The 72,089-nt window shown below is 33.3% G+C and overlaps 2 protein-coding genes and 1 non-coding gene across 5 annotated transcripts; 2 read left to right on the top strand and 1 right to left on the bottom strand.

Annotated features, from left to right (window-relative positions):
• The first annotated feature begins 22,417 nt into the window (after positions 1-22,417).
• LOC127083551 (uncharacterized) lies at positions 22,418-30,903 on the top strand. 2 transcript variants are annotated; one of them, XM_051023863.1, is made up of 10 exons: positions 22,418-22,526; positions 26,950-27,075; positions 27,184-27,320; positions 27,974-28,040; positions 28,453-28,505; positions 29,595-29,649; positions 29,734-29,808; positions 29,900-30,017; positions 30,346-30,392; positions 30,501-30,903. In XM_051023863.1, exons 2-10 carry the CDS (start codon positions 26,980-26,982, stop codon positions 30,603-30,605), a joined length of 753 nt encoding a protein of 250 aa, XP_050879820.1. In that variant the 5' UTR covers positions 22,418-22,526; positions 26,950-26,979; the 3' UTR covers positions 30,606-30,903. The 2 variants fall into 2 exon arrangements, with proteins under 2 accessions (XP_050879820.1, XP_050879819.1); XM_051023862.1 differs by lacking the exon at positions 22,418-22,526 and adding an exon at positions 26,562-26,723.
• Positions 30,904-37,209: 6,306 nt separating this feature from the next.
• TRNAL-CAA (transfer RNA leucine (anticodon CAA)) lies at positions 37,210-37,293 on the top strand. Its single transcript has one exon. It is a non-coding gene; the product is annotated as a tRNA-Leu (tRNA).
• An 11,624-nt stretch (positions 37,294-48,917) lies between these two features.
• LOC127083549 (protein ROLLING AND ERECT LEAF 2) lies at positions 48,918-53,707 on the bottom strand. Of its 2 annotated transcripts, none has more exons than XM_051023859.1 (6): positions 53,543-53,707; positions 51,405-52,574; positions 51,134-51,205; positions 50,566-50,780; positions 50,081-50,304; positions 48,918-49,916 (listed from the first exon to the last, which is right to left on the bottom strand). In XM_051023859.1, exons 2-6 carry the CDS (start codon positions 52,513-52,515, stop codon positions 49,163-49,165), a joined length of 2,376 nt encoding a protein of 791 aa, XP_050879816.1. In that variant the 5' UTR covers positions 52,516-52,574; positions 53,543-53,707; the 3' UTR covers positions 48,918-49,162. The 2 variants fall into 2 exon arrangements, with proteins under 2 accessions (XP_050879816.1, XP_050879818.1); XM_051023861.1 differs by having other exon boundaries at positions 53,382-53,549.
• Positions 53,708-72,089: the final 18,382 nt, after the last annotated feature.

Here is a 72,089-nt window from a genome sequence, read left to right as displayed (position 1 = left end):
GTCTTTTCAGCATGTCGTTCAACGCGCTCTTAAACTCATATCCTTCTATTTGGTGAGAGTCAGTTACCTCAGCTAAAGGATTTTCATCAGCATCCAATGTCATATCAAAATATTTGTTCCAAACATTAGACTTAAACGATACCTTTCTTGTGCCGATCCTGGAGTGAAACTTTTGCCCACGAAATTTATCATGAAGGTAGGCGTAGAACACACGGACCAGGTCTTCGCTATATTTGGCATTGCATTCCAGGAATTTGACAATGTCGTGATACTGTAGTAGAGACATGATTTCTACGAGATGCATGCGTTCTGCGGTGAGTTTGTAGAATGCATGCTGCCTCACAACTCCTCTTTTACCAATATCTTTGTTGAAGGAATCGACGAGAGCCGGTGGGACTAGCGATACAACGGTAATGGGTAGAGAGGCAGAGGATGATTCCCGTGATCTCTTACCGGTAGGTCTGCGGGATGAGGAAGCCATTGGAAATGATTTTTGAAGCTTTGTGTGTGGGTAGAGAGTGAAGATTGGTGAAGGTTTTTGAGAATGATTTTGCAAGAAGGAGGTTTCCCCTTTTTGTAGATGAGGATTTAGGGTTTTGGGAAGAGGAGAGGCCAAGAGACAATAGACACTAGGTAGATGCAACTCACAATGTAGTGGGAAGTTTGAAATGTAAATGCACACTTAATGAGAGTTTGAATGTAAATGCATGGGAAGTTTGAAGGTTTTCAGCAGAGATAAACTGAAATTTCGAGCGATGCGTCGACCATACCTCTGCATGCGTCGACGCATACTGTTTAATTTTTGAAAAACAAGAAAATTTGTAAGATGTGTGTCGACCATTGCCCTGTTATGGTCGACTCATACAGGAAAATTTTGCAATTTTCACTGTTATGCTCATATGCTCACATGTTTGATACATAATTAGAATGCCACACAACATTTAAACATCCAAACAGTTAAGGCATAAGAAACGATACATATATGTACAATATTATCATGTAGTACAACTATTTAACTATGAAGTTTGGGAGAGAGAGGAGGAACAATATCACCTATATTCCGGAATGACTTGATGAACAATATGATTGTGCTTGCAACAACATTAACTTGTTAGAAGTACAAGATTATGGTATTAAATGAAATAAGGTAAAGCAGGCAATTTATAACGCTCATTCAGAAATGTCGAGAATACCAAGTTCTCGGCGAATATGAAAGAAAGGCTCAGTAGCTAGCGGCTTTGTGAAAATGTCTGCTAGTTGATTTTCAGTATTAACATGTTCAAATACAACATCACCTTTCTCTACATGATCCCGAAGAAAGTGGTGTCGAATTTCGATATGTTTGGTGCGAGAATGCAACACAGGATTTTTGGTAAGATTAATGGCACTTGTATTGTCACGGAAAATGGGAATACGTTCGAGTTTGAGGTTAAAATCCAATAGTTGTTGCTTAATCCATAGGATTTGAGCACAACAACTACCGGCGGCAACGCATTCCGCTTCGGCGGTTGACAAAGCAACTGAAACTTGTTTCTTGCTATGCCAACTGACCAAGGAATTTGAAAATAAGTGACAAGTGCCACTGGTGCTTTTCCTATCCGATTTGCAACCGGCAAAATTGGAATCGGAGAAACCTACCAATGAGCAATCATTACCTTTGGAATACCATAGTCCATACTTCGGAGTACCGGATAGGTATCGAAGTATTCGTTTGACAGCTTTTAGATGGGATTCCTTGGGACATGATTGATATCTTACGCACATACACACGCTAAACATAATGTCGGGACGAGAAGTAGTAAGATAGAGAAGTGATCCAATCATACCTCTATACCTTTTTACCTCTACATCCTTACCGCTTTCATCTTTGTTCAAGTTTGTACATGTTGGCATGGGGGTGTCAATGGCCTTGGCTTTTGCCATGTCAAATCTCTTGATAAGGTCCAAACAATACTTTGTTTGACTCACGAATGTTCCTTCTTTGAGTTGTTTAATTTGCAAACCGAGAAAGTACGTGAGCTCCCCCATCATACTCATCTCGAATTCACCCTGCATAAGATCCGAAAATTCTCTCACGAGATTCATGTTAGTAGACCCAAATATAATATCGTCAACATAAATTTGTACTAATATCAAGTGCTTTCCTTGACGTTTAATAAAGAGGGTTGTATCAACCTTTCCTCTTGAGTAACCTTGATCAAGTAGAAATTTACTTAGTCGCTCATACCAAGCTCTAGGAGCTTGTTTGAGACCATATAAAGCCCTTTTTAGTTTATAAACATGATCAGGATACTTATGAGATTCAAAACCCGGAGGTTGTGTGACGTAGACCTCTTCATTTATGTAACCGTTAAGGAACGCACTCTTAACATCCATTTGGAATAGTTTAAAGTCTTTCGCACAAGCGAAGGCAAGGAGAAGGCGTATAGCCTCGAGTCGGGAAACCGGCGCATAAGTTTCCTCATAGTCGATGCCTTCCTCTTGGTTATACCCTTGCGCGACTAAACGCGCCTTGTTACGGGTTATTACCCCGTTTCGTCCAACTTGTTCCTAAACACCCATCGGGTGCCAATTACTCGATGACCTCGCGGAGGAGGGACAAGGTCCCAAACCTCATTTCTAGTGAACTGATTTAGTTCCTCCTGCATTGACAAAAACCAGTGTTCATCGAGTAGGGCTTCTTTAGGGTTTTTAGGTTCCATTTGCGAAACGAAAGTGAAGTGATAACAGAAATTACTTAGCTTCGATCGAGTTGTAACACCCTTTGAGATATCTCCGAGAATGTTATCGATTGGATGGTATTTGGGAGACTTCCAAGCTTGAGGGAGATCATCGTTTGAAGGCGGATGAGCTACCTCAGTTTCCTCATGGTGTACATCTTTATCCTCCTCAACTTTGACTTTGTCGGGTTGATCAATCCCCGGCTCGCCACCTTTGAGTATGTCTTCTGTAGATGTACCTGCACCATGAACAACACTACCCTTTCCGACGTTTCTCGGATAAGATTCATCAAAAGTGACATGTACAGACTCTTCCACATCAAGTAATCGTTTATTATATATTCTATATGCTTTACTCGATTGAGAGTATCCGAGGAAGATACCTTCGTCGGCCTTGAAAACGAATTTGCCCAAGTTTTCCTTTCCATTATTTAATACAAAACATTTGCAACCGAAAACATGTAAGTGAGAAACATTTGGCTTTCGCCCTTTTAAAAGATCATACAGTGTTTTATTTAGAATGGGGCGAATGAGCACCCTATTCAAAACATAACACGCTGTACTAATGGCGTCGGCCCAAAAATATTTCGGTAAACCACTTTCGTTAATCATTGTTCTTCCCAATTCTTCCAAAAGTCGATTTTTACGCTCCACAACCCCATTTTGTTGAGGAGTGCATGGAGCGGAGAAGTTATGATTGATACCATGGTTACCGCAATATTCTTCAAATAAATGGTTTTCGAACTCACCCTCATGGTCGCTTCTAATTGAAACAATGTTTGTATTTAATTTATTTTGGAAAAGCTTAGCAAACCTTTCAAAGGCGGCGAACGTATCACTCTTGCTTACTAAAAAGATAGTCCAACAAAATCTAGAAAAGTCGTCCACTATTACGAACCCGTAATAATTTCCTCCTAGACTTTTAATCCTAGATGGCCCAAATAAGTCCATATGAAGAAGTTCGAGAGGTCTCGTTGTTGAAACGATATTTTTGGATTTAAATGAGATCCTCGTTTGCTTCCCTTTTTGACAAGCATCACAAAGGTGATCCTTGGTGAACTTTATTTTGGGGAGACCTAAGACTAGATCTTTTGAGGCTATTTTGTTTAGTAAGTCAAAGTTAACATGTGTTAAACGCCTATGCCATAACCATGAATCTTCACTCATTGTTACAAGGCATTTGTCACTTGTTAACGATACTTCGTTCAAGTCTAACATATAGACATTATTCACTCGCAGGCCATCAAACATACTCTTCTTATCATCATTATGTACAATTTTGCAACAATCTTTTGAAAACGATACATTGTATCCTTTGTCACATAATTGACTGATGCTAAGTAGATTGTGTTTAAGACCTTCGACAAGCAATACATCAGAAATAGTAGTGGAAGAAGGGTTACCTACACTACCTTTACCTAGTATTGCTCCACGGTTGTTGTCACCATAGCTTACATATCCTTTCTTTTTAGCCACGAAGTCAATGAAGAGTGATATGTCTCCTGACATGTGCCTTGAGCATCCACTGTCGAGAACCCATCTTCTTTCGGTGATCTCGAGGCATTGTACCTATGGAAATGCAATTAACACGAGAAGGTACCCAATGGCTTATTGGGTCCTGAATGGTGAGTAACGAAATGGTTGCATTTAGGCAACCATTGATAAATGCCTTTAGGAACTAAGAATCTCCTAAATCTGCATTTAGCAATGGAGTGGCCTTTCTTGCAACAATAAAGACAAGAGAAATTAACATTTTGATTACCTTTGCTGTCTTCATCCTTTATAACATATTTATATTTTTGATACGGGTTAACCATACTTTTTCGAAAGTTTGATTTATCGATTGCACAGGTAATCTTGGGCTCAAGAGCCTTGTCAAGTTTGGCCTTTAGGTTTCTTACTTCACCTTGCCAAATATAACAAATATCACACCCAAAGTTAATCATCCTACTTCTAAGGTCCTCACAACCTGTTTTTGTGCTTTCTACTATAGAAGCTTTGAGTGCCTCAAGTTTCCTTTCGGATTCTCGAATTTTTTGTTCCAAATGGGTAAAGATTTGATTATTTGAGGCAAGCCTTTTAAAGGCCTCTTTAGCTTCACAGTGTAAAGTATCAAAAGCAGCTTGTAATTCATGATGAGACATACTAGAGGATTTTTCATATTTAGCATGTCGTACCTGTTTCTTTTTGTTCTTTTGATGAGCAGATAGGCATAGGTTTGCGGCTTCATCTTCATCACTAGAACTTTCATCATCGGAGGAGTCGCTATCGCTTTCCCAAGCTATGTATGCTCTCCTTGGCTTTGATGATCTCTTGTGTGATTTGAATGATTCCTTTTCCTTTGTCTTTTTGTTCATCGGACAGTCCGGTTTGTAATGATCGGGCTTCCCACAAGTGTAGCACGACCCTCTAGTCATTCTACCTTTTGAGTCATCATTTTTAGAGTACCTTGATTGTTTCCGGAAGTTTACCAAGTTCTTCTCGAAATGTTGGATGCCGTTCTTTCTCACGTAACGATTGTAACGTTTAACGAACAACCCCACATCTTGGCTCTTGTCCTCTTCTTCTTCGTCGCTCGAGGAATAATCACTTTGCTCTTTTGCTTGAGACTTCGAGGAGGAAGTCTTAAGAGCTATGGATTTCTTTTCACTCACATTTACTTTGTCCTTCTTTTCTTTCTTTTCATGTTGTTCTAGGCTCAAGAGTACTTGTTCGTGCTCTTGTAGTTTGCCAAATAATGTTGTCAAGTCTAATATGGTAAGATCATTCGCTTCTTTGATGGCGGTCACTTTCGGCTGCCATTCCCTGTTAAGACATCTCAAGATCTTATTAGTAGCAACATCATTGGAAACCGGCCTACCTAGTGAATGTAATCGATTGATAAGATGAGTAAATCTCTTTTGCACGTCAGCAATGGTTTCCCCTTGCTCCACGAAAAAGAGATCAAACTCTTGTGTTAGTGTGTTGATTCTTGCCAACTTAACATCGTTCGTCCCCTCATGGGTGATTTGTAGTGAATCCCACATGGCCTTAGCAGTAGGACAATGGGATACACGATAGTATTCATCTACACCTAATGAGGAGATTAGGATATTTTTGGCTTTCCAATCATAATTGTATTTCTTTTCATCATCATCGGTCCATTGTGCTTCGGGCTTAGGCACTAATTCATTATTCTCATTGGTCATGGTTATTTCAATTGGACCATTGAGAATAACGTTCCATATTTTTCTATCTATGAAATTTATGTGCACCCGCATACAGTCTTTCCAATAACTATAATTTTCACCATTGAAATGGGAGCTCTATTATAAGCCCCTTTAGGTTCGTTAGCCATTTTCTATCAAAGTTATATTTTGAAGCACGGAGTGAACCGGAGCTCCTGATACCACTTGTTAGACTATGGCACGGATCTAGAAGGGGGGGGGGGGGGGTTGAATAGATCCCAATTAAAAATTGAGTCGGCGCTACCAATTTAAAAATTGGTTTTGAAAATTGGTTTTAGGTGCGGAAGCGGCCGAGGAAAATATAGTCTAAAACGAACTGTTATTGGAAAACCGGATATGCGTCAAGCCTATGGATTAGTGATAATGTAGAATACGAATCACTACACTAGTCACACAATCAATGATTTGTTTCACTTACTAGGATTCCTAGTTCCAATGATTCAAAGAGCAAACCAAACTAGATACACAACTAAGATAATTTTGGTTTAGGCAAATTATCAAACACTTGGTGTGTAAAAACACTCTAAGTGATATTTATGTTGAGTAAGTGATTCCAATTAATCTAGTACAATATCTTATTGTACTTTGGATTCAAAAACAGAGTTTTAACCTCTTACTCAATTAATATCAAAGTTTGATAAAAGTGCTTATACAAAAATCACTTAATTTTTAAGCTGAAGGCAAATATGCAGAAAATTAGAGAAGACAAAGATTTGATGAGGCAGTTCCCCCGCCGTTCTCGCTTCGGGGTACGTCTGCCCTCAATTCTAAAACTAGAATTGAGATGATTTAATAGATATCACCTGTTGAATTTAACCGTTTATACAAGGATTGCAAAGCAAATATACAACAGAACTTTCAAGACGTTGAATGTTGCTTCCACTCCTTATTCCTTGATTCAAGGTGAATCAATTCCTTCGATTGTTGTTGATAGACCTCCGATTCCAGCCCCTTTGTTGAATAACCCTCAGTTCTTTAAACCCTCGGCCCGACTGATCTCAACCACAACAAATCGAACCCGAATTCTTCCCTTCAATATCACTGAATCCGCTACTAGATTGATGAAGACTTCCTCTTCTCAATCACCTTCGCTCAACTGAAAATTGATAAAGAAATTCGTCCAAAAACCCCTAAAATCAAACCTATCTTGGAGGACAAAACCCTAACGGTTTTATTCAAGAAAAAACCTGTCACAAGCTTCAACCCGAACCGGATTCCCCAATCTCGGCTTCGAACCTTATCACCTTTAACCAATCACAAAGCACTTCAAAAATGGTTGTGTGTAGTTGATGTGTTGTGAGATGTTGAAGATGATGAATCTTGGACACCTATTTCACTTTTTCTTGTTTCTTTGAACACTTGAATCAAATTGACAAAATGTTCGTTGATACAAGTAACTAAACTTCTATATATAGTAACCAACTTACCAACCAAACTTAACAACTTTTCAAACAGAGTGGGAAATACACAAAAACTGAATTTGCGCACGAGCGGTCGACCATAGCAGGTCTATGCGTCGATGCATGGCCTGCAATATCAGTATGCGTCGACCATAGGTCGGCGTGCGCTGACCCGTGGGAAAATGAAGGCTTCATGCGCCGACCCTGTGGTCGACTCAAGTCTCCATGCGCTGACCCGTGACCAACTGCACTATGTTGTGCGCCGACCTGTGGTTGACTCAAGCCTCCATGTGCTGACCAGTGACCAACTGCACTATGCTATGCGCTGACCCTTGCGGTCGACTCAAACCCTGCAAATCTGCAAAAATTCATATTTTTGTGGTTTTCATGCATTTTGTCATGATCACATTTTATCCACATATGTTGTATGAAATATAGAGGTTTTAGATGAGCATAGAAAAGGATATGATAGGTGATATGTTGCATTTGTTTTGTAGAAGTGGAATCGACAATGCCGATTCATCCATGGTGGTCATTTGTAATCATCGAAACCTATGATCGTATGTTGTATGACAATTTGCCCTTACATACTCCCCCTTTTTGATGATGACAACCTGTGTAAAGCCAAAGAGAAAAACAACATGCAATATTTACACACATTATGCACACTCCCCCTTTCTTTTGTAATCTAAGGCTATCTGCAAAACCGACTTTTAATTGTTGTGAATATTTTGGCTGCTTGTACCTCTTCTCCCCCTTTGACAACATCAAAAAGAGAAAAGGAACGATTATTCAACGTAACATAAAATACAACAGGAGATAGGGAATCCGATAACAATATCACACCAAATATTATTACTGAACAAATAAAAGAAGATAACATTAAATTGGATTTGCACAAACGAGCACAACAGAAAATTAATTCAGTCAAACAACAAAAAATTACAGATGCATATGCAGTCTTATGTCCTAATGGTCTCGTCCTCGATGGTAACAGATATCCGGGTTTCTGTAGGGGTCTGCTAGAGACGATATTTGGTCAGCAACACCACCTAGATACTTGATACCCACGTCGACCGACCGCTCCTGGCGTTCAAATGTTTCGGTAAATGCTGCATACCGTTCATTCATGCTTGTAAAAAGGTTATCGAGCCTCTCATTTTGTGCTTGAAGTTGGCTGCTAATGTGAGCATAGCGCTCATCCTGAGTTTGCATGAAGTTGTTGAGCCAGTTGCATATTTCGCGTCATATCCAAAAGTTCAGAAGAGTTTGCGTAATGCGGAGGAGACGGAGGAGATTCTTCATCACCATATTGATACGACTGATAGAATTGGCGTTGCGTTGACCAACCCGTATGTTGCCATTCACCCCAGCCACCCTAGTTGGGGGAATCGTCTTCAGTTGAATGTGAATTCTGAACCCAAGCGGAGTTTGTGTGGTTGTGTGTGTCTGCTTGTAGAGGACTGTCCTGCTGCACAAACGCTTGTCCTTCTTCTTCTTCTTCGTTTTCCTCTTGATCTTCTTCTTCACTTTCATCACTTTCATCATCTTCTTCAACAGTCATAGGAATATACCCTCTGCGAACAAATTTGTATATTTTCCGCTCATCACACCAAAAATATCCCATCATAGACAAAGTTTTTGGGCTGAATTCTTTGTCTGAGGAAATGGAAGTATACGGAAAGGACGGATAATCCACGTCGGCTGCAGTAAGAACCTCTTGAATAAAAGATCCGTAGGCAAGAGCCGTTCCTCGTCCGGAGTCACGTAAACTGAACATCCTACTAGCAATGTAGTAGGGCCAGTTGATTTTGCGCTGATTTTTCAGAATGTATATGAGATGAACCTCAGCCTGTTCAACTCGAGAAAGACCACCCTTCTTAGGTCGCAGGATGCGTGACACAATCCACTGGAGAATGCGCTCTCCTGTTTTCAGCTTGCCGGCAGTGACCGTTCGTGGGAACGCATCACTGTTCACAATGTGATCTGGGTAGGGTCTTTTCAGCATGTCGTTCAACGCGCTCTTAAACTCATATCCTTCTATTTGGTGAGAGTCAGTTACCTCAGCTAGAGGATTTTCATCAGCATCCAATGTCATATCAAAATATTTGTTCCAAACATTAGACTTAAACGATACCTTTCTTGTGCCGATCCTGGAGTGAAACTTTTGCCCACGAAATTTATCATGAAGGTAGGCGTAGAACACACGGACCAGGTCTTCGCTAGTAGAGACATGATTTCTACGAGATGCATGCGTTCTGCGGTGAGTTTGTAGAATGCATGCTGCCTCACAACTCCTCTTTTACCAATATCTTTGTTTAATTAAAAATAATTATAAATATATAAAAAATAGTTTGAGAATTTGTATGATATTTTTGCAGTAATATTGTAGCTGTTTGGTCCGGAAATGTAAGTTTACGACTTAGGTTTTGCTATAGTTTAGTTTGGAATTAGTTAGGAAATATTAAATATTAGTTGGAATTTTGCTAGGAATGTTTGGTCTATATAATTAGAGGTGTGCTATGCTTACACCAAAATAGTTACACCCTATGGTTACACTTCAGCTTCAATTTAACTGCAGCATTAATTTTAATTTTCATAAAAATAATAAATAAAATAAAATAGTAGATTGTATAGTATAAAAATACGGTGTAATGTCAATTGTGGGTGTCACTAGATCATTTCTCATATAATTAGCCACCTTATACGGTAGCTAGTCCACAACTATTCTCCGACATCCCCTAAAATTTTCCACCTAATTATATAATACATATTATTCTCTCTCTATTCCACCTAATAACACTACCTACACACCTCTCCCAAAATTTTATCAAACTAATTATAATAATTAATTAAATAATAATACACGTTTATTCTCTCTTTATTCCATTTAATAATACTATCTACAACTTCTCCCACACAATCTGCATATTTATTCTCTTTCTATTCCACCACCTACTACTACTAATAAGAATTTATTAAATAATCCCACTAATCCCGTTAAGTATTTTTTTTTCTTTTTTCCCTACAAATTAATTAAATAATAGTCTACCCAATAAACCATACATCATGGTGCTTCTTTATTAAACTTACTCGTTAACTAAATAATAATAATAATAAATAACTCCCCAACTAACCCACTACTTCATTGCCTAAAGTAAATCAACAAAGCCACTATTTGATAAGCATATATATATATATATATATATATATATATATATATATATATATATATATATATATATATAGATCACTATTATTACAAATTACAACTACAATTTTAGTTTTATTATTGTTTAGAAAGAATTCCAGCATAAACTCTTGTCATTTATTTCTCCAAATATTTTCCTCTCTCTCTCCGCCTCTCCTCTCCTTTTATCTATTTATTAGGTTTGTTTTGAGTATCAAATGCAATAGATATATTTTATTTGTTTTGAAATTTATTTGCTATAATTCAATAGTTGTGTTAATTCAATTTGAATTGAATCATTAAATAGTTTTGCTCATAATTTCTATTTCTGTGTGAAATTCTAAATAATAGTATCTTTGATAAACAAATATCTCATGTATTTTTTATTTATTTACTTAACCTTCTTTTTAAAGTTTTTTATTAAGACATGGTCATTAATAAAGTCAAAAATATTTTATGTAACATATATTTATCAGTATCTGATTCACTAAACCAATTAATCTAATTAAGAGGTCAATTCTAAATTACAGTTGTTATTTTAATTCATGTAAGTTTTAGATCAATTAATATCTTTATTTATTTATTTTTCATTCCATTTTAATTTCATCATCCTTTTCTCTTTATTTTGTAGACATATTTGAAAGGCATCGGGATGATCTACCAGGATTTCATATGACAATAATTTCAACTACAATAGTCTCTCTAAAACCAATAAGTCAGCCATGGTGGTTTTGTAATTGTAAGGTAAATTCAATACTTCTATTTATATGCAATATTTTCTTTTCACGGATATGATTAGGTAGGAAAATTAGCTAATGATTAAGAAATGGCTGCTCTGGAAAAATAATATCGGAATTCATATTAATCTCACTTGTTTATTTAGATTTTAATTTAATATCTAATGATTTTCTATGGTATGTAACAATTAATTTGCGTCAAAGTAGGCACTGTTATATTATCTTAAAGATTAATAATATGTCCGATATTTTTAATGCTAATTTTAACTATTCAACATTTACTTGTTAGTTATTTTATTGGATATCATTTTTGAAGTATAGTTACATACTCCTCTCCCCCAAAAAAAAATATAGGATTGAATTTTAACTATTTTTTCAGCCAATTTTTTAGTGGATCAATTAAATTAATTTTTAGTGGATCAATTAAATTAATTTTTTGGTTATTGACTTACGGATGGAGAGCCAATTTTTTAACCATTCTAATGAATTTTTAATTTTGGGAATTGATTATTACTAAGCAGTGGTGTAATTTTGAAAATGTTCTTTAAAATTTGCAAATATATTTTTCAACTTATCTTTTTTATTTTATTATTTCTTTTAAAATTTAGTCCAAAGCTTCATTTTTGGATTCATCATATACTCATTTACATTTAATTCATATATAAATGAATCACACCATCATTTTGTCAAACAAAAAAGTCCGAAAATAAACTTTCAAAATAAATATAGAAATATACTTTAAAAAATATTTAAAGTCAAATGATGAATGAGAGTGGTGAAAAATATGTGATCTTGTTTGACATTTTAAAGTTGATGACATCATAAATGAGAGTGATGAAAATCAGAATGAGATTGAACTTTTTTTTCTTTTGACAAACATGAGGATGAAAGTGATAATGAAAAAAATGAAAATTCTGTTTCAGGTCAAAATTATATCCATGAAAATATAAAAATAAATAATTTAGTGAGATAATAGAATCGTAGTTCTACATCATATATACTACGATTCTACTATTTTACTAAAAAAATATTTTTTTTATATTTTCATGGTTGAAACTTTGACCTGAATAAGGATTTTCATTCCTCTCATTATCTTTTTCATTATCACTTTCATCCTCATGTTTGTCAAAAGAAAATAACTCAATCTCATTCTGATTCTCATCGCTCTCGTTCATGATGTCATCAACTTTAAAATGTCAAACAACATCACACATCTTTCACCATTTTCATATATCATTTGACTTTAAATGTTTCTGAAAGTATATTTTAAGACTTTTGTTTTTGACAAAGCGAGGATGCGGCACATTTATGCATGGATTAAATGTAAAAAGATGAATGCAAAAATGTATCTCCTAACTAAATTTTGGAAAAAATGGGGTGAGTGTTAACATGTATTTTGGTGTGAAAATAATGTATCAGAAATTCATTTTCAAATTTTAAAGAGCATTTTTAGAAATTCTTTGAGTGTTTTTCCAATATCCAATACTCAATACATATAGGACATTCTGGTATGGGTAAAGTAAAATAAGCACCCGTTATACCAATGAGCCGGTTTAGATAAACCCACTATTTTTTGGGTTGGATTGGGAAGTGGGTTGCCTAAATAATTTTTTTCATTAATATTAAATGACAAAATAACGAGTTATCATATTTTTTTCATAAAAATTATTAAATATTTTATTTTCTTAAAAAAAAATTAGATAACATATTTTTTCTATCTTTTAGCATCATAAAATCCTAACAACAAATTAAAGTTGAATGACATAAAATTGTATTAGTAAGTTAATTAAAGTCGTGATTTTAAGAGACTAAAATTACAACAACTAAGATAATATTCATCAAAATCATTAAAATTGTAATAATAAATGTTTGATTAGTGAGTCAATGAATTTTTTGTGTTTGAGTCCGATTTTATCTGAAATCTGATTTTTTAATGAATTTTTATTTTTAAAACTTATATACTCAATCCACTTTTTAAAGATTTTTTAATTGAGTTTAACCGGATTCTATGGATTGACCCAACCCATATACATCATTAGAAATAATCCATTTCTTTTAGATTTTGGAAACTTTAACATTTTTAATTAAATTAATTTATTATATTGATAAAAAAAATCAATTTATTGTTGAGATGAAATTTTTGTGTGGATTACTATTTAAAATTTTGGAGATTTTTAAAAAAAAACTGTTGTATGACTAGAATTAAATTTTATGGGAAGTTTTTGAAAGTGTACAAATATTAATTGATTACAGTATTATTAAGCAAATTAAAATTTTAATTATGTTTTTATATAGGTCAAACTCAAAAATGATATAGGAATTAAAAATGTATCAAACATTTCTTTTTTAATTAATTAGAAAAAAGTATACTTAAGAAAAGAGAAGTAAGAAGTTTAATCTCAGACTAAGTTAGAAGGTTTGATCCTAAATTTAAAGTTAAAAAAATTTCAAAAACTTTTTTTAGTGCGACCTAAAAAACCTTAAATTTTGGGTGAGTCTGCAAGGATTATTAGTAGTTCTTAATCCACATAATATTAAAAAAAATCAAAAATAATCCAATCAATCAGAATTTATTTTCCAACCCTTTAAATCTTTTAGAAACCTTCGGAGGTGGCACGAGGATACGAGCAGTTTCACTCTTGTAATTTGGTATATGATAATGACACTTGAAGACATGTCATGTCTTCAACATCTTATCATTCATAGACGTCTCATTCACAGACAATTATTATTAAAGAGAAATGAGGGGTGTTGTTTGTCGAGCTATTTGGATCATACTCGAATAAGATCTTTTATGAAGTTGAAAAGACCATGGAACTCATGCACAATTGTATTTCCTTATAAAAGAATTTGTCAAACACAAGTTAGTTCTGAGTGCCACATAAGAGAATGAGTGACAAAATGGGGCTCACGGGCACAATATTTTTTATTAAGATAGCGGGATCAATCATTTTGACTAATAAAAGTTCTCACTACACAAATCTTGTATATCTCAATTTTTTTAGAGATTGAGAGATGAATAATGACTACGCCTAAGAGATAACAACATTGACTTCCTTGTATAAAGAGATGAACATTACAACAAAAAGTAAGACAAGGCAACTAGCATGATATATGATGACACTACTCAATGTTACATTTGCATGTGATTATTCAATTAATTATTCTAAATTACTTAATATACAATATTTTTTACTAACTAGTATATGTTAATGCAAGTATGCGTATTTCTCCACTCTCCAGATACTGTTGGACAAGAAATAAACCAAGAGGAGATGAATATTATGCTTAGTATGGAATTTTTCATTCCAATGAAGGGTGGTAGAACTACATAAGTATATATAGAAGGGTGGTTTTTGGACAAATGAACAAAAAAGTTGTCTACTAGTATAATTTATAAAATATGTCTTCACGAGATTGTTATAATTCCTATAGACACTAGTGGTTTTACATGCTTTACAACAAATATAAATAGTAATAAGGGGAATATGCCTAACATATGAATAAAGTAGAGAACAGTGAGTGAATTAAAAGATTTTAAAATCTAAGGAGAAATGCCATTAGGCCCCTTTCGAATCCTTTGTTTATTCTTGTATGGTAATTCCATTTAATTGCTTTTTATAATGATTATAATTTTTTAAAAATATAGTTACACCAAATTTCTTAGTATGCAATTCTCTTCATCAATTGTAATCCCCTAATATATCATGTCAAGTCTCTATTTGTGAAGCTTTGAGCAATCGTTAAAAACATTATATCACAACAAATAATACACTATGTCTAGTGATACCAAAGATTAAAAAAATAAAGTTGGTTCAAATGCATCAAATAAGTTTAGCACATCCGTTAACAACACAAAAAATTATGCATAAACTTTATTGAATTATTAAAAGGTTCAAACGTACAATAGTAAAAACTCAACAAATTACACGTGCCACACAATTCTAATTTTTTTTTATCGAATAGGGTCTAATCTAATGGAATTAGTTACTCGCGTTAAAAGAAAAATGTTAAATGATATTAGTGTTACCAAAGTGACTTAAAAAACAAATGTGTGTGTAGGGGGGAGTGGTGAATTATGATTTAAAAAGTTGTTAGAAAATTGAAAAAATAAATTAGTTTTTAGATTTATTTTAAAGATAGGTGTAGAAGAAAAATAGATTGATAGGTGAATAATAATAGAAAAATAAAGAATTGAAAGATTATAGAAGAACACATCTTATTTGATATGCATTATCATAAAGCATTTAACACATAATCAAATCACAACCTTCCTATATCCCACTTTTATTTTAGGTTCAATTTGCAACATTTATATTTTATCAGAGTTCAAAAGAACATTCCTCCCTTGTTTACAATTGCAAATTAGCAACAATCTACACAAAACAACTGTACTTAAATGTATGTGGAAAGACTAATAGCAAGGGAATGATTAGAGGAGAGGTAATATTCAAATTTCTTATGTATTTTCAAATAATCACAAGTTCTCTTTTAATAGTAACACATTTAGCCAAGAAAGGAAATGTTTTCAAGGTCCATTCAGTTTCATTATCAAATAGGCTACGACCATAATCGATTAAGACCTACAAAATAGGAAAGTTTTTGTTACATCAAAGACATATTCAATTATAAGGCTTCTTTAATTGATTATTGACAACTTTACCCCATAATCGATTATAAAAGTTCCATAATTGACTAGAAGGGAACTTTCATTGTATAATCGATCAAGTAAGCATCATAATTAATTATATTTCGGTTTTAAATAATATTTTCGAACCAATATGATTTTAAAAGAAGCTTTAAAATCATATGAAGTTTAGAAAAAAGTTTGAGAGAGTGTGTCTGATGTGATCTTAATACTTTAAGAGACACACAATTAATATTACATTTTTGATCATATACAAATAGATAAGAAATATAGCACATGATCATAGATCCTCTTTTAGCAATTAACAATGTTTCTTGATAATATTCTTTGACTATTTGACTCGTTTGCACCAATCACCAAAAACTTCTTATTTTTTTATTTTTTTCAAACTTTTTCTTTCATCTGATGATGTATGCAATATTTTTATTGTTCTTCTTTGCCATCATCACAATCTTGATATACTTTTTCAACACATAAAACCACAATTACAAGCAAATGAATTGACTCCGATCATGATGGATTATAAACCTTCAGCCCATAGCATTCTAATGCAGTCTTTCTTTAGTGAAAATTCAGACCCCAAGAACTAACCATGTTTTCCTATTAATAGAAAAATCCCGAGATTGCGTAATTGTACTGCACCATGCATTATGTGCAATATGTTCCCTAGTTTTTATTAATGTGTCTATCATATAAATATGATAATGTGCCACATTGGCGTGCTTGTTTTAATGCGATATGTCCAGTAGCACACAAGGATATCAACTTCATGAAATTTAAGGAAGTTCTGTTGATTTCTTTGAAGTTATTATTTTCTTCCAATTTTGTGTCTAAGTGTTACTACACTTCTTATCACTCTAACTTCCCCCATGAAAATACCAAAGAATTTGTCCGGTTAAACTAATTTTGAATCATACTAAGCTTTTCAACAATGCTTTCAATTTTGATTAAAGTGCCACATAACACAAACTATTTGTAGAAAAAGAATTTAAAATAATGTAAAACTTACTAAAAATTATGTAATGACTCAATATCATTTGTCTACTACCACATGATCTGGTGTTAGAAAACTACACCCTTAAAAAGTCACACTCCCGATGAATGACATATGATTATTTTTCAATCAGATCATATGTGGATCCTCCAAGGTATGTTACTTCCATGAGTGAATATCGTGCTAGTTCGGGTACAAGGAGGATATTCCTAGACCTCTTGTCGACTTTGCTTTATATATTATCAATTTATCCCAGATTGATCAGAGGTATGTTGGAAACTTATACAAGACTACATGAAATTGTATTTAAAGTAATCATATTCATAGTTAATTCCTACACCAAAAGAACAACAACCTTGAAGATGAGAATGACAATGCATGTAGTTTGACCCATGCATGCTCGCACATCTTAGTCATGGCTATTATGACACTCTCTTGTGGAAATATATCGAAAAAATAAGATATTGACACAGCTATCCAAGAAATTTTGAGGGAAGCCAACATTGCATTATGGATAAATAGGATGAAGATGAGGGTCATCAGTTCTCGTGTGACCTACCATATGCATTTTGTTGGATTTGGTATGTTACTTCCATGAGTGAATATCATGCTAGTTCGGGTACAAGCAGGATATTCCTAGACCTCTTGTCGATTTTGCTTTATATATTATCAATTTATCCCAGATTGATCAGAAGTATGTTGGAAACTTATACAAGACTACATGAAATGGTATTTAAAGTAATCATATTCATACTTAATTCCTACACCAAAAGAACAACAACCTTGAAGATGAGAATGACAATGACAATGCATGTAGTTTGACCCATGCATGCTCACACATCTGAGTCATGGCTATTATGACACTCTCTTGTGGAAATATACCTAAAGAATAAGATATTGACACAGCTATCCAAGAAATTTTGAAGGAAGCCAACATTGCATTATGGATAAATAGGATGGAGATGAGGGTCATCTGTTCTCGTGTGACCCACCATATGCATTTTGTTGGATTTGGTTGTATATATATATATATATATATATATATATATATATATATATATATATATATATATATATATATATATATATATATATATAATATATATATATATATATATATATATATATATATATATATATATATATATATACATATATATATATATTATGTTTAGTTATTATTGATGACGATATATTTTATGTGTTTTTATCAAATAAATGAACTTTGATAATGTAACACAAAATTTCAGATTCTATAACTCAGACTCAATCATAAAGGTGTTTGGGATAGTTTGACTTTTATAATTTGGACCCATGTCGAGGTTTGGTTGACATGCGTCTAGATTCTACAATTTGAACCCTTGAAATTGTGTGGATTCTATAATCCTTAACGTTTCATTTGAATTTATTGCATGGACTAGATTGCGCTGACACTTTATATCGGCTATAATGCATAATAAATGTATAAAATTACATGTTTAGTTTATTTGTAGCTTACATTAGAAAAACAATTAACTCTTCTTACTCATATTGGACTCTAACTTAGCTGGAGGATACTATAAATAGATGACTCATCCCCGTCTATTTAGAACCAATGTCGATGTTACACTTTCTTATGTGAAACACCAACTAGATGAAATGAATTAATGTCTCAACCACCGCGACACAAGAAGGATGATCAGGGTTGAGTATTGTCGTTCGTCATTTGATAATGACAAACATGTTTGCATCACCTATATGCAACTACAAAATGAAGAAGATATGAGAATCATTTTTTACTATCTTGTCAACACTATTCCTTGGGACCTTTCCAATTATACGTTACTCTAATCAGATATGTTGATGTTGAAGAAGAATTGCGGTCCAAAACGTAGCGGAAATTAAAATTTCTCCTTTAGAGATCCTTACGAATGGTCATGATCAGTGATAGAATATTTACCTCTTGTGATGATCGAAACCTTTGGTGCAGATCTCTTGTGACGATCAAAACCTTTGATGCAAATCCACGAAGCGATCACGAACGTTGAACGATGACAACGTCTCTACTCAATCCACACGAACGGGTTCCTTCAATCTCAGTGCTAGCTGGTACGAATGAAGGCTTTGAGTGAGAGAGAGAGAGAGAGTGAGAGAAAACGAAAATAATGCAACCGCAATAATGCTTCTGCACAAGGGTTCTATTTATAGAACCACTTGTGTGGGCTTCAAGCTAAAAAGCCCACTTAAGTGTATTTTGGCCCATATCTTATAATATGCCCAAAATCACTTAAGCCCATGGTACCTTACCATATTTCGTATTCTACTCAAGTACACCGTACCTTACGATGTTCTATAATTCACTTAAGGGCACCGTACCTTACGGTATTCCTTAGTTACTCTATCTCTCATCAATCCGTCCTTTGTGTGTGACCCTGTAGGTTTTCGTGACGTTGGCAATTATATTAAATCACGCGTTTAACATAATAAACAGTGAGCGGTATCTAGCAACACATCACTGCTACCCAAGACACGAAAATGTCATGTGATCTGACAATTCCTTCTGTGATAATAATTATGTGTATAATTACCCTTTTGCCCTTATGTCTATATTGAACACAAGGCATAGACCGTGTCATCCTTGTTCAGTTCAATATTGGGCCCATAGACATTTATCCTGTTACGCAGGATGGGCAAATTCCATCTAGGACACTCATGTCCCTCAGCATGCTTTGTGGAGTACCCATCAACTATCTTTATGGTTATCCAGTTACGGACAACGTTGGATCAGCAATAAAGCACTCGACTCTACATCTAGGATCCATAGTGGTTTCAGGTCGAAGAGTGGTATACACCATTATCACCATGAGAACAACTTATGACACTTTGCATAACTTTCTATATAGTATTCTCATAGCGGGTCAGTCCGGTATAAATATTACTCTTAATATTCATACCTATGTTTAAGACTTGATAACTCTTTATCCATGATCCATGAGATGTGATCATCAGTCTACAAACATAATAGTCTTAATGCTTTAATGTTATCCCACTTCACACTAAAGCTCGACTACGGATACTTTAGGAATAGTGTCCCTATGTTTAATGTGTTCTCATGATTAAGTCACACTTAATACATTAAACGGACTATCTATTCCAGGGACTTTATTAATCAACCATAATAAAGAGAATGCCTTTTATTATTCGATACAAGTACCAAAATGTATTGGCCTCTAGGGCTTACACCAACAGATGTTATTTGTTCAAATCTGATTCGTCCAAGGACGTTTGATAAAATCAAGACATACATATTTGAGTTTGAGGAAGAAGTAACTAATTTGTCAGATCTATAATATTGTTTGTATTTAATTGATCTTTTTAATTATTCACAACTTTTATTGGTGTATGACATGAAACAAGTTAATTTCATGTAATTTAATGGAAAGTTCCTATTCATCGTGTTTATTCATGAATTTAATTATTTTAGATTCTAAAATCTGGAAGTCTCAAAATCACAATCCAAATTCTAAAATCTTAAGATTTTTTTTTTATCAATTCTAAAAGTTTACCAAAACTTTAACATCTCAGTGACAACTTCGAAAATGCATTTCCAAAATTTAATTCGGAGATGCATCTTCGGACTCACCCTATCAATTTATTTCAAATTTAACATTTTAGTGACAATTCAGAAAGTGCACTTCCAAGATTGTGAAGCGGGAATTTAAAAATCTTCCACCTTTGCATATCATTCAATTCCGAATGTACATTTTCAGAACTGTCGAACGTGATTTTTAATAAAATAGAATCATGTATGCTCTAATTCATCATGATCAAACACCATTACCATTTTGTCACAAAACACTTACAAAAAATCCTTCCATTCTCATTTGACATCGGTTCGAGAAAATGTGTGTGTCTTTTTAAGCTGTGTGGTTATCTTTTGACAAATAACAAATAGAGATTTAATGTGATTTGTGGTTTACATAACCATGACATGTGTGACAAGTTAGCCGACCATCCCATCACATGCCGTCTTATGTTGGAAGAGAAGAAAATCGTTTTGGATATGACATCTTATATGGTGCAGCCCCAAAACACACTTGCAACTTTGAAACATAAAAGACCCAAAAATATCTCAAACATCAAGCAAGTGTATAATATTTGTGTCATTAACAACAAGTAGTTAAGGGGGGATAAAACTAAAATGCAACAATTGTTAAAACTTCTGGATGATAACAATTATGTATCTAGGTATCGAGTGTGCGAAGATGGAATAATTGTTCAAGATATATTTTTGAGTCATCTAATTCCATAAAGTTGTTTAACACGTTTTCTACTATGCTTATCATTGATTCAACATATAAGACCAACAAATACATGCTTCCACTATTGGAAATTATCGGTGTTACCTCTACCGAGAAGATTATTCTGCATAATTTGTATTTCTGGAGAGCGAAAAAAAAAGGAAAATGTTACGTGGGTCTTAGAAGTGTGTCGGACAATTTTGAAGGACAAAGAAGACACGTTGAAAGTAATTGTCAGTGACCGCAATTGGTTGCAGAAATGCATTTCCGTAAACTCAGGATTGGGTGGTTCCGGAAATATCTTTTTGGAATTTCCCCTGGTACAAGATAATTTTTTTAAGGTTCATATTGGTTTAGAACTTGTATAAAAATGAGTCTCACATCTCATATTTTTGTATCAAATCACATTACACCATAATGAACATCAATTGACATGTTGCATATGTTTACTTCAACGACATGAAACCCTCAATTGAATATAAGTTCAATAAGTACACCCCTCTTGTAGATCTGAAATTCATACTAAAGTATCTCCTACAATACTTCGACAATCAAAAAGTTATGAAGGTCGAGTACCGTTCACCCTCGATTGACAATGAAGAGGATATTTAGTTAAGCAACTTTGAGCTGAAGACATATGTAAATTTAAGGGTTATATGTAATATATTTTTCCATTACGAAATCCGATCGAGCAAGATGCAACGATTGCGAGATCGATCAAAGATATTATGAAGATGTTGAAACATCCATTTGTATATTGAAATGTAATGTTCGAAGTATGTTGACTATTAACTATATAACGTTTCATTTTTTATGTTATCAATGTTAATTTATATTCGTTTTTGCATCTTTTCATTCTGCGTTTGTTTCTAGTTCAATATATTCGAAAAATAGACCTTCGTAAAATTTATAAAGATGCATTTTCGAATTAAATTCAGTCAAATATTTGTTACGTGACTCAAAAATAAATGGATGATGGTGTGTGTTTGAGGTGCGTCCGATCGATCCAGAGATGCATTTCCAAAATTTAAGAATAATTTTGATTTTTCACAATGGTGAAAAAACAATCCTTAAGATCAGTTAAACAATTCCTATAACATAATCACTTCTTTAAATTAAAAAAATTCAATATTTTTTTGTCAATTCCAATAGGGCCAATCCCAACCCAACTCTTTAAGGCCCACTATAAACCACCCAAATCTAAACCAAACCCACCCAGCCCAGCCGCAGCAAGAAGTCTCAGAGTGATTTTTTTCTCCAATGAACCCTGTCACCGATCACTCCATGTCCCTCCCCCAGCCGCCTCCTTCCCCTGCGCGAGTCTATTCCGGTAAACATCTTTCTCTATTCAAACACATAGTTGTTTTACTTTTCCAAGAACTAACCATGTTTTCCTATTAATAGAAAAATCCCGAGATTGCGTAATTTTACTACACCATGCATTAGGTGCAATATGTTCCCTAATTTTTATTAATGTGTCTCTCATATAAATACGATAATGTGCCACATTGGTGTGCTTGTTTCAACGCGATATGTCCAGTAGCACACAAGGATATCGACTTCATGAAACTTAAGGAAGTTCTGTTGATTTCTTTGAAGTTATTATTTTCTTCCAATTTTGTGTCTAAGTGTTACTACACTTCTTATCACTCTAACTTCCCCCATGAAAATACCAACGAATTTGTCCGATTAAACTGATTTTGAATCAAACTAAGCTTTTCAACAATGCTTCCAATTTTGATTAAAATGCGACATAACACAAACTATTTGTAGAAAAGGAAGTAAAAATAATGTAAAACTTACTAAAAGTTATGTAATGACTCAATATCATTTGTCTACTACCAAATGATATGGTGTTAGAAAACTACACCCTTAAAAAGTCACACTCCCGATGAATGACATATGCTTATTTTTCAATCAGATCACATATGGATCCTCCAAGGTCTGTTACCTGCATGAGTGAATATCATGCTAGTTCAGGTACAAGCAGAATATTCCTAGACCTCTTGTCGACTTTGCTTTATATATTATCAATTTATCCCAGATTGATCAGAGGTATGTTGAAAACTTATACAAGACTACATGAAGTGGTATTTAAAGTAATCATATTCATACTTAATTCCTACACCAAAAGAACAATAACCTTGAAGATGAGAATGACAATGCATGTAGTTTGACCCATGCATGCTCGCACATCTGAGTCATGGCTATTATGACACTCTCTTGTGGAAATATACTGAAAGAATAAGATATTGACACAATTGTCCAAGGAATTTTGAGGGAAGCCAACATTGAATTATGGATAAATAGGATGAAGATGAGGGTCATCAGTTCTCGTGTGACCCACCATATGCATTTTGTAATATTATTATGTTTCATTTGGATTTGGTTGTATTTTAAGTACACAATTATCATGTATCCAACTTAACATGTTACATTATATATATATATATATATATATATATATATATATATATATATATATATATATATATATATATTATGTTTAGTTATTATTTATGATGATATATTTTATAAGTGTTTTTATCAAATAAATGAACTTTGATAATGTAACACAAAATTTTAGATTCTATAACTCAGACTCAATCATAAAGGTGTTTGGCATAGTTTGATTTTTATAATTTGGACCCATGTCGAGGTTTTGTTGACATGCGTCTGGATTCTACAATTTGAACCCTTGAAATTGTGTGGATTCTATAATTTTTAACGTTTCATTTGATTTTATTGCATGGGCTAGATTGCGCTGACACTTTATGTGGGCTATAATGCATAATAAATGTATAAAATTATGTGTTTAGTTCATTTGTAGCTTGCATTAGAATTTTTTTTAACTCTTCTTACTCATATTGGACTCTAACTTAGCTGGAGTATACTATAAATAGATGACTCATCCCCGTCTATTTAGAATCAATGTCGATGTTACACTTTCTTATGTGAAGCACCAACTAGATGAAATGAATTAATGTCTCAACCACCGGGACACAAGAAGGGTGATCAGGATTGAGTATTGTCGTTCTTCATTTGATAATGACAAACATGTTTGCATCACCTATATGCAACTACAAAATGAAGAAGATATGAGAACCATTTTTTTACTATCTTGTCAACACTATTCCTTGGGACCTTTCTAATTATACGTTACTCTAATCAGACATGTTGATGCTATTTGTTCAAATATGATCCGTCCAAGGACGTTTGATAAAATCACGACATGCATATTTGAGTTCGAGGAAGAAGTAACTAATTTGTCAGATCTATGATATTGTTTGTATTTAATTGATCTTTTTAATTATTCACAACTTTTATTGGTGTATGACATGAAACAAGTTAATTTCATGTAATTTAATGGAAAGTTCCTATTCGTTGTGTTTATTCATGAATTTAATTATTTCAGATTCTAAAATCTGGAAGTCTCAAAATCACAATCCAAATTCTAAAATCTTAAGAATTTTTTTATCAATTCTAAAAGTTTACCAAAACTTTAACATCCCAGTGACAACTTCGAAAGTGCATTTTCAAAATTTAATTCGGAGATGCATCTCCGGACTCACCCTATCAATTTATTTCGAATCTAACATCTTAGTGACAATTCTGAAAGTGCACTTCTAGGATTGTGAAGCGGGAATTTAAAAATCTTCCACATTTGCATATCATTCAATTCCGAATGTACAATTCCGGAACTGTCAAACGTGATTTTTAATAAAACAGAATCATGCATGCTCTAATTCATCATGATCAAACACCATTACCATTTTGTCACAAAACACTTACAAAAAACCCTTCTATTCTCAATTGACATCGGTTCGAGAAAATATGTGTGTCTCTTTAAGTTGTGTGGTTATCTTTTGAAAAATAACAAATAGAGATTTAATGTGATTTGTGGTTTATATAACCATGACATGTGTGACAAGTTAGCCGACCATCCCATTACATGTCGTCTTATGTTGGAAGAGAAGGAAATCATTTTGGATATGACATCTTATATGGTGCAGCCCCTTAACACACTTGCAACTTTGAAACATAAAAGACCCAAAAATATCTCAAACATCAAGCAATTGTATAATATTCGTGTCATTAACAATAAGTCGTTAATGGGGGATAAAACTGAAATGCAACAATTGTTAAAACTTCTGGATGATAACAATTATGTATCTAGGTACCGAGCGTGCGAAGATGGAGTAATTGTTCGAGATATACTTTTGACTCATCTGATTCCATAAAGTTGTTTAACACATTTTCTACCGTGCTTATCATTGATTCAACATATAAGACCAACAAGTACATGCTTTCACTATTGGAAATTGTTGGTGTTACCTCTACCGAGAAGATTATTCTGCCGAATTTGTAATTCTGGAGAGCGAAAAAAAAGGAAAACGTTACTTGGGTAGAAGTGTGTCGAATAATTTTGAAGGATAAAAAAGACACGCTGAAAGTAATTGTTAGTGACCGCAATTGGTTGCGGAAATGCATTTCCGTAAACTCAAGATTGGGTGGTTCCGGAAATATCTTTTTGGAATTTCCCCTGGTACAAGATAAATTTTTTAAGGTTCATATTAGTTTAGAACTTGTATAAAAATGAGTCTCACATCTTATATTTTTGTATCAAATCACATTACACCATAATGAACATCAATTGACATGTTGCATATGTCTACTTCAACGACGTGAAACCCTCAATTGAATATAAGTTCAATGAGTACACCCCTCTTGTAGATCTGAAATTCATACTAAAGTATCTCCTACAATACTTCGACAATCAAAAAGTTATGAAGGCCGAGTACCGTTCACCCTCGATTGACAATAAAGAGAATATTCAGTTAAGCAACTTTGAGTTGAAGACATATGTAAATTTAAGGGTTATGTGTAATATATTTTTCTGTTACGAAATCCGATCGAGTAAGATGCAACGATTGCGAGATCGATCAAAGATATTATGAAGATGTTGAAACATCCATTTATATATTGAAATGTAATGTTCGAATTAGGTTAACTATTAACTATATAATGTTTCATTTTTTATGTTATCAATGTTAATTTATATTCGTTTTTGCATCTTTTCATTTCTGCGTTTGTTTCTAGTTCAACATATTCTGAAAATACACCTTCGCAAAATTTATAGAGATGCATTTTCGAATTAAATTTAATCAAATATTTATTACGTGGCTCAAAAACAAATAAGTGGTGTGTGTTTGAGGTGTGCCCGATCGAGAGATACATTTTCAAATTTTAAGAATAATTTTGATTTTTCACAATGGTGAAAAAGCAATCCTTTGATAATCACTTCATTAAAATTGAGAAAAATCAAATTTTTTTGTCAATTCTAATAGGGCCAATCCCAACCTAACTCTTTAAGGCCCACTATAAACCACCCAAATCCAAACCAAACCCACCCAGCCCAGCCGCAGCAAGAAGTCTCAGAGTGATTTTTCTTCTCCATTGAACCCTGTCACGGATCGCTCCCTGTCCCTCCCCCAGCCGCCTCCTTCCCCTGCGCGAGTCTATTCCGGTAAGTATCTTTCTCTATTCAAACGCATAGTTGTTTTACTTTTCCAAACCCTGTGTTGTATTTCATTCCATCTTTCTCTATTTGCGTAAGAGTAACGTTATTGTATTTAACAAAAAGGGTTAATTTCATTCAACTATGGTTGTTTATGATATACACTATGTTTCATAGATGAAAGACGCTTTTTCTCTGCCACTGTATCTGAATTCTAAACGCATTGTTTTCTTAGGTTCAAAATCAATTTGATTTATTTCTCAGAATGAAGAAGCATGGAAGTAGAATCCCTAATTCCACTGAAACTTACGAGGAGAGTGAGACTGATGAGTCACTATCTTCTTCTAGTTCATCAGAAGATGTGGGTAACTTCAAATCATAAGTTATTTATTTTATTTTACTTTTTATAAAAACAAGTAAACCTAGGTCATAGTAAATTTGTGCTGTTATTGATTTTTGGTAATTTTAGGATGAAGAGGAAGAGATAGAGAAGGTGCTTGCTGATGTAACTTTTGAGGAGTTGCAGAAAGCTCGATCGAACGGGGCACATGCGGTTTTTAAGAAACGCGGAGAAGACAAGAAGTTAAAAAGGGCTAACAAGAATAGGTGTTGTATTTGTAACTTAGAAGTTAATTCATAGGTTTCATTATAAGTGTCGTATTTGAATTGTGCTTGGTTCTTAGGCTATGTATAGATTGGTGGAATCCAATGGAATGAAGTGGTATATAATCAGATTCCATTGTTTGGATTTGTAAATAATGGACGTAGCGGAATGGAACATGATGGAATCCATTCCATCCTATTTCATCCAATCTTTCAATTTTCATTCACCCAATTTCGGGGTATGCAATGGGATGAACCAATTTGTTTTGTTCCATTCTATCAAATTACAAAAAATGCACAAACAATAGAATGAAATCTCTGTTCCATCATGTTCCATTCCGCTCCGCTACGTTCTAGTCCATCAATCCAAACATAGCCTTAGGAAAATGTTTAGTTGTATTGATTTCAATGATAAAACGAGTTTCATTTGCAAAATAAAGTAGAGTAGTTAAGTGGGTTGAAATGCAAAATAAGGGTATAGTAGTAAAAAAAAATTAATGTTTTATTGATGTGCTAAACTGACCATTAATTTGAAACATAAAAATTGGAAAGAAGACAGTTATAATGAGACAGAAGGAGTATTTATGTGACAGAGTTGTTTTTCTTCTATTCTAATCCTTGTTGTGCAAATAAAATAATTTCTAATGTTTGACTAGGCCAATGGAAGCTAGTAGCAAAAAGCCAGTTCCTGCTTTTAGAGATGTCATCCAAGCCCCTAAGAAGGTAGGAATGTTTGTTACTTGTGTAGAGTCTATTGATCTCTGCTGCTATCTTGTGTTGTTCATTAACATGTTAAATTTAATAGTTTCAAATTTCAAAATCATTATTTATGAATGCTATAAGCATGCATAGTTTTTTTATTTGGAAAACAATTTGCAGGCTCATAGAGTGGAGGAAACCCAACTGCTTATTGTTTCCTTGCTCTACACATGCACCCACTTTTTCAGTTGCAGTTAAGACTTTAGGTCCAATATTAATTTATGAATACTTTGAAATATTCAAACTTTAAGGATTGCTGTATATGATGTGGAATTTGTGTTGAATTTGAAAATGAGCATGTATATGTATATGATCTTTCTGTTTGATATATCTGGATGATTTTTCCTGAAATATGCATGCCTTCATAAATTTTCAGGTTGTACGTGACCCACGATTTGAATCTCTTTGTGGTACACTTGATCCTGATGGGTATGTTCACATCTGTGTGTGTGCTTTTTGTTCTACCTTTTTCTTGTTGTGTTCATTTGAGTGAGAAATGTTATTATTTCAATTGCAACCATGATGAAGAGCTTATGCATTTTTCATACCACTGTAAAGTCATGCTGATTGTTTCTGTGTTTTTCCATTCAGAGCATGTCTAACTAAGTGATTTTATTCCACTGTTTTTGTTTTAATTAAGAGCTAGTTATCACTGACCTGGAGTAGTCAACTTAGTGAGAATGTTGAAGTTGTAGACAGAAGAACACAAATAGATCCGTAAAGTGGGTTAATACTTTTCTGTTAAAAAACTTCAAATGCTAACTCAATATATTAGTTTTTACTTTGCGCTAGAATCTGTTAGATAGTATTGAAGGATCATCAAGTTATTGATAAATTTGCTCACACTTGCAATCGTCATTTCCTGACTATTTTTATTTAAGAGCTTTTTTGTCCATGTCATGAAGTAATCAACTTTTTGAATATGGTTAAAGACATTATATCCATGAGTCAAATTCTTTATTTTGACTCAATATGTATTATGGTTAAAGTCATTAGATCGTTATGCTGACCGATATTTCTAGTGGTGCTAAAGAAGCGTCAAATGATTTATTCATCTCCAATTCATTTATATACTATGTAGACAATGTATGATTGATTCAACACCCAAATTAAAGCACGACCTTGGAGATTATACAATTGATAGTTCTAACCTATGAAGCAAGAACACTTTGAATACGACTCCGACACTAATACAGTGACACTGATAATAATTTGAAAAAATGAATAAATTAAACGTAATCACAAGTGTTGGTACATGTGTCCGACAAGGACACAGACACACCTTTTTGTAGAGGTGTCGGTGCTACATAGGTTCTAATCCAGCTCATAGGTTCATTGGCTGTTTAGTTGGTTTTGTTTAATTATTTATGGATTGTACTGCCGAACAATTTAATGCAAGTGTTTATGTTGCTATTTTATTTTGAGCAACTGGGTTTGACTAAATCTGGAAGCTTCTCTTGTTTTTCGTAATGTGAACTGCGTAGCACTAACAAATATTATGTATGCTTCGACTTGCAGGTTTAGAAAGAGATATAATTTCTTATATGAAAAGGATCTTCCCGCCGAAAGACAGGTAGAGTTGCAGATCTTAACTGCAAAATGTTGTCTATAACTTATTTTATGACTTCCCTCCCACAACATCTTTATGGTGTAACAGGCTCTTAAAAGGGAAATGAATAAACTCAAAGATCCTGAGCGGAAAAGTGAAATAGAAGAACGCATATCATGGGTTGTAAGTATACATGTCTGTTGGAAGTTTTGCTTCACCGTCCAAAAGTGTGGCATTCATTAATTTACTTGATCACATTTGAATGTCTTTTCAGGATAAACAGTTGAAATCTGATTCAACAAAAAATGTTGAGACAAGTATTTTGGCTAGACACAAGAAGAAAGAAAGAGAAGCCGCAAAGCAGGGAAAACGTCCTTTCTATCTCAAGAAATGTAATTTTTCTTTTCTTTCCACGCCATTCTATCTCTTTTTTCTCCACTTTCCATGCTTGTGTTAATTTTATTATCTTTATCTGAACTCTATAGAGAAGTTCTTTGCTGAACACAATATGCGACAGATTCAATATATGTGGAGTCAATATTGCAAGAACAGAATCACTTTTATAACCATTGATTAACTTCAATTGAACTATTTGATTTCCCTTTTCACTTGTAGCACACTGGTGGTATTAGCGGCAATTTGAAAACATATTAAACAAATGAGTTTAAATAAAATGAAATATCAACTATATATATAATGACATATTGTTTTGTTTTTCAGCTGAAATCCGAAAACAAAGGCTTATTGAAAAATATGAGGATCTCAAGGTATGCATCTTAGAACATCTCTCTGTCCCCGTTCACCTTGTTTTCATTGTATAATGTCATTCATTGCTTGTATTTTCCATTAATTCTATCTTATTCACCATTTTTCAGACATCTGGAAAACTTGAATCATATATTGAGAAAAAGAGGAAGAGGAATGCTGCAAAGGACCATAGACTCATGCCATATCGTAGATCCAGTGACAACATAGAGTAAGGTTGTTAACATTGTACTGGAATGTCACAGCCAAAAAATAGTTATATACATTTTGTATACTATCTTTGGATTTTGATGATGATCCCTGGTTGAACACCCCCAAATTCTGGTTTTTAGGATAATTATGTAGTGTTGTATATTCTGCAAGATTTACTAACAACCACATTTTTGGGGCTAAGGTAAGAGTCTTTTTTGTTTGAAAATGGGGCAGAGATTTTGCAATTATATAGGTCCCTTGTTTTTGTAATTCTTTCAGGATGAATATGCTTTAATTTAATAGAGTATTTTTTTATAATTATGACCATTTTAGTTGATAAATAACTTCTCATGTTTGTCTGAATATAAAATAGGATTTCAAGGGTTTTATGATCATGGAGATTATATTTATGTTATTGATTACATGTTCTTAGTCTTCATGAGTAGGGTAATGCTCCTTTTTAGGCTCTAAAAGTAGTGTCCTATGTTTTTCAAAATGGTGCAAACACATAATCCTCCCCTAAACCATCAACATAATATGACACATGTACACCTTAACATAGTGACAACTGACACTGGAGATATGTTTAAGATTTTTGCTTTGAATTAAAAAAATAGACTAAACATGTTTTTATTCCTTTATATATCAATTTTATTTATTAATTTATCTATAATTTTTAATTAAAGATTAAATTATAAATCAAATGTTAAATAGTTAATATATTACGTTAATAATATTTTAAAGTCTTAAGCCTGATGTCATTTTAACAAAATCACTTGGAACAAATGATGTGAACTTTTGTAAAAAATCAAAGACTAAAATTGGTATAAAGGATGAGATTAAAGTACGGAGGAAATTTTTAGCAATTAGAATATAAAAGTTGATATAATTAGAGGGATTTAAAATATATTTATACCTAAAATATTATATAAAGTTTGTTAAAAAAACATCATACTTTAAGGTTAGTAATTTGTGAGTTTTTCAAATGTAGTAATTTGTGAGTTTTTCAAATGTAGTAATTTGTGAGTTTTCAAATGTAAATTAGAATATACACTTTGAGAGTAATGTAATAGCAATAGTTAGAGGACATTTTTGAAGAAAAATATTTACTTAAAAAAATAAAAAATGAGAATGGTATTATTGTAAGACAATTTTTCTTTCTTTCTAAAATGACACCTATTTCAAATAAAATGAATACTTATTACATCAATATTTTCACCCTTCCATAACTCAAAAAGTGTTACTCATTCGGTCCCAAAATAATTATCATAAATATAATAAATAAAAGAGAGAAAATAATGTTTTAACCAAATTATCTTATATTTATTTACTATTAAAAATATGAAAACTGTAGTGATTTAGGCTAGGGGTAGGAATAAAAGATAAAATAACTGTTACCATTACAAAGTCAGATATAGAGACATGAAAAAAAAGTTGGCAATTATAAGGAATTTAAAAGTTCTAACACAAAGTAATACTTAAAAAATATGAGTTTCTATATAAAATTAAATCAAGAGCGTCTAGAGATTGTTCACGATAGAAAGTTGAGGTAAAATATGGAGAATTTAAACATATATGATTATAAAAATGTTATAGATTAGACAAAGTGTCATGTTCCACGGGTCACAAATACATATTTCTTTCATTGCAAAAGCAAAATACAAATAATGTCGCTATGACCACCTAAATTAAATATATAAGTAAAAGAGTATGCATAAAAAAGTCTCTGAGAGATTCTAGAACAAATATACATCATTTGTTTAAGTTGATATATGATGACGATTATGTTTGTTGGAGAATAATAAGAGATGACTTAAACGTTATGAGAGATATTTTTTAAGTTCATTCAGATTCAATCAAGTTGTTGAACATGCTTTGGATTGTGTTGATTATGAACAATACTTACAAAACAAACAAATATAGACTGCCAATGTTTAAAATTGTAAATATGAAGTCAACTAAGTTGACATTTTAATGCATTTGTTTATATGGATTTTGTTGGGTGCTTTGTATGAGCAAGTATACACAGTCAAAGTAGTAGCAAGTGTTAAAAATAAAAGTATTGATCCCACATATATTGTATTAACTTAAGATGATTTAAAGCCAAAAGAGTATACACATTCAAAGTGGTAGCAAATGTTAAAAAAAGTGGTGCTTGGACTTGAGATCGTGCAACAAATCTCTGAGAAAATCAAGATGATCCAAGAGAAGATGAAGGCTTCGTAGAGTCGGTAGAAGAGTTATCATGATAAGAGGAGGAAAACACTTGAGTTCCAAGAGGGAGATCATGTCTTTTTGTGAGATACTCCGGTAACTGGTGTTGTTCGTGCTTTGAAGTCTCGAAAACTCATGCCCCATTTCATTGGTCTGTATCAGATTATGAAGCGAGTAGGAGAAGTGACATACAAAGTGCTTTATCGCCATTTCTTTCGAATTTTAACGATGTTTTTCATGTGTCTCAGTTGAGGAAGTATATTCCTGATCCGTCTCATCTAATTCAAGTGGATGATGTGCAAGTTAGAGAGAATTTTACCGTCGAGGCATCTCTCTTTAGGGTAAAGGACCGCGAAGTGAAACACTTGAGAGACAAGGAGATTATGCCGGTGAAGGTGGTATGGGGAGGACCTGTTGGTGGAAACATAACGTGGGAGCTGAAGAGTCAGATGAGGGAAAATTCTCTAAGTGAGGAAGAATTGTAACACCCCAAAATTTGATTAATTTATTTAATTAATTAGTATGATGTGTGCTTTCAATTACAAATATATTGTGAGTTGTATGTGTATGTAGAGTAAGGATAGTGAGAGCATTGATGGATAGAATAATTCAATTAATTGGAAGTAATTAGAATTGATAATTATTTTTAATTAATTAATATAAATAAGAAAAGTGATGTTTTGGTGGAAAAGAGAAAATAAGGAGAAATAAGGGAAGTGGTGAGAAAAATAAAAAGAGTTGGACCTGAGTTTAATTAACCAAAGATTAAACTAGGGTTAGAGATAAATAGAAAATTAGTGGAGCCTTTGAGAAAAAATACATAAAAAGTTACAATTTTTGGGAGAAAGATGGATGATAGGGCTTAAGAGAGAATAACAAACCATCAACCTAATTCAGAATTTTGCAAGGAATCTGAGGTAAGAGGGAGAAATGACTTCTCTATGGGTGTTTGACATGAAAGAGTAGAGAAGAGAGACCCTTACTGTCATTAGGGATTATGTAAATTCTTTTTTGATTTGTTGTTGTTCTGAGATAATCTGAAAAGTTGATGATTGATTGTGTTGTTATGTGATTTATGTGACTGAATTTGTGTGTATTATTCTGATTATGAGTATGTGATTCTCTGCCATCCTTGAAAAATTGAAGCTTTGAACATGAACATGAATTTAATAAAAGTGATGAATGAATTGTGTGTCAAATTTCTATGATCCATGACTTGATATGTACGTTGTAACATGTTTGATTGTGATGATATTGTTAAATATTGTTCAAATCATATTATGGTGTAAGTAAATATTATAATGATAGTTGGGATGATGTAAGAGGGATATGCAATGAGAAATGAAGTTCGTGTGAGAAAAATGGGAATTTTTGGATTTTGGGTTGATTTAAATTAATTGACATCCTGTGTCAATCGATTGCATGCATGTACTTTTGGATTTTTTTTGGAAAATTGAACTATGTCAATCGATTGATTCCCTGAATCAATCGATTGCACGTAACAAAAATATGAAAAATTTGTTAGGCGGAATGAAAAAAGGATTGATGTTAATTGATTGACATCCCATGTCAATCGATTGATGCTAGTGTAATTTTGAAAAATTGTTGAGCTAGAGCGTGTTATTTTATCCAATTGTTTTTTGCCATAACTTTAGTTTTGTAAATTCAAATGAGGTGCGGTTTGAAGCGTTGAAAAAGTAACACATATGACTATCCCGTAGTGATGTATTAAGAGGCTAAATGGGTCTAAAATTTATGAAAATTGATAGTTTTACTTGTTACAAACTATTTAACGATGACGAACAAACAATTAATTGATGCGAATGAATGAATTAATGATGAATTGATGTTAAGATGATTTAACATGACTGAGTGTTGTGTGGATATGTATTTGATATGGTGTTGCTGTTTGGTGATGCTATATGGTGTGAGTATGAATCATATTGTTATGAAATGTATAATCATATGGTGATTAATTATGTATTATTGTTGTGCACTGTTGTTATTATTGGTGAACAGTAATTTAGAAGGGAGAATTACTATTGTGTTAATGGATGTTGTTTATGGTCAGAAGGGGACCCGTAAGCATTATTATTGTTGTTGCATTGATTTATATGGACATGCATCATTGTGTCGCGTTGTTGAAAGAGGCATGTTGCTAGTTCAGAAAGGGGATTACAGGCTTGTCCCAAGCTCAAAAGAGAGGCTTAGAGTTTAGAAGGGGGGCTCATGGGTTCAGAAGGGGGATTCGGTTCTTGAGAGAACCAAATGTTGAGTTGGTACCACATGCATAGTGTCACATCATGTCATGAGTCGCAATACATATATTTGCATATTGTTATGAATGGATGTGAGATTATGGTGATGTTGGTTGTGTATTAAATGTATGACATGTTATATGTTTCTCTACCTTTGCATTCTTTACACTGTTTATATAGAAGTTTATTTCTCACCACTTTTGCTTAATTTTGTCCACCATGGACATCTTGTAGATACTCGGGAGTAAAATTGTTGTTGTGTGTGGAAGGTGGCTTATTAAAGCTATTCTTCGTTTTATTTATCGTTATAGCATTTAGTTGTTATGAAATAATTTTCTGCTGCGTGTTGTCACATGTTTTGATGAGTTTTGGATGGTGGTCATTGGTGACACCTTTAATAGTCGAATAAATATTTTTATATAAATTTTGGGGTTTAGGGTGTTACAAGAAGTATTAGACTAGATGGTTCATCACTTAGGAGTTAATTCTAATAACAGTCAACTCAAGTTTACACAGGCACGAGAATGTCATGCTCTATTTATATGGATAAATTTGATTTAAATAACACAATTTATCGATGTTACTACTCGTCACAATGATGAACCACTAAGAGAGTATCACCAATTGTGTGCTATTGGACTTTTTTGTACCTGGTTGGCATAAACACTTTTGTGGATAAGAGTTCACGATAGGTTTATGTTGTATATGTGAAGTACTTTTTAGACATACAGAGTACTCGTAAATACAAATGAAGATTTTCATGTCTGATTTACTTATTCGCACAGATGGACAAAACAAGTAAGTTCATGGGCAAACAATTGGCAGGAAACAAATGTCTCTTTCACGTAATATTCATGTAACTTAATACTTCTATGTAATTTCTATATAATTCCTAATATTTTTTGTTTAACCTATTTTCGAGTATGGATACTCCAACGTTTTTTGCAATCGCTCCACGGCAAATTATCAAATATTTCGATGAAGAGTTGCCCTATCTTTGCTACATTTCTCTAAATCAGGGGAATACGAATACCAAGACGTACATGTATTACTTGGACCATTTTTTATGGAGGGCATATGTTTTACTCAATACTGGTCAAAAAGTACAGGTGTGCGTGTTGCTCCTACGAAGGACATGTCTCTTAGAGGCCTTAGTAGGTATATTATGTTATAGGGGGAGGGGGGATAGACTTGCCCACAGCAGCGAGAATTCTTGCATGATGGTGTTTTATGGTGGTTCAGAGGTCATTCTCACGTGAGGTGAGATACTCTATTATTAAAGGGTGTGCTTAGGTATATACATATGTAAAGTGTGATATGTATGACTTAATATCTGTCCTTTTCTCCCATGGGAAGAAATATTTATAGAGTCCTCTTGGGCCTAGGATTTTCTTGGAAATGATCACTGCCCACCCAATCAATGATGGACCGTTAAATCCTTATTTCGAAGGGGGCGTGAGTTAGTTAATGATCATGATTTATCTCACACAAAGAAACGTCTTATCCCATGTTTCCCATAAATGGACGATCTGAAAGCCTTGTAGGCGAGGCAATACCTTCCATTAGGCTATATGCTATCGTGGCCTCTCCTAGGGCGACCTACATTCATCGTCCTAAGTGGGGCTCTTTTACAAATATAAAACTAGATAGTCCCTTAAGAACAAGGCCTTTGATAGAGGACGAAATGTTTAGATCGCTGCTCAGGGGAGTATCCCGAGGAATTGCATTTCTTGAGGACGTACTGCCTCAATTAAGGTTATGCAGCCCAACTTATGAGACCATAAGTCCCTCAAGAGGTTTTAATTAGCATGGGAGACCCAAGTCCCTAAGGAGAAAGTTATATGTAGCCCGACTGATGATACCATAAGTCTCGCATGCGAGGCATTTTGACCTTTCGGGCAGGATTTTTATCAAGCCCTCAGACAAGACTCAAGTTTTCTCTACTCATATTCAATTCACTTAAAATTAATATTTAAAAAGACAACTTTTCTCTACTCATTTAATCAAATAAGATGCTAACATTTTTCCATATCTTTCTTTCAAGAATTTCATCTAATGACAACTAATTAAAACTCATCATCTTCCATACACTTATCAAACACTAAGCAGGTGTTATTTAAGTAGTTTACATATAAATTGAAACTTGTTAATATCTGTCAGGATGGCCGAGTGGTCTAAGGCGCCAGACTCAAGTTCTGGTCTTCGAAAGAGGGCGTGGGTTCAAATCCCACTTCTGACATTTTACAAAATAAATAATTTTTTCAATGTTATTGTTTTTTATTATTCAAGTAGTTTCATAAGAAATAATGGTTTTTTTGAAAGACCATATAGCACATAGTGTTGACAAGATATGAACATCGTTGGATTATTTATGTTTTACTATAAGAGCTGTATAAGAGGATTGCTGCATATGGAAATATGAGTTGAATAAAGACAAGTTTAAAGAGGATGAATTGAAGATGAAGAACAAGTTTTTGAAAATTGCCACCTTTGTGTTGTTAACTGTAATAGTTGCATCAAATGTAATGAAGTGGTGTTTGTATACTTTAGGTGTTGTACGCCATGTTATGGAACATGGTGTTGTTGTTTAGTAGTTAAGGTTGATAGTTAAGGTGATGTAAACAGGTGTAAACTTGTGTACTTTATGAAAATGAACTATTGATTATGAATTGGTCAAAATCAATATAATACTCAAGTATTGTGTATATTGATCATACTGCATAACATTGGTCTCGTATAGTTACATGCCATAAAATAGGCCATTGTTATACTAATATAATTTTGTAAAGTGGTATAATTTTGTTATAATTTAGTGTATTATGACACTGGTATAAATTTGTAAACTGGTATAATTTTGGTGTATTATGACAAGCCATTTTTACAAGCCATAAAACTAGTATAAATTTGATTCATAACACTTGGCTGGGATAATTTTAAAATCTGATTACATACCATTTTTACGGACCATAAAATTGGTATAAATTTAATGCTTAAGTATGAGATGGGAATAGGTCATGCCGACCTATAATAGTTATTATTCCATTTGAATTGACTGCATTATGCAAAATCACATGGAGTTTGTTCAAGTTATTTTTGGTGCAGAAGGGAGACATGTGGAACACAATGTTTCAACTTGTATGCTGTAACATCTGGTCTCAGACAACAGACATATGGTATTGCAGTTTTGGTTCAGAATTATTTTATCCAAGATTCACTCTACCTAGAAGTTCTACAATTCATGGAAAAAAGTTAATTTGGATGTTCTAGTGCAACGTGTGGAACACGATGTTTCATCATGTGTGGAGTGCAATATCTGATCTTGGTAAGGAGACCTTGATAGATGTTGCTAGGCACAATTTTTTTTAGTGTGATTCAATCAGATTTGTTGTAGATTATTTAACAATGTTTGTTTGATTTGTTTGACCGTTGTTGAAGATCAAATCATATTTAAATGGAGATTTAAATTTGAATTTGAAATATAACCAATCATATCTTTTGTTGGGGATATTTATGGAGCAAATCAAATCCAATTAATTCAGCTATTATTCCGGACGAAAAGTTTAATTCATATATTCAAGGAGAAAAAACCCATAATACATTGCTATATAAGGAGACTCAATCCTCATGTTTGTTAAGGATTTTTTTTTGCACGAGATTAAGTTCTTTGTGCCTAGGGTTTTTTATTTTGTTGTTTCTTGTATTCCTTACTAATGTCATCATAAGGATTAATGTTGGATCTATTTGTGTACACGACTCAATGTTTCAGTAACTTGACATATTTTTTGGTTTGTCTTAATTGAGTTGTAAATTCAACAATAATTAGAGTTCTTATTGAAGTTGATCACTAAGGGTTAGTAATTGAGAGAAAATGATAGAGGTTCTCATATTTAGGGGAGTCCTAAATAGAAAGTCATTAGGATTAAAAAGAGACAATGAACATTATGGTGTTGATGTTTCTATAAGACTAATTGTACTAATTCGAAGTAATAAATTTCCTTTCTTGGATAGAGTACCCCCCCCCCCCCCCCCCTAGACGTAGGTGTGATTTCACTGAATTGAGTTATCAACCTCTTGTGTTATTTTATTGCTTTCTGCATTGTGTTATTGTTGATGTTATATTATTGTCTTACAGGTTTAACAAGTTGGATCAGTTGTCCAAACACCGTGTTCAACATCTGTCCCCTTAGGTATATAATTTCAGTGGCCTATAACATGAAATATTTAAGCCTGATCTGTTTAACAAAAAGACTAGACTTATGCTTTCTAAAAAGTCTATTTAGTTAAATAAACAATGTTATAGGCGAATTAAAAATCATATGAAGTCTGACATGTCGGCCTATATATGCATGTCTATTATAAAATACGTTAAATGCTATATATAAAAAGTCGTGTAGTCTATTTAAAAATAGGTAAAATGAACATTTTTATAAACCTTAATGTGAAATAGACTTTTAAAAAAGCTTTAAGGTCAAACCAGACTTTTTAAAAAGGACATCTGGCAAAAAAAAATCTAGAATATACCATATGTCAAACTCAAGCCTTAAAAATTTATCATAGGGCAAGCTCATGCCTTCTAAAGCATGACTTGACCTATTCTCACCCCTATGCATAAGACTAGATTAGTATAGTTCTAAAACTTGATTAAAGCTATTTTTACAAGCCCTTATGACATGCCATTTTTTTAGTGTTAATATTATATGTCACTTATAGTCCAATTTTTGCTATGTTGATAGTAAAATAAGAGAATTTCTTAATGCATCATATATGTTATTTACACATCATGCGAAAATACTAAAATGCTCTCCAGATTTCGAAAATGCATCTCCGTACGCACCTAATACACACACTTCATTCATTTTTGAGTCACACCCCAATTTTATGAATAAATTTATTTCGAAAATGCATTTCCAAAAAAAAATCGGAAATGCATTTCCGAAACCTACTGAACGAAAAAACAACAACAGTAAAAACGAAAAAGGTCTAACAAAATTTGAGTTTCACAAGGAAAATGAATGACTATCATCATACAAAGAGGCCATAACATAATCTAGACTTCTTATTGCTCATAAATTTTAATCAAGTTAAAAACTCAAATATGATATAAAACATGATGTAAATTGTAACACCTCAGCGTTCAACTAAAATGAGTTTTATTGTCCATTAAACTTAAATGCTACTTACCATTCAAAGGGAGACTCAACAAAACATTGTACAAACATGTATTGTCGGTTTTTGTAATCAAACTGAGGAGGCTTAGACATAAGTTTTTGCAGGATGTCAAATAATATATATATATATATATATATATATATATATATATATATATATATATATATATATGTGTGTGTGTGTGTGTGTGTGTGTGTGTGTGTGTGTGTGTGTGTGTGTGTTAAAAAATATGATCATATAGGCTTTGAATGTGTGACTTTTGCATTGAAATTGAGGAGGCTTATACATAATTTTTTTTTGTTCAACGGATTCTGGAAATGTATTTTCAGAATAAATTTATTCATAAAATTGGGGTGTGACTAAAAAACAAATGAATTGTGTGTATTGAATGTATCCGTAGATGCATCTCTATAATCTGTGAATCATTTTAGTATTTTCGCGTGTTGTGTAAGTAACATATATAATTTTCTAAAATAACACCATTAGACAATAAATTAACATGATAACTAGAATAAGACCCACGTGCGGTTGTAAATTAATTTTTATTTGATTTATATTCAATTTAAATTATATATTTTTTTTTAAAATATGGTTAAAAAGTTATATTATAATAATTTATTATAAATTATAATATAAACAATATGATAAATAAATAAATATTTTAATTAAAATATATATATATATATATATATATATATATATATATATATATATATATATATATATATATATATATATATATATATATATATATATATATATATATATATATATATATATGTAAGTTGACAGTGATATTTAGAATTTAATTTTTGCAAATTTTAATAATTCTAAAAGATATTGTTTGTGGTCATTTTTTATATTTTGATTATGGTGTTGTTTTGACGGTCATATTTGAGACACCAATAACATTATTCTTTGTCTTTAGTTTATTTATTTGTCGTAATACGAAGAATGTAACAGTGAAGTATATAAATATAATTGAAAAATATTGTATATTCTATGATATTTCAATATCAATAAATAGTGACAAGTATTCGAAATTTGTGTAATAACTAATTTGAGACTAAAAATATTTGTTTCAACTTTTACCTTTGTTGTGATATTAAGAAAACAAAAAATATTTAATAGTGTTTAGATTCACACATCTCTTTTATTTTTAAAATTTGAATAAATATATTAAAGTAATTGTTGAATTATTAAATTATTTTATTTAAAATAATTTAGACATTATATTAAAAAAGTATATCAATTTTTTTCTTTTTTATAATTCAAAAATTATTTTTTTAAAAAAATAATAGTATATAAGATTTAAGCAAATATTATATTTTAAAATTAAAAAATAATTGTTATATTACTATATTTTTGTTTTTGTTAAAGTTCAAACTCATGACTTTAACAAAAGAATAGCATGTTATTTGATCTTTTAACAAATAAAAATGAATTTTAGAAGATGTCACAATAAAAATAATGGAAATAATGGTGATGTATGAAATATAAAGTATGTGATATATGATATGCTGTCATATTTTTATTACATAAAAAGTGTTGTGGTTCTATTTTGCATATATGAGTTCTCAAACACATATTTTCGATTATGATGAGCACTATATGACTCACCTTTGATACATATTTATTATAATTAGAAGAAAGATATATTCTTCTCGTCAACTATAAACATCAAATTGAAAGTATATATATTTTTATAAAATTGTTAGATATAATGTGTGAAAATAACACCGTCAATTATAAACATCAAATTGAGTGTATATTTTTCTAAAACTAGTAAAGGACCCGTGCGAACGCACGGGTCGCGCAAGTGGAATAATTTATTTTTAAAAAATTAAAATATAATATATTTTTTTGTTTATATATATATATATATATATATATATATATATATATATATATATATATATATATATATATATATATATATATATATATATATATATATATATATATATATATATATATATATATATATATAATTGGATCAACGTACACAAATTTATTGCATAAGAGTTTTTTTAATGTAATGGATGTTAAATGATCAATAAATGGGTTCAAAAAATTTCCACAAATAACTTTTTCCAGTTTTGGACATAATAAAGTAAAACATTATTAATTTATAGTAATATAATTTGCTTAATTTTTTTGTATACTATATTAAGGAAATAATCAAAAAATATAATACAAAAATATTTTTACAATTTATTGATATATTGATATATAATAAACATTCCATTGTTAATGTTATGAATAAACATTCCATTTATCATTGAGATTTACCTTCATAATAAATGATTATTTAACCAAAATACATAAACCATGTAAAAGAAATACCAGATCCTCATTTGTTTTAAAATATAGTAATGAATACTACCAAATGTTGAAATTAATTGCAATTGATACAGTAAGGTTTAATGCAACAAAATATATTGAAACAAAAGGTTCACAATTTTAGTTAAAATTGTGAGAAATAAGTCCAGCAACAAAAATGATTTAACTTCGTACAATTCTTTGGTCCTTAAAAAACTGGGTTTATACAAAACCTGCCTGCAACTTTTTAGGAAGTGATGATTCAAAACTTGCCCGCAACCTTAAAAAACTACAATAATAACTAATTTGATTTCAGGATATTGATTTCATTTTGGAATGATAAGATTGCAACAACAATAAAATAACGGTAATATTTTTTAGTAGTATAAATAGGTAATTTATTTTATCACATTTTTCACTCACATCTAGTCTAAATTTGACCAATTTATTTTATTTAATTTTAATTTTTTTGTGTACACATTTCATTTGAAAATGAACCTCAATCAACATAACACATGCTCCAATTTTATGCAAAATGATGGATGTCCTCTTTGTATCCCAAATCAACAAAACACCCCATATTTTGGAAATCCATCTCTTATTCCAAATCCACACCATAATTCAAGATTTCAAAATTCTCTTTTTATCCAAAATCCATAAAATAATTCACCCATTGGAAATTACTCATATCATACATCAGCTTACCCAATGAAAAACTCTCTTTTAATGTATTTTGATATATTTAAATCAATTTTTTAATTATATTTTATATAATATATAGTGGGATTTAATGGGGCCCATTTTCTTAGCCCACTTTAATTATTTACAATCATTTTCTTGTACAACTAAATGTATAAAGAATTGATATTCTTATTGATTTATTACAAATCATGCATAACATTAATTATCTTACGGCTGAATTATTTTAATACTCCACTGACCTAGTCAATAGAAAGGAGGCAGTGGACATAATTATTCATTTCAACCCCCAACTATATTTTGGCAAATAAATAATTTAAATATGTTGAGTTATAATACTATATATGATGACGTGAGATTGGTAAAAAGTATAGTTGCATGCTTAACTTAATCATTTCAAACAAACAATGTAGGTTTTCCATTACCAATCAAAAGACAATTCATTGTATATGATAATTATACCTTGTTTTTTTTTATAAATCCTTAATTCAGTTGAATGCAAGATTCAAACATTGCTCCAACATTTCTGAACTACCTGCAATTTTAACATATGTATTAGACTTTGAAAAAAATTGTAAAAAAAATGTGTTTCTATGTGTTTTCTATAATTAGTTTTGAAGGATTTCATAATAAATTTTTATGTAATTGTTTTTTTAATTTCTAACACCATTAAGCATGCTGAAACCAAACATAACATGCAATAATCTATTTATAATTTAGTCGTATACACATATTTCATAAGATGACAACGTATTTTGTTATCAATCTAAAATACTTATTAACATTTGAAGATATGATACTCATATAAAATTTGTAGTTGAAAGAACACACAAAACACAATGTTCAACATAACAACATAGGATTTTGAATAATTTCACACACATGAATTAAATACTCATTATCATCCTTTAAACCATACATGAAATATAAATGTCAATTGTAATCCCACAAAATAAACACTTCAAAAAAGTAAGAACACATCCTATAACCAAAACATATCATGTTCTTAACAACTTCATACTTAAACTCATTCTGGTGCTAAAAAGTTCATAAAATATATTTCAATATCAAATTTCCGAAAATTCTAATTAAGAAGATGGTTTTATCTTTAATTTCTTGGATGGTTTGGTGCCTGATAATTGCGTAGCGCCAGACGCTTCAAAATCAACTTCTTCACCCTTGTCAGCAATTACAACATCCTTAGCCGGAGTCATTAGAATGATTGATTCAGGATCATTTTCACCAGATGCAGATAATGTTTGCTTGCAATATAAAAAATTAATTGTCAGATATAAAATGAATTATAATAATACAATATTTATCATAGAAAATTATTATGTTAACAAATGAAGATACTTACTGCGGAAGTTTCCAAATTTTCTTTGTTAGGGACCAACTTTGCATATTCAGTTTTAGACTGATTCTGCACATTGAAACATCGAATATTTATTATACTTGTTAAATGTTTAAATAATACATGAATTAAGTGAATATTATACGTCTTCTACTATGTAGTCATTTTCAATCTCTTTAACAAAGGCTTCATCATCACAAAGCTTCCAAACAGACGCTTGGGAAAACGTTGGCTGCACCTTAACTCTAAAAGTCATTTTCTTATTCAACAGCATTTCAAGCTCATCAGGATAAACCATTGGATCATCTTCTCCATTCTAATGGAAAAATAAAATATCAACCATGAGTGATAATCTGAACTTTACAACTCGATAAACTATTAACATTTTAACTTATGTATAACAATGTACCTCCACCATAGAGTTATGCATAAATTCAGCAGTCATTCCAAGTATAACAGCACATTCGGAATCCCAGAATACAAATCGATATTTTGATTCACCATTGCTAACATATATCTCAATCTTGTACCTATAGTATTTTAAACGAAGAAAATAATATGATTAATAACAAATCCATTACCAAATTTATTTGCAATTCATCTAGATTATATGTACCTTGGTATAGGCTGTTCGACTTTTTGCCCACATGAACATTCATAAGCTTTTTCAGGATTAGGTGCCTTCGAAGAACACCTTGTGCAACCATAATAAAACCATTCATACTTTGAGACAACAAATTTCAATGTGGTTGCTACAGTAACACATAAAGTTTCCTAAAAGCAAATAAAAAATGATATTAATTTCAAAAAGCAAACAATATAATTGTAATAGTAAAGATAAATTCGGCTCTATAGTATTCAACTTACATGTTTGATTTTGCAGAACTGACTTAAGGACATACATTTCGCATTATGAACAAACCTTTCTACTGGCGAATACTGAGAACCACCAGACCAATTAGAAAGAGATTTTGCAGATTGAGTAGGCTTCTCCTTCTGTTCATTAGTAGGCAACCTATAGAAATAAGATTGTTTTTGAAATTAAAAATTATGTATAATAATCTGAATATAAATAAATAAATAAAATCCATACTTAGACATAAAATCTTGAATTTCAGGGATGTCTTCATTTATCAACAATTTGGAACCACTCCATGCATTTGACACTGTAAATTGTATAATTAATATAAAAATTATTGAACGTATAATGAAAAATACAAATCAGCTATGTATTTATAAAGTATGATAGTGTAATACCTTGGCCATCTTTTACCATTGCATGAGTGAGCAGAATTACAATAGCTCCATTGTTTTTAGGATCATTGTAGTAAGCCAAAAATTTTGATCCATAGATTTCCCATAAATTGCAATTTATGCAATTACCCCTATTTTGCAATATAAATAAACAATATTATATGATGGGATTCAGTGATGCAAAATATATAAATTTATATAAGTTATGAAAACAATGCGCATTACTTCAAATCTTTCAGCACAACAGAAACAACAACTTTCTTCCCCGGAGTGTTGGATTGGATATGGTTTATCTCACTAACAGCACCAATAATATCTACATTAAAGTAAGGTTCATTATTGAATGTGTTTGCAAATATATAAGTTATATAAGTTATAATAGAATTTAAATTACCTTCCAGTCTATCGGTTTTGCATTTGCCTTGAAGTATCTCACCAAAATCTTTAAAGAAATATCTTTTAGGTGGAATATTTTGAAGTTCGATTGCCTTTATTGTGGTACCACCAAGAAACATAATTTTTTTTGAATGGTCACATACCTTCCACTGAAAATCATTGTTATAGACACTGCCATTGTTTATAATGCAGGTCATATTCTCCTTAATGACCTATTTCCATTTCAGTAAATGGTCATGACGAATAAGGACCTGAATCCGATCACCCTAACAAAATGAAAATAATCTTCTTTTTATATGTTATACAAAAAAGCATTTTGTTGTAATTACTAACTATCATACAAAAATCTATACTTAAAAAAAGAAAAGCAATTTACCAAGGAATCCATAACAATCATCTCCAAATGTTCAATGCCCTTATTATTCACAACACTCCAAACATCCATTATTCAAACAGCAAAACGTCAAGTTTCTTTTGAGTCATTGATGTCTTTCACAGAATCAACCTTTCTACTCATTTTCACTGAAAAAAATTCAAAAATTAATGTAACTGCAAATTTAGATGACTATAAAATTACAAACCTAATAACCTGAAAAAAAAGAGTATATAAATTTGATAGAGGTGTGTGGCAAAATGCTGAAAAGGATCCAACCTTTGATGTTACACATATATAACATCGTTTTGATTGTATAATTATATGTTATTAAATTATAACTTTAAATTAAAAATAACTATTTAATATAGTTGATTAATATTAATTGAGTAATTTAATATTATTGTTAATTTACCTACCAATTAATTATTATTATTGTTATTATTATTATTGATATTTACCCGCCATATATGATAAGAATATTTTTAAAATTTAAATAGTATATTTATTATTTGATTTGATTTGATTTAATTGAGATCCAAACTCTATAAATTAAAATCGGTTACTTATTATGAACAATAATATAGGGTCATTCCAATGTCAATCTATTATTAATTGAATTTTACATAGATGTAATTTTACAATAACACGCTGACATATTGAATCTTATACCGTTGTTATCTTTGCACTAACATATTTTATCCTTTCAACAGAATAATTATAGTAAATACGTACATTCTGTATACCGAATTATAATAAAAATGTATTAAAATCAAAAGCAATAAAACTGTTTACAGTAAATAAAAATATAGTCTAATTTCTTCATGATCATAAATATTTAAAGAAAAATTCATTGAAATAAAAAATCAATAATAAATCAAAAGTTGAAATAAATGCTAATGACACAACATATATTTAAAATTTTATTTGATATATTTTTATATAATAAATAAATTAGTAATAAGTAAATGAATAATCAAATAGAATAGAATTTTAAGATGTTATTCTATATTTTTATTTACTGTAAACAGTTTTATTGCTTTTGATTTTAATACATTTTTATTATAATTCGGTATACAGAATGTACGTATTTACTATAATTATTCTGTTGAAAGAATAAAATATGTTAGTGCAAAGATAACAGCGGTATAAGATTCAATATGTCAGCGTGTTATTGCAAAAGTACATCTATGTAAAATTCAATTAATAATAGATTGGCATTGGAATGACCCTATATTATTGTTCATAATAAGTAACCGATTTTAATTTATAGAGTTTGGATCTCAATTAAATTAAATTAAATCAAATAATAAATATACTATTTAAATTTTAAAAATATTCTTATCATATATGGCGGGTAAATATCAATAATAATAATAACAATAATAATAATTAATTGGTAGGTAAATTAACAATAATATTAAATTACTCAATTAATATTAATCAACTATATTAAATAGTTATTTTTAATTTAAAGTTATAATTTAATAACATATAATTATACAATTAAATATATATTTTTATTAAATTGTAAAATGGTAGAGTTAGTTAAAATGGTATAATATTGTCAGTGATTTTGGAATAGTGGTTTTGGAATATTTTGAGTTATTAAGTGGGTAAATGGGATTAATAATGATGATAATAAATATTAATAAATAACAATATTAATAATAATAATAATATCAATTTATTCAATTAAATAAAACCCTAATTTTCATCAAACCGTTTCATATTACTTCTTCCTCTTTTCATATTCTCGGTTTGACATCTCAGAAAGACCACTTAAAAAATCAGTATATTTATTATTAAAAAAATTTATTTTATCATTTAAAGAAAATCAAGTAACGATAATATTTGGCAAAAAAACTACAATAATAATTAATTTGATTTCAGAATATTAATTTTATTTTGGAATGATAAGATTGCAACAACAATAAAATAACGGTAATATTTATTATTAAAAAAAAAATTCATTTTGTCATTTAAAGATAAATAATTTATTTAAATAGAGTTTAAATAGAGTTAAGTACGAAATAGAGTTTAGTAATAATTAAATAGAGTTTAGAATGAAAGTACTTATAGGAACATGAAAGTAGCTGTATTATGGATTGTAATTAGAGTAATTAAGTAATTATGGTGATAATTATCTTTTATATATTAAAAGTAAAAGTAGATTGTTAAATATACCATTACTCAATCGTGGTCAAAGTGATGTCAATGTTAAAAAGAAGGTTAAATATATGATTAAAACGGCGATGATACTCTTTACTTAAAACAAATATAGTTAAAATCTATATGATTAAAAAGTTAATTCATATTTTTATACCGATAAAAATTAAGTCCTACAAGACACGCTTTGTGTACAAAAATGACACTTTACAAGTTCCTTCTTTTTGTATACTAACAGAAACCCCTGTAATTACACCATTTACCTAACCTGTAAGTTCACCACTTCCTTTTATTATTGAAAAGATTAAACTGTGATATAAAGTATGATCAACCAATGAAGTTTGTATCAAAGTCAAAAATGCAACTATCTTTTTACTGTTTGGAATTTTGATTCTCAGACTCTTCAACTTGAGATTCTGGCTTTGAATGATCCTCTTGAGTCTGAGAATTTGATCTATGATGATAATAGTGACTCTTGGAATGCTGAATGGCTTGTCTGAGTTCCATGTACATCTTGACAGATGACCCGGAAAAATTATTTAACTGACCGAGAAATCTTATAAAGCTTGCTCGAAATTGATCAAAACCCGACATCCAGTCCTCCGAGGCGTCGTCTCCCAATAGATTATCTGATGACTCATTGCCGATGTCTGTGTTCCAGGATGATGCTACATGAGGATGTTTTGCAACTTTAGCATGGCTCTTCTCTTGACGCGGTAAGAATCGGGAAGTTTCACTTGCTAAACTTCGGATGGAATCTACGACTTCTTGGGTAGGTAATTCGCCGAGCTTATCCAACCAGATACCACAGGTGGCGTAAATTGGCGGACCATACATTCTCAGGAGTGGAGGTTGAGGCCTTCTTTTTTTCTTGGCGGTTTTTTGTTGAAGAGAAACGCATTTGTTTAGCCATCCGTTTATAGCCTCTAGATAAGATTTTTGAGCTCCAACCCACTTGGTAAAACTTGATGCAAGAAAATGGAGTTCGCTTTCAAGATAGGACGCAATTTGTTTACGTGTTTCGGAATGCAGGGTGATTCTAGCATGGTTGTTGTAATATGCTGTTGACAGAATCTGAAACTGGAGCTTGTGGCAATCGAACATAGTTTCCCACATCCGACTTAACCTGACACCGAAGCAAAGTAGAATCATATGAAACACCAATGCAACAACCAACAAGTTCATATTTATCATAACATGTTGATCCATATTCAAAGGTTATTATAGCATGACATGTTAACCGCATGAAAAAGCCCAACCGTAAAACAAGAGGAATCTAAAGAATCATACCCTTCAATTAACTCCTCAAGTTGTGGCTGAAGCTCTTTGTCCCGCAATTCCTCGATCCTCTTAGATATAGAATCTATCCTAAGAATAGCAACTCTGATTCTTGAATGCAGATCCTTAACTACAGCACGGGTTTTATCAATTGTAGAAGTCTTTTCTCCTTTTGATTCCAGATGCTGCAAGATTTTACACTTGATATCATATTCCTTTCGGATCACCCCACTCGCCTGTAATTAGCAGAAATAAACAATGAAATTAGCAAATATATAGAGAAATTTTCATCTTAAATCAGATAAGAAAGTTATAAAGAATTAAGAAGGTTTCATTTTTAACTTTTAAGACAGGATACCGATGAAGAATAACAAAGCTATTTTGTGTCAATTAAGTGTTTAGTATTGGGGCTTAAAGAATTAGCTCGTTATTCTATGTATGTATTGTTAAGTTAATGAAGCCAATAGAAGTTGATGATAAGAAAGAGTATACAGTACCTTGACTTCATCATAGAGCTTTCTTTCCCATGCAAATAGTCTATCCAAGGTAGATGCATGGCTTCCAGAGATCATACAGAAATTATCAAAGAGATTATTTGAAGGGTTGTCTATATCATCTTTTGAGTTTGCTCCCAAAGGATTTCTGGATGAATTGGATCGAGATGACATTGTCCTATGCCAAGTTAAGTACTTGACCGAGTTTTGAGCAGGTTCTAAGAAAATTTTACATAAAAATTTAGACACGGAATTCACAAAAACAGTTTGCAACAAACAACAATGAGTATAATGTAAGTATGGATTGTGTTTCATGAGCCACTATTCTCATATCTCGTGAAAGAGCAGTTAAATACCAAGATGAGAAAAAAAGAAAGATAGGAACTCGAATAATACTAACAAAAAAGGTCGAAGAGAAACACACTAATACACGAATTTAATATAAAGGTTCCAATAATTTCATGAATATCGCTAACGGTATCAATATTTAATAATGGCTAACGCAACGCAAGATGGTTGGCAAGGTCCGGGTGACATTAAAGAGCAAAAACAAAAAGAGTAATAAGAGTACCTTCTGGAACTTGACTTGGGTTTTCCCCACATGAGAAACAGGCCTTCAAAAATGAGGACCCCATTGAAGCATCTGTTACAATTAAGAACTTCCATGGTTAAACATTATGTTGAAGTAAATTACATAGTACGGTAATGATTTTTTTTTAAATCTCAGAAAAATGAACTTTAATCATGAGAACAACAGGACATTATAGTCATACAGGTATCAGAATCTCAATAATAAACATTTATGCAGGAACATATGGAGAATAAAGAGCTATAGGAATTACTTTCTTTCCCCGGAAATATAGGACGAAAGTGTAACTTATTTGCTTCAAGCATTCTTGGAACCTCTTTGCCAGATTCGGATGCTCTAACAAAGAGATATTCAATTTCTTTCATGCTTGCAAAAAAGTCCTTAGGTGCAACTTTATTTTCCGAGTGATTCTCTTTCTCCACTGACTTATTTGTTTCAGTTTGAAACGCTGATACAATAGTTGCTGTCTTTAGTGGTGATACATTAGGTGAGACAAAACTCTCCTTCTCCTCATTCACAACCGAATCCCCTGCTTGAGGCTTATCCGTGCCATGAAATCCATTGGCTTGAACATGGTCATTTACTCTATTAAAATTTTCAAATTTTCGGACAAGGGTATCTGTGGAAGGCTCATCGTCAAATTCATCTTCAGAGTCATGAGAGACCTCACTTTCTTGAGAAGAAACCTTCTCTTCATCGTCCTCCAACTCAGGAACCCCTTCCTCCTCCCTTAATCTTGCTATATCATCGGCAATTCCCGTATCTCGATGCATTCCCTTTCCTTCTTGAAAAGAAAATTGATGGTCCATAGGATGAAAAAGACCAAAAAAATCCCATGGTTGAGTTCCATTTGGAAGTGAAGAATCTTCAAATGCCGCTGTTTCAGACCTTTCGGTAGTAAAGGGAGCGGCATTTTGTGGAGCACTCGATGATGTTACTGTTCCTATAACAGGTGCAGGTGGTTTTTCTTCTACCTTTTTAGATGAACTACTGCTAAACCTCATATGATTAGCTTGGAACTTAGTAGAGCTGGGAGGAGAGGGCGTTGGAGAAAAGGTTTCATGTGGATCAATACGCTGTGATGCAGATGGTGAAGAGAATGAGAACTGAGATGGGGTTTTCTCATTAAAAGCAAGCGGCTCGGGCGTTGCATTAGTGGACGTATACAAGGAAGATTCAATTGGCGCTTCCGGTTCTGTGAACTTCCTCATAGCTGTTCCTGCAACTTTCAACGACTGGACATATGAAACATAGGCCGCTGCGAGCGAGCAACGCCCATCAAGTGCCTGCCTAACAAATTTCTTCCTTTCACGGCACAGTTGGAGTGCCTTATCGTCATCCAGTTTGGAGCTTGAGGCCCCCATTATTATCCCAGCAGTAGCTTTCCTTTCCCTTTACGCAAACTTTGGAGCGAGACTTATATCTGCAGATTAACTCAGTATCAAATGTATTCCAGAAGCAATAGATCAATTATACACAAGTGGAAACAACACGAAAATTACAGCTCAGAATGTATCGTTATATTGAAAAACCATACTTCTGAAACATTATAACAGTCACTAGCATCAAGTCTAAACAAGCGGTGCACGTGTCATAGTTATAACTATGGCTCATTGTCATCAATATACATCTTGACAGAAAAGCCGACAGATAAATTTGTCCACAAGTAATAACGCACAAAATAACAAAAGAATCGTAAAATAACTACGAGAACGTAAACACTTATTATCTTAATTTGTGTAAAAGCACTACCATCTAACTTCTACATGATTTAAACCACCAGTGAACAACCATATACTTTATTATAATTAACAAGCTCCTATATATAAGCTAGAAACTTAAGTCAACAACGAAATTGTTGAAGCAAAACAACCACAGTCAAAGAATAAAACATCTCATTCTCAATAACATGGTCAGACAAGACATGAAATGAATATTCCCACAAGCAAATCATCCAACCCAACCCAACCCAACCCCAATATAGCATAGAAACAAAAACAAAACCCATATAACAGCAATTCCTCATCACACACATATTCTATAAACACTATTAGGGCACTAAAATATGTATAGAGATAGAAAAAAAAACAGCCCAATTAAGAAAACAAGAATAACAAGAGAAACGTAAATTTCACAACCAGTAAAAAGCAGAGTGATTTGAGATGCATAAAGAAATAAAATTTGACAGTAAATAAGGCAACAAAGTGAAAGAAAACACAAACCCACTTACAAATTAGGAAAACAAAAAATGGGTAATTCTCAAAAACTCGAAAGTTTTTCGATCAAACTTAAATGGCACAGTACATGTATTCGTTGGAACAGAACAAACAGAAGAACGAAAACAAAAAACAAAAGGAATAGAATTTAATGAAGTTTGGAAATTTCAGGTACCGAGAGTGCACTGATTCAGAGGTACACGCGGAGGAATTGGATTCCGGCGAAAATCATGGACAAAGAAAGAGAAAGGGATTAGTGTTTTTTTTTTGTTCTTTCTAGAGAGAGGAGAGAGAAAGGGAATAAGATGGATGAATCGGCTGACTAAGTGTTGATCGGTCCATGCAAAAGGCATATAATATAAAGACATTTACATCTCATGTTGTGTATGTGGACCCCACTCCAAGTGCTTAAAAGGAACCTAAAGATCCTAGTCACAAGATTTTCTCCTTTTCAATCTTTATCAAAACTGTGCCACTTTGCTTAACCATGTAATTATCTCTTTCTTTTGTCATTCCCTTTCATGTATGTTTTTGAAAAGGATTGGGTGTTGCAATGTGTGATAATATCAGATATTTCATCTAAATTAACTAATTGTATAATATCAAATATTTGATTTTCAATCAATAGTCGAGATCAACTGTATCATGAAATTAATAGTAATATCAAATATCCGATTTTAAATCAATAGTCGAGATCAATTATAGTATCAAATGACAATAATATGGAATCTAAATTCAATTTTTAATGTTGATGTTTGAATATATTAATAAGTATTATGTTTGCTAATGCATGAGAAATTACATTTGTTCATGTTAAATTTAGATATGGATTCGATTCTACTATCAAGCTATGTTATCAATAGAGGGTGATAGTGTCAATATAGCGGTATAGTGTGACAACAACATTTTACTACAATGTCATTCTTATGTTACCTTCTTAGTGTGACAACAACATTTTACTACAATGTCATTCTTACAAAGTTGTGGCAATAACAGTTGAATAACATTTTGATAATCATTATTAGGGTTATGGAAAAAAAACTCCTAAAATGTCATTATTATTTATTAACATAATTCACCATTGCATTACCTCTCCCTTTTTTAAAAAATTGTAGAATATGGATAAAAATGACATTTTCTCTCCTATAAAAGACATTCGTCAAGGAGACTCGTTATCCCTTTAATTTTATTGTTATGTGTGTGGAAATACTCTCTCATATTATTATTGATGAAACGGAAGCTAACTACTGATAGCTCATTCGGGAACGTAAGAATAACCCTTAAATTTCACTTTTTGTAGACAATCTTCTTGTTTTTGCAGAGGATTCGATTGGACATCCTCATTATATGATGTACTACCTTGACCAATTTTTCAAGGCGTCTGGCCAGAGGATTAACAATTAGAAAACTTACATTTTTTTCTCCAAAAATATTGATCACGGTTTCATTGGTGATATCTTACAGCATACGAAGTTCGGACATGTTAGTAGTTTTGGCAAGTATATATCGAAGAATATTCCACCTGGTAGAACAACAAGAGGGAAATTTCAACACAAAATTAAAAAGATTCAAAATAGGTTGAGTGGGTGGAAGCATTAGTGCCTTTGTTTTGTTGGTAGACTTACTCTAGCAAATTTATGTTGAGCCTCATATGATTGATTGGGGTGTTTATCGCTTTCCAAAGAAAGATGTGGGACTCGAGATCAAAAGCCTTCATAAAATGAATAACACATTCCTTATGAAAACTATTTAGAACATAATCCTTAGACTTGAAGATCTCTGATGTAAGGTCCTTTATAGTAAGTATAACGGTAATATTGATCTTCGGGGTACTACTAGTTCTCAATTCTACAACTCCCATTTATGGAAATCCCTGGCTAGCATTTAAGACTGGCTCCAAAACTATTTTGTGTAGCAACTAGGAGATGGTAATTGTACTGGTCAAAAAGTACAAGTGTGCATCTTACCTCTGAAAGGACAGAGGTACTCAGAGGCCTTAGTAAGTATATAACAACTTTTAGTGGTTAGGATTTTCCCATGTCGGCGAGAAGCCTTGTACGGTGGTTTTAGAGTACCTACTCACGTGAGGTGAAAGACTTTGCATATATTGGTACTTAGGTAATAGTGCATGAATTATGACTTGTCCCTTCCCCCCTTAGGTAAGAGGTATTTATAGAGGTTTTTTGGGCCTAAGATTTAGGAAACCCTTAGGGACAATAACATATCCCTCATGATTAGGAGAGACTATTGACCACCTACTTTTTAGGAGTCGTGGTGTGACTCTTTCTCATATAACTAACAGAAGATAACGATATTGTACACATCAATTGTCCCAAAGGAGAGTCCCTCATGTTCAGTGGGGATGTCGCTCACTCTAGGCGGGGGGACCCAAGAGTTGCCATTGTTTAATACCTTCACAAATATAATACTACACAGTCCTTCAAGCATTATGGCTTTGTAAATGGCGAAGTGTTTTCAAGGCTTCTTTCATTAGTGAGATACCACGACTTATGGGTGGGCCTTTCAGCTGAAGGCGACCTTTTTAATGAGAGGTGAGTCCCTCAGCCTATGGTGAGTCCTTTAGTTAAAGGTGGCCTTTTTAATGAGAGACGAGTCTCTCAGTCTGGGGTGAGTTGTAATGAGGTTACTTTCTGGATTACCGACCGACCCCACAAACCAACACAGATCTTTTTAACATTCTTTGTCCTCACTCACACGCTTTTTAGGAAACTTCTAAAATTTTTACCCATCCAAATACTACTCCAAGTCAAGCATGCTTAACTATAGAGTTCTTATTTGTCGGGGTACTGAAAAGAATATGCATCTTGTTGGTATAGGTAGTACCAATTAATCCTTATAATCCTTCCTTCAATCATGCAGTCCCGTACCTGCACAGCCTTAGGATCCCTCTCATGCAGTCCCGTACCTGCACACAGCCTCTGGTGTTACAACCACTTCCCGCCCTCTACAACCTCAGGTGTTACACGAGTCCCTCAATTGGAGGAGACCTTTTTAATGAGTGGGGAAACCCTTAATTGAAGGCAATTTTTTTAATGAGAGTGGAGTCCCTCAGTTGAAGGCGACATTTCTAATGAGAGGCCATTCACTCAGCTTAGGGCGAGTGTTCCTCTCTATCCAAGTGTGTCCTAACTAGGTGGTAATGGGATACATCAAGTTTCATCTTGATTGAACTTAGAGACATTAAAACGCCAATCAATCGTGGGAGCTTGAGTAATATAGTGGAAAAAGAGTGTGAGCTTAGAGACATTAAAACGCCAATCAATCGTGGGAGCTTGAGTAATATAGTGGAAAAAGAGTGTGGGTGACATTTAATGCAACTCATGATAGCCTTCTTGGAAAAACTAATTTAGCCTCTTTTACTTACACGCGTCTTCCAAGTTTCAAGAAATTTTCACTTCTCGTGGCAGTTATCCCGTTGGGTAAATATAACGCTTGTACGATTGGGTTTCTGTAGGAAACTGCTATGTTGTCTCGGCAAAACCCCTTTTCCTCTTCTTTTGTATTTCCGTCTTTCCAAAAAAATATATTGTGTTAGGATAACATTAGGAAAAGTGAGAAATTCACTATTCTTCTTGAGGCAGAAACATTGTAATTCTTGTTTTTCCACTCAAGCCACCAATGGGTAAGAAAACGAAGCTTATTCACGCTAAATACATTACGTCCTTGATGACTTCTCAACAAGTGTACCGACAGTCTCACAGTAATAAAAAAGATCGAATCTGCAGGGACTTCTTCTAACAAGACAAAATGTGTGTAATGTATAAAAACTAGTAAATTAGGGGGGTTTCGAGTTGCAATGCGAAAAGTAAATAAGATTTTTAAACAAAATCACAAAAGCGGTCAGATTATGTTTAGAATCCCCTAATTCTCTATTGTTGATGTTTGATGCCTTGTATGAATGATCTTATCACTATAACCCCATGGAGAATTCACAAAGTCGTTATAACCGATCTCTCACAAAATAACTCACTAACCACTACTTGGAGCTTTCTATCCCTAGTCCGCCAGCGTAAGTAGGGTTAGGCGATGCACCGAACATTAATTCCCTAAGCCACTACTCGGGGTCTCATATTTTTATTCAACCAACGTAAGTACAATAATTGCTCTAGGTCCAACACATATGTTAAAAGTCAGTATTCCCTATGTGCCCAAAAATCAATTTAAAAGAGTATCTCACATAAAAAACGTTAAGAATAATAAGCAAGTGAATGACATTATATATCAAAAGCTTAATACAAATTCAAATCAACATATTACCCAACAATATTGAAAAATGTTCATCACACACAATCTAACCTAGAGGAGCTTAGTTACTCATAATTTAGATTACAATACCACAATTGATAGATGAAAATAGCATATGAATTCCCTTGAAGTAATGACCTCAAATGGCTTCAAATGCCCTTAAAATCCCATTTGATGCTCCCTAAATTGTTCTTTGCTCTCCAATTTTCATAACCCTTACCAACATGCAAAAATTCCCCTTAAAAAGAGCTTAGAATGGATTGGATGCGTCAGGAAAAAGCCCAGAAAAAGAGATTATCACGCACATAATGACTTGCATCGCGTGCGCGATGGTGCATGGGATTTTTCCCGAAGCTGCACTCATTTTGCTCCCTTTTTCACCCAAACTTTACTAAGTCTACAATCTTCACACTTAACTATTTTTTCTCATTCTTTGGTCTTTCTTATTCATTTTGGGTCATCTTTCACTTGTTTCGATCTGATTCTTCAACTAAACTCATGCAATGACGGACTGTCATCAATCCTTATGCTCCAATGTCAGCATGATCAATAGGTTTTGCAGTGGCATTAGGTTTTCTAGCACATGATGTGAGAAGGATGTGATATTAGAGCCTTGTTCAGGGAAGGAGAGGATCAATATGGATACCTCTGACAATACATATGCTCGTTATTTTTACCTCCACCTACCCATCATTCACGAATTGAAGGTTTTGGTTCCCTTCAATTATTTTGAAATAGAACTGTTCGCGACTTCTAGTGTTGCCATTTCTCATATCACACCCAAGGTATGGAGTATGCTCAGGGCATTTCAGATAGTTTATTGTAGCCTAGGTGTACCCCTCGTTGTGAGGGTGTTCCTTTCCTTCTTTAGTACTGAAATTCTTCTAAATAATAGTTGGGTAACATTGTGTTCCTTGCTAGGCCGTTGTTTACTGAATCCTTTCGCGACATCTTACGAATATTGTAAGGATAAATTTGAATGAGTGAAAGGGCGAGGCGACGCCTTTCCAGTCAGTACATGGGCGAGGGGGTATACCTTTTTTTCCTCTATCGCCAGATCATCGAATAATCAAAGGGGTAGGTCCATGTGTTCTTTCCCTCTTGATCAGTAAGTGATCCATATTTTGAAATACTTATGTTCTCTGGATACTCGCATCCTTATCATTCAGGACCGTGAAGACGACAATGGGATAAAGTAGTATTTAGGTATGAAAGAGTTACTTTTAGTATGATCTCGTGCTTATTACATTATATGTGCAAACATCATTCTCTTCTTTGTAGGGGATATGGAGGAGACCTTTCTTGATGAGAGAAGAGAACGCTTAGTTAAGACATAAGTGGTGCAGTAGTGGACGATTCTTCCCCCGCCTCTCCCCTGGAGCGTAGTTATTGATGGAGGGGAGAGGCATTGTGAAACCTCTTAGGTTGGCGAGGCCCTCCCTCCCAAGATTTCACGACGGGAGAAAGGCCCCTCAAGGCTATCAGGAAGTTGCGAGGTAGTACAAGAGGATGAGAAAGCATTGGGTGAATTTGTCCCTTCTTCGTGAATAATCATGCCTTTAATAAGGTGGAGTTTTATGATTGCCACTTCTCTTTCCTAGAGAATTTTCCTGGTGATTATTAGTCGTTCATTAGGATGTCCTCCACTACGCTATCTGATCTAGTAGAGGTCCAACTTTTGAGGTGCCTTATAGTGGAGAAAGCTTGGTAGGAGAAACATTCTCGCATTATCCGAAAAATACTATCCAATATGGATCGTTCGAATAATAGTGTATGTAGCACCCTAAAACCCTCACGCTCAAAATTATAAGGAATAAAGCAATTATAAACAAATAATTCATATAGGGTGTCACACAATCTCCACAAATAATATGCTTTGCAACACTTATTAATATAAAGCATTTAAATTAAAACATTTGTCATCACATGTTCGCCTTTACTTAACCTCATCGCAACGCAACTAATCATTAAAAATAACTAGTCAATCAAATAAGTTCAAACATAACTTTTATTTGAAATTAAACTCAATCAAGGCAATATGTCTTCAACATCAGAGCAACTAAAAAAAGAGTTATAACAATTAATATCTTAACAACAACGCATAATAAAATAAGACACAACATTTGTCCGCCCAGTGTTAAAGATAAGAGCAACAATAATCTAAAAACGCATAAAACTGGAAAAGAAGAATAACCTCAACGCCATCCTCCAGCTCTAGAGCAGCTACTAATCTACCTGTTTGTATGTACTTCAAGAAGGAGCACAAAACGTCACAACAAAACAAAGGGGTGGGGATACGCTTAAAATATATAATAGTGCAAAAGAATGCAAGGGTAACCTAAAGGCAAACAACCAATTTTCATACATTACAATTACATACATTATTACAACAATTTCTCAAAATAACTCATATGCATAACCTTCATGTAATGAAATGCAACAACGCTCCACTCATGCATGTGTTACCAACTCACCAAAAGGTTCTTCATACAAACAGGGTCTCAACATCTGAACCTCGAGCCCTAGCATCTGAGCTTCGGACAAGTCATTGGTCCCAACATCTAAACTCGTGACTCGTCTCTTTTGTAATAGTGACAACATATGATGCATGTACAATATAATACACAACCATAACAACTCAACAACATATTTACAGTTCCACATCTAACTGTAAATATCATCATCAAAGTAATCTCAATATCTGGACTACTCACCACAATCTCAATTATATGATAATCACATAATTATCTCATCATAAACACAATGCAACTCCATTAGATTAAACAAACAATTCAATTTTAATAAATCATTATTCATCTAAATACACCAATCGTCAACCACACGATAAAACGACATCAAAAATCCAACTCATCAAGCCAAAAGACATCCACTGACACAATGGCGGGTAACTTGTCACCAGGGTGACACTCATCATCACCCTTTTACCTCAACCATCATCTTTGTGATTACCGCTAAGGCTTTACGCTTTCCTAGAGATCATGACGGTCTCCCCTTCAGATAGTTGACACTCGTCAGTTCCTTAAGGCACATGACGACCAGATCGTCATGCAGGTGACGCGTGTCACCCTGTTAACGGAAGCATAATTTGTTTTCTACTATGGAGTTTAGTTCAAAACTCTTATTTTTTTGCCCCAAACCCTTTAATTGACCATAACCAGTAAGGAAATAACATGTTATTATCACAACTTCATATACCAACCTATTACCACTCAAATTAATCAATTAATCATAACTTTTAACATGTTATTCAACATATTCATGTCAAACATATGAAAAAAATTCATACCACTATTATGATTTCAAACACATAATTTTCATGGAAAATTGGTACACGAAATTCAAAATGATTACTGCAATTACATCATTTTATCATAATGATTTCATCCTTATCATCAACATTCAATCAAAGGAGGAAAAATAGAGAAAACCTAATGGAGATTAAGGACTTCTCACTTTCCATCTTACAATTGACATCATATTTAGAGTAATCCCCCCTCCCCACCTTGGATTTCCAGCATCAACTCTAAGCCTTGGCAATTGTGATCTCTTTCTCAAGCCCTAGGTTAGCCTCTCTAGCCTTTTCTCCCAAAAAGATACGTAATGGCAACTCTTAGGTCTTTCCAATCCCTTTTTTATTAAAAAAAACTAATTTTATATCCTAATAATTACATTATGGCCCAACTCCTCTCATAGCTCTCATCATTCACCTTATTTTTTTCATAAATTCTATTTTGCACCCAAAACCTCTATTTTCTATTAATTTTAATTATTTAACCATCTAATTATTTGATTAAATAATTAACAATTTTCTTCGAACCCCAACATATCATAACCATGTTAAAACATTAATTTATCAATCCAATGCATACAAGATTTGTTTAATTAAATAAATAAATCATAAATTAAACTAAATAAATAATTTAAATAAAATAGGGTGTTACAACTGCCCTGCACTCATAGAATTTTTTCCCTCGAAAATTACCTGAACTAAACAACTCTGAATAAGACTCTCTCATCTGACTCTCCAGTCCCCATGTCATGCTTCGATCATCAGGTCCTCCCCGCACTACTTTCACCAGCACAATCTCCTTGCCTTTCAAGTACTTCACTTCACGATCCTCTACTCTCAATGGAGATGACTCAATAGTCAATTTCTCTCTAACTTGCACATCGTCTACTTGAATCACATGAGACGGATCGGGAATATGCTTCCTCAACTAAGATGCATGAAAGGAATCACGAGGATTCAAAAGATATGACGATAAATCAACTCTATAGGCCATTTCTCATACTCGATTCATAATATGATACTGACCAATGAAACACGACGTAAGCTTTCGAGACTCCAAAGCTAGACTAACACCAGTTAGTTGGGTAACTCTCACTAACACATGATCTCCCTCTTGGAACTCAAGTGCTTTCCTACTCTTGTCATGATAACTCTTTTGGAGACTCTACAAAGCTTTCATCTTCTCTTGGATCATCTTGATCTTCTCAGAGGTTTGCTGCACAATCTAAGGTTCAAGTACCGCACTCTCATTTGATTCATGCCAACACAAATAAGTCCTACACCTTATACCATAAAACGCCTCAAACATTGTCATTCCAATACTATAATGGAAATGATGTTGTAGATGAACTCAACCAACGGTAAGTAACTGTCCTAGTTACCTCCCTGCTCCAAAACACAAGCTCTTAGAAAATCCTCCAATGGATGGATATTCCTCTCTATCTGACTATTTGTCTGCTGGTGATAAGAAGAACTCAACTTTGTCTTAGTACCCAACGCTTCCTGCAGACTCTTCCAAAACCTCGATGTGAATATCGAATCCCTATCTGAAACAATACTTAAAGGAATACCATACAAGCTAACAATCTTCTCAATATATAACTCGGCCAACTTCTGCAAGGGATAACTAATCTTAATCGAAATGAGTTGATTTTTAGTCAATCTATCCACTATAACTTGTCGCGACGTGAAAAATACAGAGTCTCCACCAAACTTTATTTATTCCAAAGGAAAGGGACAATATTAATAAAACCCCTAACAGATGGTCGTCGTAACCAAGAGCGGATTTGGGAGTCGATTATGCAAGGGGAATGTATTAGAACCCCTCATATATGTTGTACTCAACGGGAACCATTTTGTTTATTCTATATGCTAATGGGTGTTGTTATCTAAAAGTCACTTGTGATTGCTCGAGAGGGGAAAAATAAGTTTACTAATTAGTGTGCTCGCCAAGGATTCGGACCCTCGTGCCTACGTATTCTCATAGTGCAATGAGAAAATTCAAGCTTCGTAGTTCGTGGTAGAAACTACGGATCTGTTGGTTGTTTTTAGTCAATGATGTTGACATTCGCGTTCTAACAGTTAAACATTGCTTGTATGCTTGCGCATGGGAGACTTAAGTGTTTGGTTGTTTGCGATAGAATGGGTGCGCTTGGATTGTATTATAGCAGTTAAATATTACTTGTATGCTCGTGTATGAGGAGCTTAAGCATTGTTTGCAGTTTAACATAAATAATATGTCCTTTGTGAAAAGGTTTTGGATGCCCTAAGGCGGAAAATTGGATTTGATAGGTTATGATTGGGTTATGATTCGCGTTGTATGATGTTGTGGACATTGTTCTCCAATGTCTGGTTCTATCGGCATAGTTCATCCATGGCGACATGCATCTTCATCATGGAGTCAACATCACCGTTTCCGCTGGTACCTTATGGTGTAGGGGATGGATCCCTCATGTCAACTCTATCTAAGGTTAACTAGGTGTAGGAGTTAAGGATAACAGTGAGTAGGGTGATTGTGATGAAGAAGGTGTGACATATGTTAGTTTTACCAGAGCCCCATGGTGGGTGTCGCTGTACTTGTAAAAAATTAGGTGTGCAAGTTACCCCTATAAGGGTAGGGGTACTGAGAAGCCTTAGTAGGTATATATGAATTTGTGGTGGTTATGGCTTTCCCATATGGCGAAAATCCTTGTATAGTGGTTTTAGAGGACCTGCTCACGTGAGGTTAGAGGATTTGTATTTCAACTTGGTACTTAGGTATAAGCATATGAATTAGGATTTTTCCCTTCACGCCTTGAGGAAGAACTATTTATAGAGGTATTTTGGGCCTAGGATTTAGGAAACCCATATGGGTAACAATCGCTCCCCCGTGATAAGGGAGATTGTTTACTGACTATTTTTCATAGCGTTGGTGTGTGACTCCTTCTCACATAACTAATGGGAGATAATAATACTTTGCCCGTCATCTGGCCCAAAGGCGAGCCCCACATGTTTTCTGGGTATGTTGCCTGGGCGACTTCACTCTAGTCAGGGACCCATGAGTCGCCCTTGTTTAGGACCCTAACAAATACTCCCTCCGTTCCTTTTTAAGTGTTATTTTTTGAATTTTTACACATACTAAGAAAACTATCATCATTGTTACTTTTTAAACAATAATTCTCATTTTACCTATAATACCCTTAATTATATATTACATTCATTTTACTTTTTCTCTCTCCCTAATAATTGTATAGGGGTAATTTTGACAAAACTACATTTAATACTATCTTGAACATTGTAAGTGACAATTAAAAAGAAACTAAATTTTATAAAAAAAGTGACATTTAAAAAGGAACGGAGGGAGTATAATATTATAGTAATCATACAAATTTCAAGTTGGATAAATGAGCTCCATGTGGTTCGTCACTTCTTTGAGATGTTTCCCTCCAATTAATTGATACAACTCTCACTATAAAAGTGAATGGATTTAAGAGGGTTTTTCATATTTTTGTATCCTCTTAGCGGAATAATCCCAATGAATGAATCTTGATTAAACCATTAATCAAAAATCAAACACCAAAATAAGAATTCAAGAAATACCTCTTGAAGAGTGTTTTATTTTTTATCACAAATAGCAGAAGATATCGATGTATATATGTAGTCAATACAAGTACAAAGTGGAATGTGGTGCTAGCCTTTTTTCTGAGAATGACGACCGTTACGATTGCAAGGGAAATAACTTATCTATTTATAGAGAGTTACTAAAATCCAAAATCCCATATTTTGGAGTCTTCCAAAATAAGTACAATCTTGTTTAATTTAACTAAATGCTTTTAATAAAATAAAATAAAATATCGTTTATATTTAATTAAACTCTTTTAATTAAATAAAATAATATATTAATTAAACTCTTTTAATTAAATAAAATAATATATTAATTAAATTAAATCATATTTAATTTAAGGTTTAAATATACGATATCCCTTGCAATATTAGCGAAATTCGGTTTATCCCCCTCTAAAAAAAATGGACCCCCCTTGAAATGTTGAAATTTTGTGTCTTTTGCCCCCTAAGCGCAAAAGTTATCCCCCTGTAATATTCTATTTTGTTTATCCCCCAGATTCAGTGTTCAAATTGTACGCTTAGGGGGGAAACAAAAAAAATATTACAGGGGTAAGCGAAACTCGCCTACATTGTTGGGGGGTGTCGTATATTTAAGCCTTAATTTAATTCAATGACAAATCTCATTTATTTAATTAAATAAATTATATATGTGTTAATATATTAAATAATTTAAATACTATTAATACATAATTAAATTAAAACTTATTTAATTTAGTAACTCATTCCACTATAAATACACTATGTGTATGACCTGAGAGGTTCTCGTAACGTTGGAAATAATGTTAAATCATCTATTTAATATTATAAACAGTTAGTGGTATCTAGTAACACATCACTACTATCAAAGTGATGAGAATCTCGTGATATGACATAACCTTTCTATGGTAATGATTTACCGTTTTTCCATTAGATATATATTGAACACAAGACATAATATGTGTCACCCTTGTATAGTTCAATATTATATTATTTGATCCCCGAGTATACTTGATAACAATCAATAAGTACAATATCTCATATTGACTTATTTTAGCATGACCATGCATTTTACATTTATACTCTATTAAGGGGTCAATAGATATTACTCATGTATATGTAGGAGGGAGAAAATCCTGTCTAGGTCACTCATGTTTGTCAGCGTGATTTGTAGGGTACCCATCAACCATCTTTATGGTCATCCTGTTACATACAATGTTTGATTGGTAATACAGTATTTGACTCCACAACTAGGGCCCATAGTGGTTTCAGGTCGAATGGTGGTATACAACACCATCGCTATGAGAATAACCTATGTGAATAACACAATCTAGTAGAAATATTAATCCTAATATTTATACCTATGTGAAGACTTGATATCTCATATTCATGACTCGTGAGATACATTCATCAGTCTACTCACATAATAGTCTCTATGTATCATTGTTGTCTTATGTGACAGTAAAGTTTGACTATGGATACTTTGAGAATAACATTCTTATGTCTAATAAGATTTCATGATTAAGTCACACTAAATAGGTCATTTAATAGAATAATTATTCTAAGGACTTTATTATGCCATATACAAATAACACAATAAATACAACGCCTAATAAGTGTGCGTGTGTGTGTGTGTGTGTGTCTGCGCGTGTACGTGTGTGGTTACCAAATATGTTCTAAAGGTTTATGGTTACCAAATATTGACTTTCTAAATTCATGTCTTATTCATTACAAGGATAATCAAGTGTTGGCACTTCTGATATCCATGGATACATATTGTTATGGTATCGTTGGATGGAAAGGCAATGATACTCGTCATTTCACAATGCAGAGGGCATATAAACTTCAATTCATATATTTTTATCATATTGAAGGGGTTGGAAAATATATGATACTAAAAGGATCCTCGCATGAACACATTTTAACCAAATTTTGTTAAAGTAGATATGGGGATAGAGTTTCACCCATTTTCCTTAGTTGGGTGAATGAAGATGAAACACTCGTTCATGTTTTGTGTGATTGTATTTATACAACCCAAGTTTGGATCAAGTTAGTGGTTTCAATTCATGTCGTATTCATTACAAGGATAATCAAGTGTTGGCACTTTTGATATCCATGGATACATATCATTATGGTATCGTTGGATGGAAAGGCACTGATACTCGTCAGTTCACAATGCAGAGGGCATATAAACTTCAATTCATATATTTTTATCATATTGAAGGGGTTGGAAAATATATGATACTAAAAGGATCCTCGTATGAACACATTTTAACCAAATTCTATTAAATTAGATATGGGGATCGAGTTTCACCCATTTTCCTTAGTTGGGTGAATGAAGATGAAACACTCGTTCATGTTTTGTGTGATTGTATTTATACAGCCCAAGTTTGGATCAAGTTAGTGGTTTCAATTCATATTACTGTTTTTATCTTTGAACTGTATGGATTAGATCTTGAAGAACCGCATCTACTAGAAGATTGACGATTTATCTTCACATTGACATGCTGGAACATATGGATGTGGAGGAACAAATATATCTTTGAGTATAGCATTCATCAACCTACTAATCCGACTTGTGTCATTTTTGAGTTGGTTTGAGTCATTAGTATGGACAAGTGCCCTCATCAAACACAAGGGTCGTGGTATTTTGATATTGTTTACATTGATTGAAAGAAACCATTAAGAAATTTTGACACTTTGAACCTTTTAGGTTTTGAGGGCCTTATTTAATATTATAATGGTAAGAGACTACCAGGTTATACTTGAAATATTAAAACATGTGATATTTTTTATGTTAAGATGTGGTGCATGTATGAGGGGTTAGAGATAGCTAGAACAAAATATATTTTTCGCCTAATTATGGAAAGTGACTCCAAATTGATAATGAACATGGTTGTGGATAATTTCAAGATCAAGGGGGTCACCCCCGTTTTGATTCGTCGGTTTCAGAATCTTCTTAATCTACCTTGGTTGGTTCAGATCAACCACACCTTGCGTGAAGGCAACCAAAGTTATCAATGGTTAATAGTTGATTTTTTAAGAATAACTATGTTTTTGAAATTAAATCCCTAAATAACCATTTTTTCAAAAAAAAATACCAAAATAATCACATTTACTAATTGATGTGCCAGTTGAACTGGCATATCCATTTAAGCTTAAGAAGAGGCGCCATTGGAGTTGGCGCATACTCCCAATGGACATGCGTGTAGGTGTTATGCCTCTTGGCGTATGCATGTGTGGTGCCACATTCATTGTCGCATACATACAATACATAATGTATGCGCCAATGCATTTGGCGCATGAACCTTTAATTTTTTTTTAAAACATTTAAATGTTAATTTTATAATTAAATAAAAAAATATTGAAAATAAAAATTATATTTATGTTATAATAAAAATTACATAGAATTGACAAGAAATTCAATGACCGGCCCGATTGAAACGCCCGTCTGTTCCACATCTAGGTGCGTTAGTCTGTCTTCGAGGTCTCCCACGATTTTCCTGAGATGTTTGGGGTCTTTGAGTGCTGAAATGATCCAATGGTGGCTGGTGTGAAGGTCTGGTGGAAGTTCCATCAATATTTGATAGATGTGTCATCATTTGTTCCTAATAGCTGGGGGGTTCTCGCCAACGGTGCTTTCCTAATTGAGTTCGGTGCCCATATTGTCGTAGTTGGTCCGATGTGGTTGGGTGAACTATGGATGGTATAGTTGCCCTAATTGGGACATTAAATTGTTTTGGAAACGAAACAGTGGTTCCTGGGATGTACTATAGTTAAACAATGGTTGGGTGTTGTAGTGATGGGATGTTTGAGTGGTCATTGGTGGGGGGCTACGATGACCTGAATTGTATGAATCATCTGGGTTATAGACTATTGTGTTGGCTGTGTATGGTTGTTGGTGGGTAGAGTTTGATTCTTGGTTTTGAGGTTGGGTGTGTGGCATGAATGGGTTGCGAGGTTGGGTGTTTGGTTGTTAGGTGTATGTGGTAGGGTGATGGTGTGAGGTTGGTCTTTGGGTTTGGGTGGTTTGACATTGTTCTTGGACGGGGACTTGTTGGGCGTATGATGATGAAGCTAGTTGGCGTGGATCAATCAAATACCTTGGATCAGACATAAGTTGTTGCGTTGTAACTGACCTAAACCATGCCATATATTGTTGAGTTGGTCTAGCACCCTGTATGACTGGTTTGTTTAGGATGTGTTGTCGTTGATTCCTCCAATGACGACACATCTCTTTTTTAAATTCTCTTCAGTCGAAATAATTCCATTGGGCTTCGACTCTTTTTTGATGCCAATCTCCCAAACATGTCGGAGGTTCTGGAATTTGTTGTTGCATACCGAACTGCAGTTTTACCCGGTCACTCTGGTGCATCTCCATAATAGTGAACTGGATAATTGGTGTTTTTGCTGTCCAAACTGCAACATCATCATGGTTAACCTGATGATCAAGACCTAGATATGACCTCCAGATAAATTGTACAACAATACGACATGATTAGATGATAAATAATTTGATAATTATTTTTAAATCAAAATAGAGTTGTGTAGGAGTATTTGAAATTCTAGTTATCAGACTTTGGATGTCACACTGGTTGTTATGACATCCAATTCTGCACAGACAGGGATTATGCAGAACTTTAACAGTAAGTGCAGTAAATAACACAAGTAATTGTTCACCCAGTTCAGTCCAACATGACCTACATCTGGGGGCTACCAAGCCAGGGAGGAAATCCACTATTAGTAGTATCAATTCAAAGCTAAACTCACCCGTTTACAACTTATCACTTAATCCCTACCCAATGCAATTTCAATCTTAACCTAAGATCAGAGTTCCTACTCACTCCCCCTCAATCACCTCAGTGATATTAAAGACACTTTGAAGTCACACTTCAAAAACAACTCTTGATTATGCTTCACAGCTTAAATCAAGATACACAGCACTCACGCTTAAAAGCTTTGAGTGACACAACACTTACAACTCAATGAACACCCTATGCCAAAGCAATCATCTACTTGATAAAGGCTTGGCTTACAAGATACGTCTAATACTAGACTCACAAAAATACAACAGTGAAGTATGATGGACACACTAAATCTTCACGCCTCAAAATCCCTGAAACTGAATGAAGGAACGCCTTCCTTTTTATATTGCAGCACCTGGGCTTTTGCACCTGTATTCTCCTGAATTTAAGGTCACTCAAGTTCCCATAAATTCAACTTTTAGGTTACTAACAAATAGGCTATTTGTTAGGTTCATTGAATGTAGCTTGGTTGTTGATTTCCTGGATTTTCTCTAAGCTGTTGACTTCCTGAAGAATAGCCTGAGAAAAAGCTGAAACAGAAAACTGAACAACCTACAATTTAGCATATGCTGTCAGGAATGAATGTCACGACATTCAGCTTGACATCAAGGTCCATATGCTGAGTCTGTTTTTCCAGAAAACAAACTGTACAATTTTGCTGACCTGTACATGATCAAAATGATCATACTACAGTAACAGCTTACATTAATAAATGTCAAAGTGCCCAACTTAACATTTACACATTTTGCCTTAAGTTAGTTCTGTTATTCTCTTGAAGAACAAACTAAGTTACATGCTGAAGTATAACAGAACACCACTCTGTCTAATCTTCAGCAGCTGCTTTCAATGATGAATGTCATAACATCCAGTTTGACATTCAGTCAGTAGGCCTTATGCCAGGTCTGGTTCTTCCTTGATAACCAGACTGCAAATAAATACTAAGTTCTAACAGAACTCCTGCTGTTCTATTCCTTAGTATCTATTAACAGGTATGAGTGTCACAACATCCAGTTTGACATTCAATAAATCCTGTGTTAGCTAGTCCTGCAGTAACTACAATGTAGTCACACATACATGTTATGACATCAGTCAAGACATTAGTGTTTTACCATATAATGCAGCCAATTAAACACCTACAAACTCCCCCTTTGGCAAATTTTTGGCTAAAACACTTTGATCCCCATAACAGAGTTCATAGCAGCGGAATCACACACCTAGCAGAAAAAAATACTAGCTAATACACTCAGAGTGGCAGCACACTCACACACATGGAAGTTAAATAACAACTTCACACAGCAGCACACACACGGTTGCTGCAGGGGAGGGAATCTTCAGATCTGTCATGAGAGTCTGTTGTAGAGACCCACTCTGTTTGTCAGGGGTAGTGGTGGTGGTTATTACTCCCCCTTTTTGTCAAAAATGTTGCCAAAGCCAACAACATAGCCAGAGCACAATGACAGAGTTCCAGACTTGGTTTTACTTCACAGTTTCAACCAAGTTAACATCCCCTTGATCTTGCTTCACAGCTTCGATCAAGTACTCACCCACTTCTGCTTTACAGTAGGTACCACCATATCAGATGCCCTGATTTTGTTTCTGACATCCAGAACCACTCCTGCATGAACAACATCCTTGAACTCCTGCAGGTACATTGACCTTCTCACAGTAGGGTGTCTCCTTACCCTCTTGTATCCACCCTTGTTACAAGTAGCATAGCTATGATCTGGTGCCCAATCATAACTTAGTACAAATTGTTTAATAGACAGAGATATTAAACAATTTATTCCCAACATCAGTGGTTGCTATAAGGTCTCAGAGAGACATATTCCCAGTTTGCTCCTTAAGTTTTCAAACTGAGTAGCATCCAGAGCCTTTGTAAATATGTCAGCCAGTTGAAGATCCGTGGCTACATGTTCCAAAGTGATCACCTTGTCTTCCACCAGATCTCTGATGAAGTGGTGCCTAATGTCAATATGTTTGGTCCTGCTGTGTTGGATGGGATTCTTGGAGATATTGATGGCACTGAGATTATCACAGAACAATGTCATGACATTTTGAAAGACATTGTACTCAGTGAGCATCTGTTTCATCCAAACCAGTTGGGAGCAACTGCTTCCAGCAGCTATGTATTCAGCCTCTGCAGTGGACAGAGAGACACAATTCTGCTTCTTGCTGAACCACGATATGAGGTTTTCTCCTAAGAAGAAACATCCACCTGATGTGCTTTTTCTGTCATCAACACTTCCAGCCCAATCAGCATCACAATACCCAGATAGGACAGGCTCAGACCCATGTGAATACAGCATCCCATAGTCACACGTCCCATTGATGTACTTGAGAATCCTTTTGACTTGATTCAAGTGGCTCACATTGGGCTCTGCTTGGTATCTGGCACACACTCCAACTGCATAAGAAATGTCAGGTCTACTTGCAGTTAGATACAACAGACTACCTATCATGCTTCTGTACAGGCATTGATCAACACTAGGCCCTCCATCATCTTTGGTTAACTTCAGATGAGTAGGAGCAGGAGTCCTCTTGTGCCTGGCATTATCCATACCAAACTTCTTAACTATGTTCTTGGCATACTTGCTTTGGGAGAGAAACATAGAGTCCTCCATTTGGTTTACTTGCATTCCAAGGAAATAGGTCAGTTCTCCCACTAGACTCATTTCAAACTCAGACTGCATCTGGTGAACAAATTTTTTAACCATTTGTTCTGACATTCCACCAAAGACTATATCATCAACATAGATTTGAGC

Source organism: Lathyrus oleraceus, chromosome 5, assembly GCF_024323335.1.
Source record: "Lathyrus oleraceus cultivar Zhongwan6 chromosome 5, CAAS_Psat_ZW6_1.0, whole genome shotgun sequence".
NCBI lineage: Eukaryota > Viridiplantae > Streptophyta > Magnoliopsida > Fabales > Fabaceae > Lathyrus > Lathyrus oleraceus.
This window is presented reverse-complemented; position numbering and strand designations above follow the sequence as displayed.

Bases quoted from the DNA above. Each gene is read 5' to 3' on its own strand.
- LOC127083551 (XM_051023863.1), top strand. From the start codon at position 26,980: ATGAAGAAGCATGGAAGTAGAATCCCTAATTCCACTGAAACTTACGAG. The intron at 28,506-29,594 runs GTATGTTCACAT...TTCGACTTGCAG, and splicing joins GGTACACTTGATCCTGATGG to GTTTAGAAAGAGATATAATT. The intron at 30,393-30,500 runs GTATGCATCTTA...ACCATTTTTCAG, and splicing joins AAAAATATGAGGATCTCAAG to ACATCTGGAAAACTTGAATC.
- LOC127083549 (XM_051023859.1), bottom strand. From the start codon at position 52,515: ATGGGGGCCTCAAGCTCCAAACTGGATGACGATAAGGCACTCCAACTG. The intron at 51,206-51,404 runs GTAATTCCTATA...TAATTGTAACAG, and splicing joins TATATTTCCGGGGAAAGAAA to ATGCTTCAATGGGGTCCTCA. The intron at 50,781-51,133 runs GTACTCTTATTA...AAATTTTCTTAG, and splicing joins CCCAAGTCAAGTTCCAGAAG to AACCTGCTCAAAACTCGGTC.